The 72,089-nt window shown below is 43.7% G+C and overlaps 5 protein-coding genes across 5 annotated transcripts; 2 read left to right on the top strand and 3 right to left on the bottom strand.

Moving 5' to 3' along the window:
- The first annotated feature begins 15,045 nt into the window (after positions 1–15,045).
- Positions 15,046–18,889, top strand: LOC4332895 (eudesmanediol synthase). Its single transcript, XM_066308273.1, has 6 exons — positions 15,046–15,206; positions 15,573–15,864; positions 16,019–16,394; positions 17,192–17,410; positions 17,524–17,659; positions 17,798–18,889. Exons 1-6 carry the CDS (start codon positions 15,108–15,110, stop codon positions 18,365–18,367), a joined length of 1,692 nt encoding a protein of 563 aa, XP_066164370.1. The 5' UTR covers positions 15,046–15,107; the 3' UTR covers positions 18,368–18,889.
- Positions 18,890–27,848: 8,959 nt separating this feature from the next.
- On the bottom strand, positions 27,849–31,452 carry LOC4332894 (uncharacterized). The gene is made up of 2 exons (XM_015772621.3): positions 28,958–31,452; positions 27,849–28,676 (listed from the first exon to the last, which is right to left on the bottom strand). Exons 1-2 carry the CDS (start codon positions 31,037–31,039, stop codon positions 28,200–28,202), a joined length of 2,559 nt encoding a protein of 852 aa, XP_015628107.1. The 5' UTR covers positions 31,040–31,452; the 3' UTR covers positions 27,849–28,199.
- A 4,537-nt stretch (positions 31,453–35,989) lies between these two features.
- Positions 35,990–45,806, bottom strand: LOC107277764 (inactive beta selinene synthase). The gene is made up of 4 exons (XM_015774030.1): positions 45,474–45,806; positions 38,373–38,555; positions 37,973–38,261; positions 35,990–36,366 (listed from the first exon to the last, which is right to left on the bottom strand). The coding sequence occupies exons 1-4, from the start codon at positions 45,804–45,806 to the stop codon at positions 35,990–35,992; spliced, it is 1,182 nt and encodes a 393-aa protein (XP_015629516.1).
- Positions 45,807–51,818: 6,012 nt separating this feature from the next.
- LOC9272299 (eudesmanediol synthase) lies at positions 51,819–58,348 on the top strand. The gene is made up of 6 exons (XM_015774257.3): positions 51,819–52,036; positions 55,558–55,843; positions 56,257–56,629; positions 56,879–57,097; positions 57,349–57,484; positions 57,601–58,348. Exons 1-6 carry the CDS (start codon positions 51,878–51,880, stop codon positions 58,144–58,146), a joined length of 1,719 nt encoding a protein of 572 aa, XP_015629743.1. The 5' UTR covers positions 51,819–51,877; the 3' UTR covers positions 58,147–58,348.
- Positions 58,349–58,990: 642 nt separating this feature from the next.
- On the bottom strand, positions 58,991–64,639 carry LOC107276496 (eudesmanediol synthase). Its single transcript, XM_026024488.2, is given in 7 exon segments — positions 58,991–59,649; positions 59,652–59,928; positions 61,189–61,324; positions 61,412–61,630; positions 62,297–62,675; positions 63,794–64,097; positions 64,478–64,639. Coding segments are annotated over 7 exon segments (1,755 nt in total). The 3' UTR covers positions 58,991–59,371.
- Between the last annotated feature and the right edge of the window lie 7,450 nt (positions 64,640–72,089).

Below are 72,089 nucleotides of genomic sequence, written 5' to 3'. Positions count from 1 at the left end.
TCGTCGACGTATGCCTCGACGTTGTTGCCGAGCTGGTCGCTAAGTGCGCCCTGGACCGTGCGCTGGAAAGTGTTCCCAGCGGTTATGAGTCCAAATGGCATCTTAACGTAGCAAAATACCCCGAACGACGTGATGAATGCTGTCTTCTCTTCGTCCTCTCTCGCCATGCTGATTTGGTGGTAGCCGGAGTAAGCGTCGAGGAAGCTCAGCAGCTCACAACCGGCTGTTGAGTCCACTAGTTGGTCTATTCGAGGAAGAGGGAAGTGATCCTTGGGGCACGCCTTGTTGAGGTCGGTGAAGTCGACACACATTCTCCATTTCCCGTTGGCCTTCCGCACCATGACTGGGTTGGCTAGCCACTCTGGCTGAAGTACTTCTCTGATAAAGCCAGCTTTGAGAAGTTTGTCGAGCTCTTCTCGTATGGCTTGTCTTCGGTCTGGTGCAAATCTCTGTAGTCTTTGCTTTACTGGCTTGGCATCGGGTCGCACCATGAGTTCGTGCTCGATCACCTCCCTGGGGACCCCCGGCATGTCAGACGGCTGCCAAGCGAACGCGTCAGCATTGTCGCGGAGGAAGGTGATGAGCGCGAGTTCCTATTTCTCGTTTAGTGATGCCCCGATCTTGACGGTCTTGTCAGGGTTGGCACTAGAGAGAGGAACGGTCTTGATTGCGCCATCCGGTTTCGGCGTCTTGTTTGTCTTGCTCATTTTCTTGGGTGGCTCGGTTGTGGCGGGTGGACTTAGCGTTTGTTCGACCATGTCGAGGCTCCGCTTGTCACATTGTACCGCCAGCTTTGCGTTCCCTTGGATGGTGATTGTTCCCTTCGGCCCTGGCATCTTGAGCACTTGATACGCGTAGTGAGATGCGGCCATGAACTTCGCAAGTGCAGTTCTCCCGATGATGGCGTTATACGCTGTATCGAATTCAGCGACATCAAAGGTGATTTGCTCTGTCCGGAAGTTGTTTGCTTGGCCGAAAGTCACATGCAGCGTGATTTTGCCCATTGGTTTGGACGAAGACTGGGGAGTAATTCCATGGAAGGGTTGATCGGTGGGTGTCAACTCGCTTCGTGGTATTCCCATGGCGTCCAATGTGCTGGCGAAGAGGAGGTTAATTGAGCTGCCACCGTCGATGAGAACCCGCGCGACCTTGATATTCCGAATAGTGGGTTCGACCACGATCGGATAGCGTCCTGGGATAACGGCGGTCTTGGGATGGTCATCTTCCGAAAATTGTATCTTCTGTTCAAACCACTTCATCTTGGGTGCAGCCCCCTGCCACGTCGAGCAGACTTCTCGCTCCACTTTCTTATACTCTCTCTTGGAGGAGTATGCTGTAGAGCCCCCGAAAATGTGTGAGACGTGGAGGTCAGAGTTTGGATACGCTGGGTCCGACTCCTGAGCGGTCATCTCCGTATCCTTCTCGACCACGCGTACTCGTTTGCCTTGTTCTGATGTCATGTGCTTCTCGAGCGTTTTTTTTGAAAACAAGGCAGTCTTCCAAAGAATGTCTGTTCGACTTGTGTATGGGACACCATGCTTTCCTTGCGTCACTACCTTGTGGGTCTGGACGCTTGGGAGGGTTAGCATATTCTGCTGCGAATACTTCTGCTTGAGCTTTCCTTTTCGCGTTCTTGCGATTTTTCTTTTTGCTTGACTCAGGTGTGTCCGTGGCTGATTTCTTCTCGCCCCCGGTCTTCGGCTTGTCGTTCTTGCGTCTAAGTGCATCGTCAACGTGGGCGCATCGCTCAACAATCCCGAACAGTCTCTGAGTAGTTGTGATGCGTCTCGTTGCTAACTCCTGGGTAGTGTAGCGATCTCTGACACTGGACTTGAAGGCGCGAATTACAAAAGCGTCGGTGATTTCGGTATTGTATTTCTGCACTCATTAAAGCGCCGGACATATTCCCTCAAGGATTCACCCGAGCTCTATATCAATGCGTGTAAGTCGTCTTCGATCGCGTGGCGTTTGTAGGTTCCCTGGAAGTTGGCGACGAACTGCTGCCATAGGTCTGCCCACGAAGAAATCGAGTAGGGCGGAAGGTGCATCAACCATGAACGCGCAGAGCCTTTTAACGCAGTTGGCAAATAATTCGCCAACGCGTTGTCGTCCGCTCCGGCAGCATAGAGTATTGTGGAGTAGACTTGAAGAAATTCTTCTGGGTCAGTGCTCCAATCGTACTTCTCTATTGCTCCCGGCCGAAACCTCTCAGGCCATCGGACATCGTGCAACGAACGACCGAAAGCCCTACACCCAGCACTGGGGGCAGTGGGTTGTCTGACGATGAGGAGGAGGAAGAAGATGAGGACGTCGATGGGTCGCTTGGTTCCGGTGTAGGATTACGAGAACGCCGACCGGGTTCTCGAAAATACTGTCGTCGCCCTCCGTTGTTGTCTCGGCGCCGTTCTCTGCCGTCTTCGTCATGATGGCGGCGTCCTCGACTGGTATCACCCGGCGTCCGTCGCTCACGATCGTCGCGAATATGACGGTTGTGGCGGTGATCACGGTCTCGGTCTTTGTTCGAGCGGCCTCCTCGTTCTTCATTGTCGTGATGTCGTGAAGAAACGTGATGCCGGGAACGGTTCTCGTTTTCCCGTGTGCGACGAGCTTCTCGGCGACCGTTTAGGTGATCGCGGAGATTGCTGATGCCGCGAGGTGGAGGGCTGGCTCGATGGGGTGATTCCTGCTGTTCGGGGTTTTCGCCGTTGGCACCAGCAGTTGGTTGCTATTCCGGGTGGGTTGCAGCGGCAGCCTCTTCGAACGCGTTGCTGAGGTTGGTCACTGACTCTCGTAACCGCTCCGTCCATTGTGCGAGGTCATCGTGTAGAACGGGGTCATAAGGGGTCTCCCTCAGTATTGCGTTGAGGGTCCTGATGTGCTGAGCCAGTGTAGACGTTTGATTTTCCGCCCCGGTGTTAGCGCGTGCCGATGTGCCTGTCCCGTCGATAGCCAATACCTCACGTGGCGTACTTGTTGACGAGGAGTTGTAGTCCTCGAGTAGATGTAGAATTGACGATTCGGAAGAACCGATGTCGATAACACCAACGAAACGATTTGGGGTCAGTGTCGTTCCTCATTCTTTGTCTTCGTCTCTAAGGGTCTTGCCTGGCTGCTGGACCTTGGGAGATGACGTCTTTGTGACGCTGAGAAAAACTTTACAGCTTGAGAGGTCGTGGTTCTTTGTCTTGTGAATAGGACAATGGACACCACGAGTTGGAGAAACACGCTGAATTCCACGCTCCTTGCAGGCGCGAATCTCAGCGCGGGCGTTGAGAAAAACCCAGCAGGCTTGCAAAGTATGTTTCCTGGATTTGTGAATAGGGCACCAGGACCCTGTCGCTTCGGAAGTTATTCTCGTCGGCTTGTGTTTCTGGTCGGAACGACAAGGTTTGGCCGCATTAGAATTCTTCTCGAGTTCGGATGTCGTCGATGTTCCTTTCTCCACTTCGGCGGGAGGACCTTTCGACGTGGAGCCGTCTTGGGTTACAGCCACTGCGTTCTCGTTTCTGGTCATCGATGGCCCAGCTGAGATCGGCATCGTGGTGTAAACCGGAAAGACGATTTCGCCGACTTGAGTCCACGCTAGCATCGTTGAGGCAGGAAGCCCGTAGTTGAGGTTGGTGTTGACGATGTTGTCGACGAGGCTGGATGACATAGTAGTAGAACCTTGAGCACAAAGTCCCCCTACCTGGCGCGCCACTGTCGACGGGTGATACCCGTAGACCGGATATAGAGAGTATTGGGGTACGCTGGTACAAGGGTCTACGTAGTACAACATCAAGCAAACAGAAGACGAAGATTATACTGGTTCAGGCCCCTTGATAGGTAATAGCCCTAATCCAGTTGGTATGGGATTATATGATGGAAATCACAGGTTACAAAGGGAAAGATGGAACTCGATGAAACCGACGAGATCGTATCGGGTTAATCCAACTAGACCTCTCGGCAATCTGGCTTCCGCAGGCTCCGACTTCGTAGGCTGTGGTGGTGATGTTGGCCATCAGATTCCTCCTCTTAGGTCCTCCTAGGGGGGTCCCTTTTATATCGCAGGTCAAGCGGTTTTCAAGTAGAACTTGGAGACATCGAACCCTGCACGATGCACTGACGACCCAGTCTTGTCTGAGTAGGACTCTTTCCATCTGTGAACTGCATGATGGATTCCCTTAATGTGTGCAGAGAGCGTCCGTATACGCGCAGGTATACCATACCGATACGCGGCATGTATCGAAGGGTAAAGGGTATACCTTACCCGTAACCCTAACAGAATTTATTTTTTAAAATTTTAATTAATATCGTATTGTGTTCTTTTAATATTTTTATTTTTTATTTTCAATTTCAGTTGTTTCAAAATTGTATTCCTAATTGAACTCTCTTTTAATTTTTCTAATTTTGGATATTATTTTATTTTTTATTCTGATTTTTAATTAATCTCGTATTGGGTTCTTATATGGATTCTTCTTTCAGTATTTGTATTTTTAATTCCGAATTTCAGCTAATTTTAAATTGTATTCCTACATGAACTCTTATTTTCTTTTTGGCTAATTTCGGATTTTATTTTTATTTTTATTTCCAATTTTAATTAATCTCGTATTGGGTTCTTATATGGACTCTTCTTTTAATATTCCTTATTTTTAATTCCGAATTTCAGCTATTTTAAAATGTATTCCTACTTGGACTATCCTTTTCTTTTCTAATTTTGGATTTTATTTATTTTTATTTCGAATTTTGATTAATCTCGTATTGGGTTCTTATATGGTAACTTCTTTCAATATTGCTTATTTTTAATTCCAAATTTTAGCTATTTTTAAATTGTATTTCTACTTAGACTCTCCTCTTTTTTTTTTTTTCTAATTTTGGATTTTATTTTATTTTTATTTTGAATTTTGATTTATACAGTGTTGGGTTCTTATATGAAAATTTCTTTCAATATTGCTTATTTTTAATTCCGAATTTCAGCTATTTTTATATTGTATTTCTACTTGGACTCTCCTTTTCTTTTTTTCCTTTTTCTCCGATTAATATGGGAATTTCTAGCCCCCACAGCGAACGTATTGTCTCCTTTCAAAGCTATTTTAATAATATAATAGAATAGATAGATATATGTATATCTTACTATTTGTCTTACAAGCCGAAAGTATTGGGTCCTCCAATATTCTTCTTCAGTGTTTGGGAGATTTGTACCTGTGCTGGGCTGATGGGCAAATGGGCAAGGCCGGAAAGGGAAATAGCGGACTAGTGGCCATACATACTTCTCTTCCCAAATCCTTCCTTTGTCCCAAGCCCATTTGAGAACGTCAACCTTGCAGTAGCATTGCGGAAAAAAGTACACTGAAGGTCCCTCAACTTGTCATTGGGATAAAAAACATCCTCGAACCACAAAATCAGATATGCGGGATCCCTTAACTATACAGAACCGATCACACGAGATCTTTCAGTGGTTTTGATCTACGTAGCGGCTGAATCAACGTGGGACCCATGTGGACCCCACATGTTAGCGTGCCACGTCAACTTCCCTTTTCCCCTCTTCTCTCTCCCTTCCACCCCTCTTTGCTCTCTCTCTCGCAGGCTGGGCCGACGGGTAGGGACCAGACGGCCAGGCGGCGAGCGGGGCTGAGCGACGGCAGCCGGCTGCGGCGGAGGCCGCGCACGCCTCGCGAATCCTCGCTTCGAGCCTCTTGACCTGCAGGCAAACGGTAATTAAGGAGTAGCAGCACCACCATCAGCCAGAAGCCCAGAACTAGCGGGGACGGCGGGATCCGCGAGGACGCCAGATTGGTGGGGACGCGATGCCACACTGGCTCCACCTTGATGGTGTCGATGCCGCAGGCAAGCTCCCCCACGGCGCCCAAGAACTGCGCCGCCCACGGCTCGTTACTCGCAATCAATCTCGCCTACACTTCCCATGTTCTCTGCATCGATCAATCTGACCTTGTGACTGCATGCATTTCTAGCTCCCAGCTACCTGTGTCAAACATTCCATTTGCAGGATAATAGCATACCAGAGCCAGATAACAAGAACAAATTAACCCATACTTGAAGAACTGAGACTAATCATCGCGTGCAAGTGCAACTGGGCCTCTTTAATCTACCCATGACAATATTGTCAGTCAGGGTCAACTAGTGCTCGGGTCCTCCTCCGCTCAGGCCCCGTCGTTCACTGAGCTGCTCATCGCTGGGGTGGTGACGTCGGCAGGCGGTGACGCCATTGGCAACCGCGAGCAGAGTCCAGCCTTCCTAATCTCTGCTCCGAAGGATCTGCGTGCTCGAGCTCTTCAGCGCACACCGCGTCTAGTCGCTCCACCACGTCCGCGAGGAAGAGGCGGCGCGACTCGTCCGTGTCGTCGCCGACAAGTGTGCCATGGGTGGCGTCGGCGTCCTCCTTATACTGCCGCTGCATAAGGTCACCGCTGGGGCCATCAGTTGCAGGAGGGGCCGGCGTCTTCACCGGCTCCGTCGCGGCCGGGGAACCCATCGCCTTCTCCGACTCCGCCATGGTGTTGCGTACCGTGAGGCCGTAGGCGATTTGGGAGGAGGGGTTGTCGGGGGCGGTGGATGTGTCGAGAACGAAGGAGGGGTCGCCGGCGGTGGATGTGTCGAGAACGAAGGAGGGGTCGCCGGCGGTGGATGCGGCTCCGCCGCCGTCCCGCCCGCCACCTCCCCGCACCGCGGCTGCTGCTCCCGCGCCCGCCGCTGCTCCCGCTCCCTCCTCATCTCCACGCCGACGACCTCCTCAGCCTCCTCGACGACAAAGACGACGATGACAACCCGTTCCCCGCCGCTGCTAATGCCGCCGCCGACGACGACCCCGGCCGCATCATCCTCCGGGCGCACGCGCCGCCGTGGGCGCCCTAGCGCCGGCATTCCCATGCCCTGCGAGAGCAGAGAGCGAGAGGGAGGGAGGAAGCAGAGAAGCAGAGAGAGAAGAGGGAAAAGGGGAAGTTGACGTGGCACGCTGACATGTGGGGCACACGTGGGTTTAACGCTGACTTAGTCGTCACGTGGACCAAAACAGGGGTCAAAACCAGTGAAGGAACTTGGGTGACCGATTTTGTATAGTTAAGGGACCCCGCATATCTGGTTTTGTGATTCGATGACGTTTTTTTATCCCGATGACAAATTGAGAGACCTTCGGGGTACTTTTTCCTAGCATTGCTACATTCCTGTAGCCCGTATGCTGCATTATACTAGTATTCTCGGCTCATCAAGTTCTCTTATTTGATTTGAGCGAGCCTGGCACTCCTGAAGTGTGACATCGATGAAGGGAGGAAGAGAGCAGCATTTGGCCACTCCAGAAAGCGAGACTTGGTTTGGCAGACCGACTACTACCGAACCGATAATAATAATCATAATCTTGGTAATTAATCAGTAGTGCTATTATCATTGATTATCAACTGTCAGTTCTAAAACAGTCGCTATTTTCTTTTCTAAAAAACGAAGGATAACTACGCTTTATTCCAAGACTATTGAAATATTTACAAACAAGGAGAGGTCAAGGAATTGAACCGCTCCACCAAAAAGAACATTTCCAATAAGTGTCACACATAAGCGAGGCCTGACCAATAAACCCAAGCAACTTACAAATAAACTCATGGAGCCATGGGATCCTGCTAAATACCATAAACTAGTAAACTACTATTCTGATTAGCCACAGCCTGCAAAACCACCACCATATTAGGATTAGACCATTGAAAACGCAATCAGTTTTCAAATGTCCCAGATTACAGAACCGATCAAAGATTTGAACCCCTTCCGTAGCTCTTTGGAACACCCTTAATAACTTTACTCCACCATTCTGGAAAAAAAATGTGTTGTAAAAGGCTAAGGTGCAGCTGAAACTAAGCCCAACTTCATAAAAATTAAACTTTATACTTCTCGAAAGAAAACAAAAGACACACAAGAATTTGTTTAATGGTCTCATCAACTTGATCACAGCCGGATGCGGTAGGCCCCGTTTGACAAGACGATCTAAAGTCCAATAGCAACTGTTAACCGCTACCCACATAGAAAATTTTTAATGTAGAACACTTCTACATTGCACTGCATTGCAAATTCAACAGTATAGTTGGTCATATGGCTCGAGGCAAACTTGATGGATTAAAGGAAATAAACGTCATAAGCCAACTTACTCGTATAGGATCCTGTCTTCGTAAGCTTTCATTTATACACTGCTGAATATAAATGGTCAAATAGGCTGCCCAGCCTGGCACGACCAAGACACGACCGGGCCTAGACCAAGATCAATCGAGTCGGCACGACCTGAGCTACACGTCGGGCTGGGCCGGGCCTACTCATGGCCCGAAGGCATGAGTGCTCATCGTGCTTCCCTATAAAATACTTTTATTTTGCCTCCCTTATTTCTTTGGGCTGAGTCTTATATGGCTGAATAAGTCTATTTTATATCCCTCTTTCGACTGAAGTAAGTCTATGTTGGATCCCTCAACTATTTTTTTCACCATACCAGTAGCCCAGGCACGACCTAGCTATCGGGCCGGGCTGGGCCAGCATGGGCCCGACCCCAGTCGAGCCATGTCGTACCTAGGCCGGGCCAAATTCATGTGCCTTGGGCCGGGCCGTCCGGCCTCGGGCTATATGGCTAACTATACTGCTGAAACCCCTCGTTCCAAGATCAATCCGTCAACCAAATCTTATTGAAACAAGTAGTCCAAAATTACTTGACTAGAGAAGCCATCCCTTTGGTTGTATTTAGTTCCACACCAAAATTGGAAGTTTGACTAAAATTGGAAGTTTGAAGAAAAAAGTTGGAAGTTTATATGTGTAGAAAAGTTTTAATGTGATGCAAAAGTTAGAAGTTTAAAGAAAAAGTTGAGAACTAAACAAGCTCCAAAGCTTGCAATACAGTGCATTGCTTTCCTCGCTCTTATTAGGATTAACTCAAAAAATATGGGGGCTAACTCTGCAAGGGTTCTACCTTGTAGCCGGTCCAGAAACATAGTACGTATTTTTCCTATCACCAATTGTTGACTCTATTGCTATATTAGAGAGAGCAAAAGCACTGTGAGGGACTTGGATAGGCAAACCAGCCGAAGGCCTAGAATGACAATCAGTTCAGCCATCAAATGCCCAAAGCCCAACCCAGCCATAAACCCATATATAACTACTGAATGCACGGATAATTTTTACTATGAAACCCTGAACCGTAAATATCGTGTAGCCATGCATCTATCGTTGAGGACACAATGATTGAGCGACAGGTATGTGCAGCTGAACTTCGTGAGTATTTAATTAGATGTGTCTTCCGTCACTGTGATATGAGTGTGCAACGGCAATGGTGTGTGAAGTGTGATGACCTTGGAAGCGTTTGAGTAGGAAGGCCTCCATCCCTGACGTGGTCAGCTCGGTGGAGGCATTATTGCCACATGTAGGGTAAAGTTAGGTTATGCATACTTAGTATAGACTATATATTTCTTAGGGAATTGCTACACATATGTCTACTGTATAATCATATGCTAAATAAATTGAGTATTGTCTTAGATTAAATTTCATTAAACCCCACCTATCATTCTCCAAACGCACAAAACTATAGGTATTTTAACACGTGACACATAACTCATAATTATAGGTATTTTAGCCAGGCTAAGTTCGGTTACTCCTTTATTTTTTTTTCTTTTCTTCATTGTTTTTAATATATTAATTTCACTCCATCCCCTATCCCCAAATCGTGAAATCCCAAATCAATTATCCCCGAATCGTAAAATCCTAAATCGATCATCACCTCCAAATTCTCAAATCGATCATCTCCAAATATATTACAAAATCTTAAAAAAATTACATCACAAGTTCTACAAAATTCATCACACACAAATCAAATACATCTCAGATCCGAATCATAAATTCTCAAAAAAAAAACAACCAAAATCCGGTAGAGGCACAACCGGCCGCCACTGCGCAGGCTGCCGCCTTCCGCCAGGCGCCGAGCGCCGCCCTCCGTGTGGCTGGCCGCCGCCAGTCGTGCTGCCCTCCGACCCGGCCGCCTGGCCGCCACCGCCGCCGCCTGCCAGAGAAGTGGGGAGGAGGGGGAGGGGGGAGGAGAAGGAGAGGAAGAGATAGGGTGAGCGAGGAGAGGAGGAGGAGATAGAACGAGGGAGCAGGAGATAGAAACTGCGTGCGTATGCCTCCTCGATCCGATCCGCGCGCACGCCTCGATCTCCGCATATGCCGATCTTTTTTCCCGGTTGGTATTATCAACCGGGACTAAAGATCAAAAGTACCCCTGAGCTTTTAAACCGAGGCTAAAGATGTTTTTTATTCCCGGTTTTTATTAGAACCGAGACTATTGTGAAATTTGGCCGATCGGGATTATTGTGAAATTTGGCTGATCGACCAAAGATAGTTTCTTCAATAGTGCTAGTTAATTAATATAAGTATGGATAGATTCAATGATCCTTGCTAAGCATTATGAAATTGCCCCGTTTTAGTTTAGAGTTCAGCGAAGAGGGTGAAGAGTCGTATCCGGTTTTAAAAGGTTAGATTGATTTTTTTTAAAAAAAAGTTTAGACATGTCAAATGTACTTTTTTTCCCCATGATATATAATATAGAAATTTCCACAGACGCATTCTGCAAAATTTGGCGCAATTGAGCATCATCCGAGAGAGTTGACCTTGAATATGCATGTCAGCATGTCCAAGAACAACTACCCTGTGCCTCCTGGTATCAAACAATAATTATATTGGAACACAAAAATATACTTCCCCGTCCTATAAAAAAACCAATCTAATACCACATGTGATACTCATTCTAGTATTTCGAATCTAAACATACAAGATGTATCACATCATATGCTAGGTTGATTTTTTATGGGAAGGAGGGAATATGAGATATCACGGTCGTCATCTGTCCATGTACGCAAACGATCATGACTCATGACACGACTCATGATACTGCAGATAATTTATACCATTGTACTAAGGTTGTTTGAAAACAAGATGGTATCAGGGTACAAGTGTACTATAGGTTCTTTGAAGATAAGGAAATCACACTCAAGTCCTTCTGACGACTTACGTGGGAACATTAAATATATTTAAATAATATGAAAATGATGTGGCGATAATGATTTGATATTACCTACATGTTAAGCTCTAAATATACATCAAAATAGTAAATGATATGTCATGTTAACATGATATTTAAAATACTTTAGATAATAATTGCTAGTGGACGATGATGTGGTACACTTGCATGTTGAGTTTTATGAGTTAGTGAGCATCACCTGTATAGATAGTATAAGGAAATCACGCTCAAATCCTTCTGACAAATAATGTGGGACATTAAGTATATTTAAATAATGTGAAAATGATGTAGTGATAATGATTTAACATTGCTTACATATTAAGTTAAAAAAACAACAAAATTGCAAATGATATGTCATATTTGTATCATATTTAAAATACCCTAGATAATAAAGTGGACGATGATGTGACACACTTAAATATGATTTATAATACTCTATATAATAATTGCTAATGGGTGATGATGTGTCACACTTGCATGTTGAGTTTTATGAGTTAATTTAGCATCAACCATGTAGATGTGTAAGCAGTCTAAAATAAAGAAAAATCTTAACTCACTATTAATAACAATTTATTTTTGTGGGGTAGTGCAAGCTATTTACATTAATTTGGTGGGTATGTACATATGAGATTTGTTTCGGTCATACCAAAGCTATATTTATGACGGTACATTTTCATAAAAAAAATCAACTTTTAACATGTATTTGCACATTAAATTTTATATCTTACATTGTAAAATTTATATATTTACAGCTCTTGGTAATGGCACTAAGATAAGGTTTTGGAAGGATAATTGATTGGGTGAAAAAACTGATTGATTTATGATAATTATTTCATAAAAGTCAATTAATTTCTTATAAAATAGTTTTCTAAGAAACTCATATATAATTTCTTCTATAAAAAGTTTTAGCAAAGATCATACTGTTTGTGAGATCGTGAAGCGTGCATATTCTTATTCCATTCCATTATGAGGAAAAGAACACACAATGTCCTGTGCCCGCTCAAGTTAGCCAAAAGGAAAAGCAGATATGTGGCACTAGCAGACTTTGGAGCTAGCCTTTGTGTCAGAAACCGTTTGAAAAATTCATTTTTATCATTAGAAAAATTATTCCCGTGAGCTAACCGACAGTAAGCCGATGTAGTAAATGATATAACTTAAGAGCAACCTAAGAAAAACCGGTTATATATCCCAAATGTTTAATCGCGCGGCTATCCCAATTGGTTTCGTTTTGGGTTCGCCACAATATCCGCACTGATCAGTTTCTACTTTCTAATCTCGTGTGCCTGCAGTTTGGTTCCTTTCTAGCAGTTTCAGGCCAGGCGTCTCGTCAGGCTGCAACACATATCACGAGCATATATGTTCTTTAATTTGCAGTGCTCTTTCTTCACGACTAATAAATGATTGAATTAGATCGATTAGAAGCTTCTCGATTCAAACGGTTATGTTTCTTGCGTGTTTATAGAAGTAAACTAGGTGAAATCCCGCGTTGCAGTTGAGTATGATAATAAGTAAAAATAATGTGTAAAATAGATATACAACATGAGATTACGTAAGTTAACGTGGTTTATGATAATTTAAATTTGAACAGCATGTAGAATGATGATTCAAATATAAAAGTAAGGTGATATGACTGTATGAAAGAAGAAGAGTATTGAGATAGTTTGGACCGTAGATTAATCATCTAAAGAATAAAAATAATTGAGATGATAATATGAATTATTGAGAGAAGAAAATGAGAAAGAAAATTTGGATCATAGATTAATCATTTAAGCACTAAGAGAAAAGAGAAATAACATTAACTAAGTAGTCAGTGAGGATGAACTATACATATACATAGCATATTATAAAAAATAATAAAGATATATATTAAAATATTATGTGAATTATGTGCGATGATGATTTAACATGCTTACATTTTAAAAGCTCTAAAATTAAATAAATTATAAATTTATAGATAATATAGCATGTTTGTATGGTGTTTAACTTTAATGATTGTTAGTAGATTATGATGTGTCATCTTGTTAGTGGATGATGATGTGTCATCTTTGCATGTTAAGCTTTAGCAGTTAGTGGGTTATAACTTTATAGTAAGAGAGGATATCTCTTAGTGGATACCAATTATATGGGAAGATAGTTCTATAACTGACATTGCGCCTACTAGGAAAACTATTTTTCGTGGCGGTCATTTTAGGTTTTCGCTGGCGGTATTTGGAGCCGCCACAAGGCAAAGGCCAGTGAAGATCTAAGATTTTCGCTGGCGGTTGCGATCCGCTTGCGAAAATAGGATTTTTCACAGGCGGGACGCTTAAGAGGACCGCTTACGAAAATAGATTTTCGCTGGCGGACCCTTAAGAGAACCGCTTGTGAAATCTATTTTCGCAGGTGGACTCTTAAGAGGACCGCCAACGAAAATAGATTTTCGCTGGTGGACCCTTAAGAGAACCACTTGCGAAAATCTATTTTCGCAGGCGGATCCTTAAGAGGACCGCCAGTGAAAAGATTTTTTTCCAATAAAAAAAATAGCAATCGACCTCCTGAGCAGCTGCATTTTTTTCAATCCATATTCAAAATCAATTCAAATCGGCATCAGATCCATACTCAAATCCACATCCAGAGAACAATACATCAATTTTCACCACATTTTCAACAAGCATTCAACAAAGCAAACATGAATATCACATCCGCCGCCCACGCATCGAGCCGCCGATAGCGGCGTCATCGTCGCCGCCGCGGTCAGATCCGCCACCGCCGCCCACCTGCCGTCGCCGCCACGGCCGCCGCTGCCACCTCCCCTCTGGGAGAGGGAGAAGGAGGGGAGGGAAGAAGCCGCCAGATACGTGCTCCCGGCCCGCGCGCAGCATCGTCGTCGTTGTCGCCGTGGTCATGGTCGTCGTCGTCATGGTTGCTCTCGTGCTGCCGACCCTGTCGTCAGATCCGCCACCGCCTGCCTGCCGTCACCGCCGCGGTCGCCGTCGCCCCCTCCCCTCCGGCTAGATCTGGGAGAGGAAGAGGGGGGGAGGGGAGGGGGAGGAGCTCGCTGCGCCCCGTAGCAACGAGCCGTCGTCGTGACCGTCGCAGCACCAAGCCATCGTGGGAGGGGGAGGGGGAGGAGAAGGAGCTCGCCACGCCCCCCGTCGCAGTCGACCCCCCCGACGGCTCCTCTCATTGCTGTCGCCGCACCCCCCGACGACCGCCTCCCGTCGCCGTCGCCACCACGCACAGCTGCCGGAGCCGCCGCCGCCACCCGAGAACCCCGCCGTCGCCGCCTGGGAGGAGGGGAGGAGGAGAGGAGGGTGCTGGAATTTGGTGGAAATATTTTTATTCTATGGTGGTAGGTGGATAAGGGTATGGGCGGGCGGTTATTTTTGGTGGTAGGTGGATAAGGGTATGGGCGGGCGGTTATTTTTTTTATGTGCGGATTTTTTTTAAGAACGCCAGCGAAAATCGATTTTGGCTGGCGGTTGCTTAAGTGAGCAGCCAACAAAAATAATTGTATCTTCGCTACCGAACTATTTAACCCAACCGCCAGCGAAAATTATCCATTTTTGCTGGCGGCGCATCTAAGTGACCACCAGACAAAATGAACATATCTTCGCTGGCGGACGGTATAACGTGGCCGCCAGCGAAGATCCATTTTCACTGGCGGTCGGTGCCCCTCACCCCCTCGTTACGATCTTGCTGGCGGTTTTGGCATTTTTCCACTAGCGAAAATCATAGACCAACACCATAAAAAATCGTTTTTCTAGTAGACCAACACCAGAGATAATCCGTATATTTAAGGTGAAGTGAGGGAGCCCAAGCTATCGCAGCATTCTTCAAAAATGTAGTGCAACAAAAAAAAAAGGTTGTACTTATATCCCTTGCTATAAAATTAGTAATTATAATCTTTTTAACATAGAACTGCAAACCCAACATGCATAGATACGCTAGGGTTCGCTAGCTAGGTGATTCAATAGCTGTACAAGGAGAGGGTTGTTTGTCTATAAATAGAGACCGTGAGAGATGTAGTTAGACCATCCAAGTACCTAGCAAGCAAAAGTCGACAAGTTTTGTAACTGACAAAACGCTCATCGGCAACATGTCTGTGAGCGAGGTTACCACTGCTACCACCGGCCAAGCTTTTGCACCATCCGTGTGGGGCGACTTCTTCATCACCTACACCCCTTCCGATTCACAGGCATGAAGATTAAACACAACATGAGTACACATATATACAATTATATTATTACTCTACTTATTTCCTTATATACATAATACATAGGCTTATAATTAGTAATTTGACAACATATTACTCCCTCCATCTCAAATTAAATATCATTTTAACTTTTTACTTGCAATGTTTAACCATTTGTTTTATTTAAAAAATTAGTGTAAATATAAAAAAATGATAAATTATAAGTATTTTTATAATAAAACAAATCACAAACAAAATAAATAATAATTTTATAATCTTTTGAATAAGCTAACATGGTCGGTGGAACGTTACAAACCAAAACTTAAAACGACGTACTACTTATTAAGCAAGCAGCTGAGATCATCAGAGGATGATCAGTACTGCACGAGAGAACGAGCGGAACAGCTAAAGGAGCAAGTTCGCCGCAAGCTGTTGGAGGCCACGAGCAGCAGCGGCAGCAGTGTCGCCAACATGGTGATGCTAGTCGACACGCTCGAACGCCTCGGCATAGACAGCCACTTCCGTCGCGAGATCGCGGCGATGTTACGCCGCGTACACCGCCAGGAACAGGACTGCCCTTCCGCCGCCGCCGACGACGGCCTCCACATTACTTCCCTCCGATTCCGTCTACTTCGCCAGCACGGCTTTGGGGTAACTGCAGGTACAATATTAAAGAGTTTACTTCTTCACATATGGGTTAACATATGTTTTAACCAACATACGTATCTCCAGAACACAATATATATATGTTAACTAGGACATATGGGTTCTTGTACTGATACGAACTATCCGCGCATGAAAAAAAAATAAAAAAGATGTATTCGACAAGTTCAGAGACAATAGAGGCAGTTTCAGAGCGAGCCTAAGCAGTGACACGAGGGGCCTGCTAAGCCTGTACAACGCGGCTCACATGGCCATGCCTGGCGAGGAGGCGCTGGATGACGCGATCGCGTTCGCGAGGCACCACCTAATTCAGTCCGTGGAAGGCAAGCTGAAGTCGTCGATGGCCGAGCAGGTCTCCCGCGCCTTCGACATCCCTCTGCCACGGGCGCCCAAGCAGCTAGAGACGATACGCTACATCGCCGAGTACGAGCACGAACCAGCTTTCGACGGCGTGGCGCTGGAGCTAGCCAAACTGGACTTTGAGCTCGTCAGGTCTCTCCACCTCAGGGAGCTCAAGGCCCTCACCATGTAAGTTTCTCCTCACTTTTTTTTCCCTCTTTGACTCTTTAACTTACCTGCTCCCTATTTATTTAGTCTTTTTTTATTATAAGTCGTTTTGTCTTATTTTACTTGTCAAATTTACTTAAGTTTTATAAATCATATAAAAAATTAACAACATCTACTATACCCTCGGTTCCATTAAAAATGGTATTTGATGTATTTTAATTATATGTTTGTTTTTAAAAAATATTTTTATATTTTTCTATAAATTTAAACTTAAGAAAGTTTGATACTCCATTAAAGAAAAAGTTAAAACGACATATATATAATATGAATAGGAGCCCCACTACGATGCTTTCTACTGGTAATAGAAAATAATCTAAATCGTTGATTTCATTTGATCGAAGGTTTAGATCTATTTATACTACCATCGCGGTACTGGAAATGTGGATGGACATCAATATGTGGATAAAATTGTCATTTACCAGTGACTAATTTTTTTCCTTCTTTTTTACTTTTCGATGGAATATGAGCGATCCCAATGCAATGGATGACCACATATCGATCTAGCCCAAGAAAAAACATAAATGATAAAGTTACCTCTAATCACTGTATTAGTAAATTACTGATATACCCTTAATACTATTGATGGTAATATACTACTAGTAAAAAGTACCGGAGCTTTGCTCTACGAACGGATGTACTCCAGTAGTCACCAATTGGCTATGTCAATCTATTATGACTAATAAGTGCATGTTCAATTGCCAAATTCACCAATTAGTTCAAACCAGCTTTTGGATGAGTTCAAATGTATGTATGCGCAGCTGGTGGAAAGACCTGTACAATAGCGTGAAGCTAAGTTATGCTAGAGACCGTATCGTGGAGAACTACTTCTGGACGTGCGGCATATACCACGAGGAGGAGTACTCTCGCGCACGTATCATGTTCACCAAAGTTTTTGGACTCATGTCTTTGATGGACGATACTTACGACGCCCACGCCACCTTAGAGGAGTGCCACAAGCTCAACAAAGCTATACAGAGGTAATTTGTAATTTTTTTTAAGAACAAAAGATGTACTTATATAAAAGTTAATGATGGTCTAGTTGTTATTTAATCAAAGAGCACTAAATTAGTTTATCCTTGTATGTATGTAGATGGGATAAGAGCGCGGTCTCTATTCTACCCGAATATCTTCATGCCTTCTACATAAAGTTACTGAACAACTTTGAAGAGTTAGAGGATTGCTTGGAGCCAACCGAGAAGTACCGCATGTCTTACGCCAAAACTGGGGTAAAATCCTGGTACACAGAAAATGAAGACACATCATATTCAACGTGCACGTTCGATCATCATATTCATCCACACAATTTAATTTGATTGTTTCTCCTGCACCTACCATAATTTATGTCTTATATATACATGCTACAGTACAAGCAGTTGTCGGAATACTACCTCCGTGAGGCCCAATGGTCGAGCGACAAATACATGCCCAGCTTCGCCGAGCATCTGGACGTGTCTGTCATGTCCTCCGGCTTCCCGGAGCTGGCCCCGGTGGTGCTGTTGGGCGTGCGCGACGGCGACGGCGCGGCGACCGCGGAGGCGTTCGGGTGGGCGGCTGCCGTCCCCGCCCTGGCCCGCGCCAGCGGGGAGCTAGCCCGCTTCCTCAACGACGTCGCCTCCTACAGGACCGGGAGGAGCGGCAGGGACATGGCGAGCACGGTGGAGTGCTACATGGCGGAGCGCGGCGTGGGCGGGGAGGAGGCCGTGGCGGCGGTTGCCGCGATGGCGGAGCGCGCGTGGAGGACGATCAACCGGGAGTGCGTGGAGATGGGTGGTCGGGCTGATCATCTGCTCCCGGCGGCGCGGCTGGTGGTGAACCTGACGAGGATGCTGGAGGTGATCTATCTCGGTGGCAGGGACGGGTACACCTTCGGCGCCGACATCAAAGACCTCGTCACCAACTTCTTCCTCGCAAACCCCTCCCAGCTGTTTGATTAGATATACAGCAAGCATATGCACATACGTACACATATACTTTCTCCGTTTTATAATATAAGACTTTTTAGCATTGTTTACATTTATATAGATGTTAATGTATTTCTAGATTCATTAACATATATGAATATGAACAATGCTAAAAAATTTTATATTATGAAATAGAGTGAGTACTATATACTAGTACGTGGGTAAAATCGTGTAACGTTTGCATGTATGTGTAATAAATTAATATGCATGTGTGTATCTTAATTACAGATAAGATGGAGCAAATCCACCAGTATCTCTACTATACCTTCTATGACTCCCTGTATGTAGTGCACTGTCCATGAATCCGACAGCGTATGAGTCAGCTGAGATTAAAAGAGAGAGAGAGAGAGAGAGAGTAAAGTTTATTGAACCTCACCTATGGTCTAAGTTTCATGAACCACATGAATTTTGGTAAGTGTCACATAATCCTGGGTATTAAGGTCCTAACGCATCACAAAACTATATTATCTACTACACTTTTGAGTTCTAGAATCACGTCTTAAATTCCATTCTTAGACCTAGCAGCAGATGGGCGGACCGGGCCTGAATGAAGAGCGGATAGGAATGTGCACTTTTGTTCATGTGCACATCAACACAATCCGGGATGAATCAAAGGCATGGAAAGGGAAGAGATAGCAGACTATGTTAAAATGGTTAACGGTGTTGTTTTGTGAAACTTTAGGGTCATAATACCTAGGTTTATGTGTCACATGATAAAATACATATGGTTCCATGTAGCTTATACAATAATAAGTGGGATTTAATGAAAGGAAAAGTACGAAGTACCCCCCTGAACTATGGCGCGGTTGTTCGAATTACCCTCTTGAACCCGAAAACCAGACATTACACATCCTAAACTTTTAATACTGGATGAATTACCTCCCTCGACACTGTTTTGAGCGGTTTTGACTTGAGCTTGTACACGTGATGCCAACGTGCCAATCTAATCAAACAAAAAAATCCTAGGCCCACCTGTCATGACTCTCCCTCTCGGGTCTCTCTCTCCTCCCCCCCTGCACGCGCTCGGGCAAGTGACTGTAGAGGCGAAGGCGGACCAGGCGGTCGGCAGCAGAGGCAGAGTTCGCCTGGGTGGCGAGTGTTTGTCACGCCCGGAAATTCACTAGTAATTTCCGAACTTATTTGTGCATAAAATCCTGGTCCAGGAATCAGCCGAGGTACATAAACTGACAATTTAATATACAGATTCATCAAATTAACTAAAACGATAAATACTTACTTATGAGGCACTTAGTCCTCACTAAGAAGAAAACTGCAGCGGAAAATAAAATCTAGCGAAGCTCCGGCTCCACTCCCACAGGCAGCTCAACTGGGGTATAAGCCAAACGTTTTCTCCTTCTGGATCCTTTTTCTTCGACTGAGGTTGATTGATTATTGCAAGGTGAGCATATGACATACTCAGCAAGCCACACAGCAAATATGCAAGTGCACAAGGATACCAAAGGATGGCATAATATAGGCTCATTTGCAAAAGCAGCATTTAGCAAAACATTTAAGAGAAATAAAACAGTGGAGTAGTTAATCAGAAATTTTAATCAACACTGAACAGCACACCCATGCTGCACAGGCCCAACCATCCTGAACAACCATACCCGGCTGTACAGATCTAACTCCAAACCAGGAGCTAAGCAAATTATTACCAGTAAAACATCAATAACTAATTATGAGAGGTGTGAGACTAATCACGAAAAACATTACTCAACTCGCCCATAACCGCGGGCACGGCTATTCGAATAGTTTTACTCTGGCCAGAGGTGTACCACTGTACCCACAAGACACAGCCCCACATCATGTCACCATGTGCCTCAGTACCACCACGGTACCTCGGAAAGGGGCTGTGACAGTACCCCTTGCATAACACAATCCACCGCAGCGCACCATTCCTGGATCATAATCACCCCCTTATAAAACAAGGCATGGACTCCCCAGCGACCCCCGTGGGCTTATCTCCGCCACTTCTCAGTCTGGTGCTCCGCAATGAACCATGCTATACAAAAGGTAAAGCCGTTGCCCACGCTGGCTTGTGGTTGGCACGATTAATGTTTCACAATAGTAGCTCGCGAACCGGTCCTTAATTGTCATGAGCACGACTCTCAAAACCATGTGCTCACAACCCACCATTATCAAGTTTTAGTTGGCAAGTAATTAATTAACCAATCACGATTGACCATCGTGAGCTACCATTAAATATAACCATAAGTGATAGTGAAACATTAGTTATCCCAATTGTGTGCTAATGTTTCTAAGCATGGCTAAGCAATCATATCTAATATCTAGCTGAACCAATATATATAGCTCAACTAGTCAAGTTATAATAACCCAAGGTATCAAGGAATAAAGTAATCAATGCAAACAGGCCATAACAAAGGAATAGATTCACACCACCCAGTGACATTCGAAAATAAATGCACAGTTGAAATAAATAGAGAATTTAAATATAGGATCAACATGCTCAAAGGATTGTGTTTAGGATCTGTGTGACTTGCCTTGCAATAATCGGTCTTCAATTAATCTTCTTGAATACTTCCGGCGCACTCGCGAACCTTCGCAACGACGGAAACGACAAGCTAACACGTAAAACGAAGAAAAAGACTAATAAAAACCAAATAAACAATACATAAAAAGTAAACAAACATGTAGATCATGATTTTAGATGAATTATGAGACTTGAACGGCCTCATTCTGACTTCAAATGAATTTATTATGAATTTTACAAGATTAAATATAATTAAAGCCCATTTAAAAAGAATTAAATAAATTTAATTCAATTTATGGACAATTTTAATATGTAGATCTTTATTTTATACAACTTTTGCAACTTGAACCACATTAAACTGAGTTACAATGAATTAGTTATGAATTTTTAAAGATTAAATCGGATTAAAACACTTATATGGATTTTAATTGAATTATGACGCAATAATGAATTATTTTTGAAAAGGAAAAGGAGGATTATTGCGTCAGCGGCTAGGGTTTGCGGTGGACCGGGCGCACGGCGGCGGTTCACGGGAACGGACGGCCGAGATCAACCCTATCCAAAACGGACGGCCGAGATCGGACGGTCCACGACCGGCTCGCGACGGACGGTCCCGATGACGTCAGCGATGACGTCACCACCGGCGGCGGCGGCTCGGCGGCTCGGACGGCGCACGCTCACCGGCGAACGGCGGCGCTTCGGCACGAACGGAGGGCACCAACGGGTAGAGGGCGACGCGGCGAACTCACCGGTGACCAAAACCACGGCGGAAGAGCAACGGACGGCGCCGGCGACGAGGAAGAAGCGGCGGCGGAGATCGGGTCGACGGCGGCGACGGTGCTCCGGCGATCTTCGGCGACGGCGAAGGGGCGGACGAGGACGGCGGCGACTTGGCGACCACGATGGCGGCCTCCCCGAGCGACGGCGACGACCGGAACGGCGGCGAAGGACGGCTGGAGCGGCGGCGACGACGGCGGCGCGAGGTCTCACGGCGCTAGAGCGCTTCCGACGGCGAGAGGCGAAGGCGAGGGAGGCAGCGGGTAGAGGAGAGCTCGGGGATCCTTATATAGGGGTTGGAAGGTGGCGGCGAAGGCCCACGGCGACCGGCGACGAGAAGGAAAGATCGGGCTCGGAGAGAGAATAGCCGATCCGATTCGACCTCGAATCAAACACTTTCCAAGCCGATTTAGCCGATGTTTCCAAAGGGGAAAAGGTGGAGGAGATCCCGGAGATCGTTTCCCCTCAATCAATTCGGCCGGAGAAGGAAAGGATCGACCGAATTTGGAAGGAGACGGCGGCGGCTTGCGCTAGGGTTTCGGGCGGCGGCGGCGGCGCGAGGAGGAAGACAGGCCTGACAAACGGGCCCCACCTGTCAGCGGCTGAGAGAGAGAGGAGAGCGGCGGCTCGGCGGATTGGGCCGGACTGGGCCGAGGGAAAGAGAGAGAGAGGGTTTTGGGCCGGCTTTCGGCCCAAAGCCAAAAGAAGACTTTTAAAAACCTTTTTCAATTTAAATTATTTCTTAAATGCAATTCCATTTATTAAAAATACTTCCTTAGCTCAAATAAATCCCAGAAAAATCTAGGAATTATAGAATTAAGCAAAGTATTTAACAAAATTTTATCTAGCCCAATTTTATATTGAGATTTAACAAATTAAAATTAGATCTTCTCTTTTAGGCTTTTAAGATCATTTCTAATAATTCCTTTTAAACAACAATTTATAATTTAAGGATTTTTAAACAAGAAAAGCTCTTAACAAATATAATTAGATCATTATTGATCAAATAATTACTGAACTGTTCTTTGTATCATTTAAGAATTGAGCTCCGAAAAATCCGAGAATATTTCAGAGAGTTGACTTAATCATGGAGAATTTAATAAAAATTAAATCCATCCATGCTTTATATTTAGGAAATTTTATTTCCCACATTTAACTTCACTTGTAAATTAAAGATCATTTAATATAAATTCTATTATTAATTTATTAAATAATTTATAAATCCTGAAACAAAAATCAGGATGTGACAGTGTTGAGGCCGAGCTCGCTCAGGCGGCCGGTGCCATAGGCGGAGGCATACCAGGTGGCCGCGATGCAGGCGGAGGCGGGACCTGGCGCACGACACAACTCCGGCGCACGCTCTCTCTCTCTCTCTCGCACGCGCACGAGCTCAGGAGGCCGATTGCGGAGGTGGTGGCGGACTGAGCAGCTGGTGGCGGCGGAGGCATCGATTCCCCTTCACGCGGTTGCCTTCTTGCCCATTCCCCTTCCTCCTCGCCGCGACTGCTGTGCCCCCTAGTGGCAGAGAGCTCGGGTGAAGGTGACAGCAATGGTCGGGCCCTCCCCACTCTCCCCGCCACGGTTTTATCCGTCTAAACCACCGCTGTCGCTACCGCCTTCTCTGTCTGAACCACCATTGTCGCCACCTCCTTCTCCATCCGAACCACCACCACCGCCGCCTTCTTCTTCTCCGCCTGGACTGCCTCCGCTGCCGCCGCACTGCAGGAAAGGGGAGGGAGTTGGAAGAGAAGGAGAGGGGAAAGGGAGGAATGGTGTGTCACCGTGGTGTCCCTCATCGCTGCAAAAGTCTGCCTCCGCACCCGCCGTAGACGTGGCGACCACCGTGCGACGCCTCCGCAATGCCCTCCAGCCACCGCACGTCCTCCTCGCCGTGCCCGCCGCGCCCCCAGCGGCAGAGAAAAGAAAAAAAGAGAGAGAGGGGTGAGGTAGGAGTATATGACAAGTGGGCCCATTGTTACTTTATTATTTTTTCTAATTAGATTGCCACGTTGGCGTCACGTGTATGCCATGTAGGATCAAAACAACTATGGATTGTGCCAAGGGGGAAATTTGTCCGGTTTTAATAGTTTAGGGTGTCAAATGTGCGGTTTTATAGTTAGGGGGGTAATTCATATTGTCGTGATAGTTCAATGGGGTAATTCGTACTTAATGAAATTAAAAAAAAACGACTCTAGCCATTTGTAATTTTGCCTTAGTTATCCATATAGCTAAAGACAGCTTCCTCCATCGGATTGTAGAATGGCTGTATATAGCTTATAAACTCTTTATACACTTAAAATTTAAATTTGTTCAAGAATTTAGAAATTAATTTGAGATTTAATTTATTTTATTGAAGATTGTAAAGATATATTTCAATCTGTCGTCGGATGGCCAGTGAAACCGACACAGATCAGCCGAAAGAACCGTCGATATTGCTTTAGCAATTCCGTTCGATTAGCCATATAACTTTCGATAGTGTTTTGTTAAAAAACATTCAAATCTAACTATACTATAATTTACTATAATTTTACTGTAACTACTATGTAAAAGGAGCATGTACCTAAATACATACTTGATCACGGGAACATATTTTATGCACACAAGCTTCCCGTGTACACTCCGTGCACACCAACTAAAAAATGTCACATAAAATTCTACGAAAAATTTGAACATTTACTCCTAATTAGTGGTATTACACATATATGCAAAGTATCGTATTCAAATTCATTATATTTTAGCCGTAATAAAAAGAAGTGAAAAATCCGATAGTTTTAAGTGTAAAAATCTGTCAGAATTTTTTCTTCTAGTTACGGCTAAATTATAATGAATTTGAAGATAAGATTTCACACGTAGATGTAATACTATTAAAAGTATGTGTAACTTTTTTATAGAATTTTCTGTGATATTTGCTAGTTGGTGTGTATGGATCGGAGTGTGCACGAGAAGCTTGTGTACGATATGTTCCCCTTGATCACAACATCACTTCTTCTTGGTTGGTTCCCCATTCTTCCGCGTGCCTTCAATTTTTTACTATTTGTTTGCACAAATCTTGATGTTGATCTGACGAAATACAAATCACAAATCGACAGTTCCCAAGCAAAAAAAAATGTCGACATTTTTTAGCAAATCCATTTGAGAATCGTTAATGTAAAAGTGGTATTCTTTTTACCATTTTAGCTATATATAAATATTGATGTCATTTAAATTTATTTTAGTACCGAATGTAATCACCACTAAATAATTAAATTGACAAATATAAAAGTTTATAGCTGAGCTATAATCGTTTTGTCCACGATGCTTTGTTGTGATATTTGACAAAGGGAGTCTTTGACTTGATAGTTAGAGACCATCCGAAATGTTCGACGAAGCCCAAAATACTTGGCGAAGACTGAACATAGGCGAATTGACATGATCAACAAAGTCCAAAATGTTTGGCGAAGACCGACCATTGGCATAGGCTGACATATATAATTGGAAAAGCCCGAAATATTTGTCAAAGAACGGGCATGGGCGAAGGCCGACATGATCAGTGAATTCTGAAATGTTCGGCGAAGCCCAACATGTTAGGCAGAAGAGCAAACATCGGCGAAGCCCGACAACTTGGGCGAAGACCAAACATTGGCAAAGGCCGACATAATCAGTGAATCCCGAAATGTTGAAAGCAAAGATGGTAAAGGTGATGCCATTGCTGTTGATGCTAACGCCCTTGGCAAGCCCCTGCTTGAGCCCGAGCCATGCCGACTCTTCTAGCACCGCTGAGAATTGAGCCATGGTGATCTACTCCACCACAATTGAGTACACCGTATGCACAAACAACACGGCATGCTCGGTGATGGCACTGGTGTGGGTGTACTGCTACCTGAACCGACGAGCAAAGCCAACAATGATGCAGCCGTACATGAACGCCGGGATGATGAGAAGCACCACCGACGACAGCACCATTAGCATGAGCTGCCACGTCAACCTGAACATGGGCGAAGGCCGACATGATTGGCAAAGTCTAAAATGTTCGGCGAAGCACGGCAAGTTCTGCAAAGACCAAACATTGGTGAAGGCCGAGATGTTCGGCGAAGAGCGAACATGAGTGAAGGCCAACATGATTGGCGAAGCCTAATTTGTTCGGCGAAGCCCGATAAGTTGAGCAATGACCAAACATTCGCAATGGCCGACATGATCGACAAAACCCGAAATGTGCAGCAAAGAGCGGACATAGGTGAAGACCGAATATGGGTGAAGTGACATGATCGGCGAAACCCGAAATATTCGGCTAAGACCAAACATAAGTGAAGCGACATGCATGATTGGCGAAGAGAGAATATTGGCGAAGGAGACATGATCGGTGATGCCCGAAATGTTTAGCTTAGACCAAACATTGACGATGGTCGACATGATCGACGAAGTGAGACATATATTCAAAACTCTCTTCTCCAACATGGAAAAGACCAAGGGAATCTTCACTTAGATAGTTAGATACCATCCTAAATGTTTGGTGAAAACCGAACATGGGTGAAGGCCGACATGACCAATGAAGCCTAAAATGTTCAGCAAAGCCCAATAAGTTGGGTAAAAACCAAACATGGGCAAAGTGACATTATTGGCACCGAATCCCGATATGTTTAGCGAAGGTGACATGCTCGATGATGCCGGAAATGTTCAATTAAGACCAAACATGGGAAAAGATCAACGTGATTAACGAAGTGAGACATGTGTTCGAAACCTTCTTTTTCAACATTGAGAAGACTAAGGAGTCTTTGACTTAGATAGTAGAGACCATCTAAAATGTTCGGCGAAGCCCAACAAGTTGGGGCGAAGACTGAATATTGGCGAAGCCCAACAGGTTAGACAAAGACCAAACATTGGCAAATGCTGACTTGATTAGTGAAGACCAACAAGTTGAGCAATCACCGAACATGGGTGAAGCAACATGATCGGTGAAGCCCAAGATGTTCGACGAAGAGACCATGTGCAAATACGACATGATCGATGAAGATCGAACATGGGCAAAAGCCCGCATGATCAGCGAAGCCCGGCATATTGGACGAAGGCCGAAAATGGGAGAAAGTCAACTTGATCGGTGAAGCTGGATATGTTCGTCAAAACCTAACATGTTAGGCATTGACTGAAAATGGGTGAAGGCCAACATGAAGTGAAAGGCTAAAATGTTTGGTGAAGCCCGACAAGATGAGCAAAGCTCGACAAGTTGGGTAGAACATCAAGACATGGGTAAGATATAACATCTGTAATTTCCATGTTAAGACAATGCCAAGACAAGAGCAGCAAGACTTTACTACGCCAACTACATAGAATCGGATCAACAGTTTAGTCAACGTCACTCGCCTTGAAGATCACCAAAAAGAACCCCCCCCTCCCCCACCTCCCCTACTCCCCAGAGATCAAGGCTGACACCATATAGCATCAACATCGCACCCGTAGACTCTAGGGACATCACTGATGAGGGAGTTGTTGGCGCATAGGCATCCTTATCTCCAAGGGTGTCGGGAAATATGCTATAAACCCTATGGAAAAATACCTTTTCTCAAGGTTGTCGATAATAGGCTTTAAGCCCTACGGAAAATGTCGAAAGAATATACTTGGAGAATATACCCATGGAATATGCTTGTATTTTTTTTTTAAAAAAAAACCTTGCTAGGATTGTGTAACCAAGGGGCAAAAGAGAGATTTCTCCTTATGTCAACCTCTATATAAACATGAGCGAACTCCAAGAATGGGGTCTCTCCTCTCATTCCGCACATGAGCACATTGCTCGAACTCATTGATCCGCGTGGCAACTGGCAAGCACAAGCCCCCATCGGATCACCGGCGCAACGAGAGTCCAATAGGGACTGTGCTTAGGCGGCAGGACGGCGATTTGTCGGTGGCACCTATGGGCAGCATGGCCGCCTCAACACGACCACGAGGCCACGGAGATCGATCGATGGCGTCGATTGAGAGGGAGGGAGAGGAGATTCGGGCGCTGTGCGAGAGGGGATGGAAAATTACGGCGATCTGGCCGGATGGGAGGAGGCGATGTGGAGGCGGTCAGAAACGTTGAATTCCACAGAAATGATGTGGGACGTTGGATTTTTTCGATGATGAATGAGTACCAGCGAAACGATTCAATATCATGTGATTATTTTGGCGTTCCAAACTTGAAACATGCATTCAAAGAAAAGTAGACGGCAATGAGTGAATGACTCTGTATTTAACCAATGTATCTCAATGAATCTTACTATCAGATGGTGTTTATATCTTGTATAATAGTTACAACTGTAACAAATTGAGGTAGTACATTGTATAAGTTCATACTCCTACAAAAGTGAAAGGTCAGACCAGTGTACTTGCTGCTCAGCTGCTGTCGTTCATTGGTTCGTTCTGTACAAAATTATGAACTGAATCACCTACGAGAGGCATCACGTTTAGGATAAGCTATCTTTTACTAAGAAAAATATTTTTTTAAAAAAAATAAACAAGAAGAAAAAGGATCTGTGTTAGTGCAGGAATAAAGACAGCAGATCCCGGGCAATTTCTCATCACTCAGCTCGAGCTCCGGCCATCGCCGCCGAGCAGCTCCAGCGCGGCGTCGACGGCAGCCGAGAAGCTCTCCCGGTGCTTGCTGATGCCCACGCTGCCGGAGAACACGTGGTAGCACTCCAGCTCCGACGTGGTGTCGGCGATGGACTCCAGCAGCCGCTCCATCCCGGCCTCCCGGAGAAGCGATACGTAGTTCGCGCCGCCGCCGCCGCCGCCGCCGCCATCGGCGGAGGAGGACGAGGTCATGAGCCAGATGACCTGCTGCACGATGAACCGCCGCATCCGTGGCACCCTGATCACCGGGTACCTGTGCTCCCGCAGGATGCTCGCCAGCCGCTCCACGTAGGCTCTCTCGTCGATGCCGGCGCCGCGCAGCTCGTCGGCGAACCGATCGCCGTCGATGAACTTGCAGATCTGCGTCGTCAGGCCGACGGACACCTCGAGGATCTTGTCGCTGCCGGTCATGGTGGCCTTCAGTACCTAAACCATCAAACCAATTGTGCATGTCAGCAAAAAAGTCATCACGGTGACACGGTCTCACGACTCAACAAAGCTTCTACAAAAATCCCTTTTTAGAATGGAGAATTGGAGATAGTAATATGAAAAATCTTAATTATTTTCGCAATGTAATTAAGTCAGATTTAAAAACAATGCATCGATATCCAAAACGTAATTGTCTGGGACGCGGTCACGCGGGAGGCGTCAAGTAGAAGCAGAGTGTGATAACTAACATTTTCATCTTGTAAGGATAAGACGCATACCACAGGCATCGCTTTGATCACCGCGGAGAGGCGCGGTCGATGCTTCTCGCCGGCGTACGCGCACAGGTTGCGCAGCACCCTCGCCGCGTTCAGACGACGCGCCCCGCCGTCGCCCTCGAGCGCCGACACGAGGTGGTCGAGCACGTCGTCCCGTTTGAGGATCGCCGCGCAGCTCGCCTCGCTCTCCAGCGCCAGCATCGCCAGCGCCTCGCCGGCCTCGCCGCCGAGCTCTGTCTCGGCATCCACGAATATCGATAGGAGCTGCTTGACCACCCCGCCGGTGCCCACGATCACCTGCTTGCCCTTGTCGTCCATGGCCAGGCCCGACAGGATGTCCGTGGCCAGCTTCTGCAGAGCCCTGTGCTGCTGCCCGTGCTGCAGGACGACGCGCAGGCTGCTCACCGTGAACACGTTCTCGGCGACCCCCCGCCGGAGCATCTTGCCGGTGCTGCCCGTCGTGGACACCAGAATCTTGACGACCTTCAGCGCGAGCTTCACGGCGCGCACCTGCGACTCCGGCGCCAGCGTGTTGCGGAGCAGAGCCGGCGACGCGTGCGTGAACTCGATGATCTTGGCGAGGAGGCCACGCGTGTTGCCGATCTTGCCGCAGTTGTCGTGGTCCCTGGCGAGCCTCTTGAGGATGAGCAGGCCGAGAAGGTTGAACTGCGGGTGGTCGTAGCTCCTCCGCGCCGCCGGCGAGACGTCGTGCGGCGTCGCCGACACGGGCGCGCTCCAGCCGGCGTAGAGCAGGGACATGACGGACTCGATGGCGCCGGGGATGCCCGACACGCGGAGCGCGTTCTGGCGCTTGCCGGCGAGCTTGGACACCACCTGGGCCGCGCACCAGCGCACCTCCTCCTCCTCGGGCCGCTTCCAGTTGAGCATCTCGACGAGCCGCTCGATGGAGCGCGCGCTCGTGCCGACCTTGCGCAGCGTGTCGCGCGCGGAGCCCTTGGCGTCGGCGAACTGCTGCAGGATGCGCACGCCGATGAGCTGCTCGTCTAGGAACTCGGACAGGATGAGCTCCTCGGCGAAGGTGACGAGGTCCATCTTGATGCCGTCGAAGATGCTCCCGTTGATGCAGCGCGAGTAGGCGTCGTAGAAGAAGCGCGTGAGCGAGACGTGGCCATACGCACCGAGCTCGCACTCGCGGCTCACCTGCTCGAGCAGCTTCCGCACGGAGATCTTCCATGTCCAGTACGCCTTCTCGAGCAGGAAGAGGAGCGCCTCGATCAACGCCAACGTGTAGAAGAGCAGCAGCGCCGGCCGCTTGTTGGGCTCGTCGCCGAAATCATGCCGCCATAGCCGCATCACGGAGAGCGCGACGCAGGTGAAGGCGGAGAGCACCTGCAGCCAGTTGAGGAGCCTCCCGATCTTCTTGGAGACGAAGACCCAGCCGGTGTAAGGGAGCAGCGACACGTCGGGTGCGTGCCAGGCGCGCTGCTTCATGAAGGCGACGATCTGTCGCTGGAACTGCGCCGCCCTGTCGCGCGCGTCCTGGCCGCGAGCGCCGCCGGTGACGGTGGCGGCGGCCGGGTCGTCGAGCGCGTGCACGAGGCGGCGGAAGAGCCGTGAGCTGGAGCGCAGCGCGCTGCCGGCGGTGGAGGTGAGCGTGGAGTGGTGCTGCCACTCCAGCTCGTGGCTGCGGCCGAAGACGCGCGCGCCCTCGCCGACGAGGATGACGGTGACGCACCAGAAGTCGGTGATTTTGAGCGCGCTGGCGAAGCCGCCGAGGAGCACCACCGTCGCCCACATGAAGTCGAGCATCCCGAGCCCGCTCGCCGCCTTCTCGAGCACGGCGAGGCGGAGGGAGAACAGCGTGAGCCGCTTCTCCGGCGGCTCGCGCCCGCCGCCGCCCCTGCCCGAGCTCCCGTGTCCGCTCCCGCTTCCCGGCGTGGCCTCCCGCCACGGCTCGAAGAACGACGCCGAGCCACCGCCCCCGTTGCCAAGACCTCCTCCGCCGCCGCCGCCTCCATGGTACTCAGCGATCTCCACCTGGATGCTCGGTGTAGCGTCACGACCTCGTTTCGTCGAGCCGTCGTCATCGTTGGACTCGCCGGCGACCCCCTTCCTGTACTTCATGGCGAACCACCTAGCTGGTGAACCCGACGCGAACAACGAAAAGGCATCGACGACGTGGAAATCTTAGGGTGCGAAGAGAAGACAAGACAACGGGAGATTTGTCGTTGATGATAGAAGCTACTACTACGTACTCCCTCCGTCCAAAAAAAAAAAAAAAGACAAGCCCTAAATTTTCATGCCAACGTTTCACTGTCTATCTTATATAATTTTTTTATAATTAGTACTTTCATTGTTGTTAGATGATAAAACATGATTAATATTTTATGCGTGACTTATCTTTTTAATTTTTTTTATAATTTTTTTAATAAGACGGACAGTCAAACGTTGGACACGGAAATTAGGGTTTGTCTTTTTTTTTTTTTTGCGACGGAGTGAGTACTACTAGTATATTACTATCAGCTAATGGAAGTTAAGGTGTTAAACTAACTGGAACGGTCAACTCAGGGAGGAGAAAATGGCTCATGAGATTGGTGCGTTTCTGGACGTGGAGACGAATGGAAGATAGCGACATGGTTGGAATAACCTGCGCGCTTGGCGCAGAAGAATATCTCGGCATCTCGCGGATTTATGTATCCATGTCGATGGGATCGTGGAAGAACGATGGAATTGCATGGAAGAGGAAATCCAAAAATACAGTAACGACGAAACGGGGTCTTATCTGTTGCGAGGAATCGACTAGTATATGGTCCTCCAACCACAGAAGCAAGCAGGAAAAGAAAAAGAGAGAAGGAAATGAATCCAGAGATGATGGAGCGTACGTGGGCGCGCAAGATGCATACCCATGCCAGGTGCCAGCGCATTGGCGTTGGCGTGCAAGCAAGCAAGCGATTGGTGGTCCAATCACCAACTGCAGTCTAAGACCATCTTCGTCGCCGAGCCAATCTCGCCGAGCCATATCCATCGACAGCACGTTCTTTCGAGCCGAGCCAGACTCATCGATTTTAACAGGGTTCTTTTGATATAAGATACTTTTATTTTTAATAAATAACACCCTTAACTTTTGGACACTACATATTTAGTGGAAATTTAGAAACTACCATTAAATCAAAAAATAGTCGTATGAGATTCGTCCACGTCATCACGACATATTTTCCCTATTTAACCACTCATCTTATTTGAATTTTTTCATAACTATCATTTATTTTGTTCGGTGATTTTCACATGCCTTTGCCTATAGGCGGACCGGCTTCCATCTGAAAAGATCGTTTTCGGCCGTTTGCAACAATGTTTTTTTCTAGTAGTGAAAGGGTTTGGAAATTACAATTTGATGACATAAAAATCATAGTTTGAAAAGGGATCAGAAATTACATGTTGTTAACATAGAAATCACGAAACATTTAAGGATTAATCGTGCTTTGATAATCACGGAACGTTCTGGTAAATTGTTTAGATATGGGTGTAGGAGATAGGCTCGGATCTGAAGATTGTCTCGGGCTGCTGCAGCAAGAGATCAGACACGGGTCACTCGCGCGCGTGGTGTTGCACAGGCGGTCCTGTGCGGCACTGCCGCAGAGAATTTTTTTCCGAGCGGCAGGCCACTCGGCCACATCGCTGTCCCGGCCGGGCACACACACATTGAAGTAGCATTGAACGCCTTGTTTCCCTTGTTAAAAACGAAAAGAAAAAGGGCCTGTTCAGCGCGGCGCCGTGCGGTGGCCGTGCGTACGTCGAGAGGTGGAACGGGACGCGCGGCGACCGAGGAACGGGTCCAGGAAGAAGGGGCGACGGCGACGCGCGCGCTCCCGTCCCGTGGATCGTGGCGTGGAGCTGATCGCGCACGGTCTTCGCGCGCCGATGCCGCCGGTGCGCGCTTCGGTCGGTTCGTACGTGGGCTAACCTCCAATTTTTCTGTGGACCGAACGTAGGTGCAGGTCATGGGCCGAGAAAGAAGATATGGCCGCAGGGCAGCAGGAGTGCGGTCTGCCTGTGGCCGGGTTGGTGGGCCTTGCAAAGTTGAAATCTGATGGACGCAGACTGCGGGCTTGATAGGCTGATCTTTTGGGCACGGAAAACGGAACGATTCATTAGCACGTGATTAATTAAGTATTATCTATTTATTTTTTAAAAAATGGATCAATATTATTTTGTAAACAACTTTCGTATAGAAACTTTTTTTAAAAAATACGCCGTTTAGCAGTTTGTGAAGCGTGCGGACGGAAAACGAGTTGGAGATAGTAGGACTTACATACAGAGCCAAGTGCAGATAATCACATTATATTTGTTTTGTCGAGAAAACGATCAATGTGTAAATATAGTCCTGCACATGCCATATACAGTATATTGTCGTCGTGTCTAAACTTGGACAGGGTCGAGTAAGAGATTGGTGATGAGGCCCTTGAGGCCGGCGCCGGAGGTGTAGCCGTCTTTGCCGCCGAGGTACACCAGTACACCACCTCCATCGTGCTCGTCAGGTTCACCAGCAGACGTGCCGCCGGCGCCACCAGCGAGGGTTCTCTATCTCCATGGACGCACGGTTGACCGTCTTCCACGACCACTCCTACAGCGCCTCCCTGCCACATGGTTCACTCTATCGGTTAGGCCGATCGTGTCGGAGGTCACCGAAATCCCGACATTTCGGTCTGAAATTTTCGAAATTTTGAACAAAATTTAGTTGAATTTGAACATATATGACCAAAATTCATGAAAAAAAATTAAATAATGAAAAAATTCGGCCGAAATAATATCGTATTGGAGGGGACCGAAATTTCTGAAAAAATTTCGTTCCAAAATTTCCAACCCTGCCCCGCCACCGCCGTGCTCCGCGACGTACACACCAGGCTCTCCACGTCCTTCTTGTTCTTCTTCCCCGTCTTGTAGCAGGCGATGTCGTTGAGGAGACGGCCGGCCCACCTGGGCGCCTGCGCGGAGCAGGTCGGGGACGGCGCGCGGACACCCAGCCGAATATGCCTCCACGGTCGCCGCGCCGTCGCGGTGGTTCACGCCCATCCGCACCGCCGGGGCCAGCGCCGGCCCGGCCCGTTGACATGGTAGCCACATTCAGGTGCTCCGCGAAGCTTGGCACGTACTTGTCGCTTAACCACTGAGCTTCATGCAGGTAGTATCTGGACAATTGCTTGTACTGTACATGAACTAGTCAGTAACCCGTGCGAATTTTCACGGTTTGTTTATTTGTTTCTTTAAGAACAGAGCTTAAATTGTATGCATGCTTTTACATTTTAAAATTAGCATTAACATCATTATATATAATCCACTTTCATGATCTTTAATTTGAGCTACTTGCTAGTGTACTCCTAATAATATAATAATGAGTTAATTTCACAATGGACAATCTATTTTGACTAAAGTTTCATAATTTACAGGAGCCAAAATAACTTTTTTCACTTTTTTAGAATTACTTTTTTCACTTAACACCACATATCTCTGGCACTTTGGACTAGGGTTAAGCATAAGGAAGATATCAGCAGTTCAAACCATTATTTTAGAAAATACAATCAAATTGGTTTTTTAACAAATCACACTAAAATAGTAATGTGAACATATTTAGAACCGGCAGAAATTAATCTATACCGAGGGGCACATGAATAAATTAAATATACAACTAGTTCACACTAAAAGGATTAATGAAGAAAACGTACAATGTATTTCATTTTTATAACCCTGTGTAAATTATATGAAGTTCTTTTTTTGATATGCTCAATCCAGTACAAAGTGAAAACTTTGTAAAGACGTGTGGTGTTAAGTGAATACATGGGTTTAACATTAGTCTATTATGAAGCCGTGGTCAAAATATGTGACCCAATGTGAAATTTAGTCTATAATAATTTTGATAATTGATACAGAATGGTATTCATGGATTCGATTCTTAGTTTCAGTTTAGTCTTGAGAAAACAATTGCAAAATTTATAATTATTAATAAATACAAAGTTGTACTTAATTTGGAGCCTCCATTATAGTTTATCTATATTAATGAGGACATCACTCCTTTGGATGCATAGGCTATCCTCAAGTTGTTTTTTTGCAAGGTCACTGGAGCTTGTACCCGATAATTAAATTTACAGGTGAGTTCGTTTCTAAGTACTTTTTTTATGTACTCTTAATGATAGATTGCTACCTAATGATTTAATTATGATTAGTAACTGTGGAGAGAACCATGGAACACTTGGAGAGATACTAGGAGAATGGACAATGTTATCATGGACGTTCAAGATAAGATGGAGGTCCAACTCATATCAAGTTCAAGTCTTCTTCGGGCTCCAGAAGCAGTCCACACACTAAATTTGTCGCCCAGGTTGTATTCAGACTCTAACTTCGACGTTCCACATATGTATGGAAAGCTAACGAGACCACCTTCCAATGGATCTATCCCACGTCAAAATTCCTTCCGAGTCAACAGAAATCTTTGAGAAAAGGAGGCGTTCAGAATTTGTCCGGGTGCTACCTCCCGCCATTGGCCGTTTTACCCGCCGCCTATGGATCCGGTCGTCACGGGTCTGGCGGCGACAGATTGGGCCATCGTGGGCCCGACGGAGGTGGATCTGCCCGCCACCTGCCGCTGGCCGCGTGTCTGATAGGAGGTGTGAGAGTGGAGAGAAAGTAATGCGGAGAGAAGGAGTGAGAGAGATGAGTGGATAAGAATGAAATATTTTGAAGTGTTTAAGAGGGATACGAGGATGTAACTTAGACTTTAGGCGGATCCTTAATAGGCCCGCCTGTGAAAATGTATATTTGTGTGTGGCCCCTTGAAAGGTTCACCTAAAAAATAGGCTTATTTTTGCGTGCGGATTCTTAAAAGGCCCATCTGTGAAAATTGATTTTTGCATGTGGTCCTCTTAACGAGTTGTATGCGAAAATAGAGGTTGATTTTTGCAGACTCGACCAGTTACGATCCGTGAGTGTCTTGTATAGAAAAATTATTTCTGTATAATGAGAGGAAACATTAAGTAGGGAGCATGTGGGCTGAAGAGTCAAGAGGCAAAGAAGTGAAGAGACTTACAGGGTGAGGGCCTTGAGCTCCCTGAGGTGAAGAGACCTGACGAGCTCAAAGTCCAGTTTGGCGAGCTCCAGCGCCACGCCGTCAAAAGCTGGCTCGTGCTCGTACTCGGCGATGTAGCGCACCGTCTCTAGCCGCCTGGGCGCCCGCGGTAGAGGGATGTCAAGGGCACGGGAGACCTGCTCGGCCATCGGCAACCTCAGCTTACCTTGTATGGACCGAAGGTGGTGCCTCGCGAACGCGATCGCGTCGTCCAGCCCCTCCTCGCCAGGCATGGCCATGTGAGCCGCGTTGTACAGGCTTAACAGGCCCCTCGTGTCACTGCTTAGGCTTGCTCTGAAACTGCCCTTGCTATCTATAAACTTGTCGAATACAGCTATTACAGCAGTAAATATTTTGTATTAGTGAAGAACTCATGTATATTACTATAGGATTGCTATATTTCAGGTGCCTGAAAATTTCCGGTCACCTAGTAGTTAAGACTGCACGTTCCGGAGCCGAAAATTGCAGTGGCATGTGCTATATGCAATTTTTCTTTTCTTAACCACAATTTTATATTATATTTTCTTTTAATCCAAGTTTGAATATTTCTACATGTAATTTTATTTTTAATGAATTGCAACATCATGCAAATTGTAACTAAGTATTTCTTCTATAATGGAATAATTTATTGTTCGGCCTTGCATTTATATTAGATTAAAAAAGAGTTCAAAATCAGTTTCAACTGGCTAATTATTAATTTCAGAATTAAATTAATAAAATGCTAAATTGACACTCTGGAATGGGCACTTCTTTATAATTATTAATTTCGAATTTATTTCTTAATTGGAGTGGATTAGATTGAAAGAAGAGTCCATGCATGATATTTCCCAAGTCTCTAACTCTTAATTTTGACTTTTAAAATTACAGTCATGTTTGCGGAAATACTGATAAGCCGTGAAAAAAATGAACGATGCAGCTGAAACGAATTTATAGATAAAACATTTATATTTGTATTTTAATGATTTAAAAACAATTTTGGAAAATAAACTATAATAAAAAATTATCAAAATCAAATATAAAATTAGGTTTCCTATTTTAAATTTTGGCCGCGGTTGCTAAGAGAATATTGCTGCGTTTGTTCCTTTGGGATGGGAACTCATTCCCTCCACACGAAAAACGGAGTGGTCTATTAGCGCGTGATTAATTAAGTATTAACTATTTTTTTTAAAAAAAGGATCAATAATATTTTTTTAAGCAACTTTTATATATAAATTTTTTATGCAAAAACCGCACCGTTTAGCAGTTTGAAAAGCGTACGTATGAAACACGAGGGAGAGGGAGAGGAGTTGGGAACATAGTGAAACGAACACAGCCAGCAAACGATGGAGCTGTTACGGCCCCATATTTATTGATTCTGGATTTCTAGGTTAATATATTTTGCAAAATCTAATTAATCTACATATGTATTAGGACATGATCTAGATTATTTTGTTAACATAGATGCTTCCTCAAAATTCTCAATTACTACATACATACATACATACATATATACATACATACATACATACATACATACATACATACATACATACACACACATATGTGTGTATGTATATGTATACATATATGTATGGGATATATCTTGCATCTATATATGTACAGATTTAAAAATCGACCCAGCTATGTACTTAGACGATATACCTTTTCAGATCTGCATATATTTGTTCAGGTGTTTAGCTAGGAACCTTCATATTCCGGAGAGTTGATACTACCTCCGTTTTTTAATATATAACACGGTTAACCTTTTTATAAACGTTTAACTATTCATTTTATTTAAAATTATTGTGCAAATAAAAAAATTAAATCAGGCTTAAAAAACATTTGATGATAAATCAAGTTACAATAAAATAAATGATAATTATATGAATTTTTTTAGATAAGATAAATGATCAAATGAATGGTGTTATATATTAAAAAAAGTGGAGAGTATGTTATTGTACCTGCAGATACCCTGAAGCCGTGCTTGCGAAGTAGACGGAACTGAAGGGAAGTAATGTGGAGGTCATCGTCGTCGTCGGAGCCGGCAGTGCACCCCTGCTGCTCGCGGTGTACGCGGTGTAACATCGCCGCGATCTCGTGACGGAAGTGGTTGTCTATGCCAAGGCGTTCGAGCGTGTCGACTAGCATCACCATGTCTGCCGCACTGCTGCTGCTCTTGGCCTTCAACAGCTTGCTGCGAACTTGCACCTTCAGCCCTTCCGCTCTTCCTCTCGTCCACTCCTCTGACCTCTGTATGCATGAGAATTTCGCGTATACATAAATATAAAAGCTATGTAGCTGAAGTAATTAATATGTTGTCAAACTTCTTTAATCAAGCATATATTTAATTAATCAGCATGCCTTGGAGTTGGGAGGAGTGTAGGTGGCGAAGAAGTCGCCCCACACGGACGGGGCAAAAGTTTGGGCAGCGGCCGTGGCAGAGGCAGTCTCTTGCGGTGTGCCAGTGCCACCGTTAACAGCGAGCATCTCCGTATCGAGAACACTTATTACCTTGCTCCCAGACATGCTGCACCGCTGCACGTTCTGTGTTAGTTACAGGAGTTGCGGATCGACCTGATGTATGGATAATTGAACTACCTCCTGGTCTCTATTTATAGGTACCCACTACCCACCACCACCGCACACATACCCAACCAATTATATATCAAGGAAAAAAGTATAGAGTAAAGTCCATCACCGGTGTACCGCTGTGTCATCCCGATTCTAAAACTCGCAAATCGACCGTTCAGATCTTCAAATTTGTTCGACTGTGTTAATCCGTCCCTAAACTTGGATTTGAATATCATTTGAGTCAAATAGGATGGTATAAAGACTTTATATTTAAAAATAATTCATAACTTTTTCATGTGAATTCTAATGAAGACAAACTTTATATCAAATTTGTAGCCCTCGACGCGATCTACAACTTTGTAGTTGATTTTTTTTATTTTAAGTCATTTTTTGTCCCAAAATGTAATTTTAAAATTAAAATATCAAAATCTATAAACACGCAACAATATTTTGGGACCCTAAACAGTTTTAATTCAAAAACATTTCAACTACAAAGTTGTAGGTCGCATCGAGGGCTACAATTTTGATATAAAGTTTGTCTTCATTAGAGTTCACATGAAAAAGTTATGAATTATTTTTAAATATAAAGTCTTTAGACCATCCTGTTTAGGGATCGGGGTGACACAACTGAACAAGTTCGAAGACCTAAACGAGTGATCTGCAAGTTTAGGGACCGGGATGAAAATCATCGTATCGATCGGTTGTAGATTGATGGAATAGATCAATATTTTTTTAAAAAACCGATCGAACAGATCACGCGGCGATTCCTGTGATGAAAAATCTCGGTTATCGGTACCTCTCATTCCGTTGTATACGCGAAGGCATTTTTTTTATTGTACAAAATCAAATCAACGCAAGTATAATATTTATTTATTTTATGTAAAATCAGAACTGTGAATACTAAACTTTAATTGACCTATTACATATAGATGGATCACTTTTACTCTAAATACTAGCTACGCCACTGCTAAGTTTTTAATTGACCTAATTGACCTATTACATATAGATGGACCATTTTTACTCTAAATCCTAGCTATGCCACTGCTAAGTTCCCACTGAGTCTAAATCCTAGCTACGCCATTGCTAAGTTTTTAATAATTGACCTATTACATATAGATAGACCACTTTTACTCTAAATCCCAGCTACGCCACTGCTAAGTTTTTAATTGACCTATTACATATAGATGGGCCACTTTTACTCTAAATCCTAGCTACGCCACTGCTAAGTTCCCACTGAGTCTAAATCCTAGCTACGCCACTGCTAAGTTCCTTCTTAGCATCCTGTCACACCCTAATCCGGCACCGCCGTACAACGGCACCTGACAAGAGCGTGTCGTAGGAAAAACGGCGCGAACCGCTTCCTACGAAACCGCGATCACAGTACCAGTCCCAGGACATAGTGCTGGTACCCACGGTGACAAATATGAATCATTGCAAATCCTTAAAATAAATAGAGGACTTATTTACCTTAACTTAGGTTGCAGCTCAGGACAGCCTGAGAATACAACCGAAGACACAGACGAGGAAACACCAGCAACAGCAGCAGCAGCGGAACCAACGGTCTAACACCCAATACCACAGGCGACGGCTGGGAACCAGGACGAAACCCTAATCTTCAATTTTCTTCATCTTCAACTTCCGGGCGGAGGAACTATATATATATATATATATATATATATATATATATATATATATATATATATATATATATATATATATATATATATATATATATATATATTTATTTATTTATTTATTTATTTATTTATATAGAGCAAGGGTGAGTACTTTCGTACTCGGCAAGTCACGGGAACTTAGGTGTTTAATGCAAGCTTGGAAGAGAGGCGAGGTTGTTTTGTAAATCTTTTGTTGAAATCCATTTTGAAACCACTAAGTGATTTATTTCTTTTTAGGTTTGGGTCGAAAAGAGACTTGCGTCTCGATTCGACTTAAGAGATGCTTTTCAACAACTCAATTGGTAATGTACCGACCTCCCGGGTCAGATCATTGCTTCTCGGCTCCCAGAGCCATTTCACTTGATTAAGCGGCTCCCAGAGCCTTTTTCATTTTCTCGGACTCCTAGAGTCCAGCTGCCTAGCAGCAAAGCAATCCGCTTCCACTCGGGAAGCCTAGTCTATGATGCCCGCAGACATCCTGAATCACACAGATCCGTTTCTGACCACTCAGGTCATCCATCTGCCACATAGGCTGATTCTAGTTACGATTTCCAAACCACAACAACTTTTCGCAAAGCACAGGCAATCAAATCTACGCAAAGGGAACCACCTCACATCCGCCCATGACCGTGGGCACGGCTGTTCGAACAGTTAGTTAACCTCTGCAGAGGGGTACACTTTACCCTCAAGACATAGACTTACTCCAAACACTGGCCGGTGTCAGAGGTTTGCGACAAAGCCTTTCCCAAGCCGACCCAGGGTTACCTCATACCACATAGAAGGATCAAATCCTCACATAAAAATAGGCCATTTTAGGCATTCACAAATCAACTCCAACCACCTTGATCGGTAAGAGAGCAAGCTTCTCGTCCTTGCCTTACCAGGAACCCGGTTTGTCCTGACCCCGCCCCGGCATTCCCAACTATTGGCATGCGACGTTTCCCTGAACCGACTAGTTACTTAGCCAGGGTGTCCCATTCCACCTTGTGGTTACACTTTGATTATGTTCGATGAGTTTCCCATAGGAATCGGTCCTTATATGTGAATACGGGACAGTGCCACATAGGTACAACCCCCGCATCGCGAGTTTTCACAATTCATTTTATTTTCAAACACACCGACACCATATGTCGGGTTTTCAAGGCTTCACAAACCCATTTCCCAAGTTTTCGACAAACAACGGTGTATGTGGGATATTTGGTATACGCGCTCAGAGAGCACGAATACCGAGGTACCACAAGGGCGGAGCGACAAGGAATCAGGGTAGTACGACCTACAGGAATTAGTGCGACTACTGGGTAGGTCCGTCGGTTTGGCACGCAAACCGAGGCCAAGCAAGTTGAGTGTGTGATTCTAATAATGCAAGTTGCAAACAAAATAATAATGATTTTTCAATTATAGGAGCAATTGGTCAAAGGGTGACTTGCCTTGCTCGAGGTCTTCACGAAGCTTCACGAATCTTCAAGAAAACCCGCGATCGACGAAAATCCGGTAACCGCAACTATACGCAAACAATTAAAAACCTACACAAGACCCAAAATAAAGATCCTATTTAGACTAGATAATAGTACCATTAGATAGATCTCAATTTTACGGAATTATTGAAAGTTGAACGGAGTCAATCGGATGAGCGGTTGAGAAGATATGGATTTCTAAGGATTAAGGAATTTCTATCTAAAGGAAAAAGGATTTAATAATTTATTAAAACCTTTTTGGAAAGAAATTGAAGGAGGGATATGATTTAGACTTCCTCGGGCGGCTTGGGTGCGGCCCAAGAGGAGAGGCACGGCTCGGCCGAACTAATGGGCCGGCTGGCCCGGAGAGGCGTCCCAATGGGGCGCGGGGAGAGTGAGGGAGAGAGAGGGCCGGTGGGCCGAGTCCACCTTGCGGTGTCCCGAGTGGGGCCTGCTTGTCGGTGGCGCGGCTCACCGTGGGAGCGGCGCATGAGGGCGGCGCTAGGGTTTCGGGTGAGCGCGGTTCACGCGCGTGCACCGGATGGACTAGGGATGCGGCGGGCCCACGCGCGGCCGGTTGGCGCACCGTGGACCGCGCGCGGAGGGGGGGAGGGAGGAGGTGGCTGACCGGCTCGGCTTGGTCAAAGCCGAGGTGGCGCCGACGTGGCGCCTACGTGGCAGCCACGCAGGCCGGCAGGAGGAGGAAGAAGGGGAGGCCGAGATGGACTGCGGACGGCGGCCTTGTTCACCGGAGCAAGCACGACGGATTTGGTCTTCGGGGAGCACACCGGAGTGACGAGGGCGTCGAGAAGGAGCGAGCCAACGGCTCGGATTCACCGGAGGGAGTTCGACGGCGGTGGAATTCGACAGCGGCGGCCGGCGGCGAGAGAAAGGGGAAATCACCGAGGGGCGACGAGGACTCAATTAAAGGCGGCGGGAGCATCTCCGGGGCTCAAGGGTTTCGTTTGTGGGATTGGATGGGGTGGGGAGGCGCTGTGGAGGTCCGGCGACGAGAGGCGGCCTCCGGGAGCGGGCGCCGACGGCGGCAAGGCCATGCCGAGCAGCGGCGGAGGTCGGGGCGGCGTGTACGCGCGTTCGAGGGGCTAACCGAGCTATCATGCAAGCTAGAGAGGGCGAGGGAGAACGAGGAAGGAGAACGGAGGGAGGCACTACCGAGCCGGGCGCAGTGATGGGCGGCGGCGGTGCGGGGCGAGCTCTCCGGCCTCGGGCCGGGGAAGGGGAAGGAGAGGGTGCCTGGAGTCCCGCGTCACGCGTCCACGCACGCACCGGTCTCCCTGGTGCTTCGGTGACGGACAGCGAGGGCGACTGCAGGGCGGGGTGGCAACAATGGTGCGGTGGAGGTTGGGCAAGGAAACGAAGAGGAAAGGGAGGGGCTCGGGTTGGGTTTTATGGGTGCGGGAAGTCGGTTTTGGGGGAGGAAACCGACTTAGGGCGGTCAAGGGGAGGAGCCGGCGGTCGCGCCATTAGTCCAGGCGGTGGCAGGCGGTGACGCCGATGGTGGTCGGGCAAAAGGAAAAAGGAGGGGGAGAAAGGGAGCTCTGCTCCTTGCTGTTTCGGGGAAAAGTTGAAGGAGGGAGAGGGAGTGAGAGAGGGGCTGCCTCTCTTAGCTTTGGAAGCTAGCGGCGTGGAGCGGCAGAGCGGCAGTGCACGACGCAGGCGACGCCAGGGCTTGACGCGGCGGCAACCGGGCGGCTGCGTGGCGCAGGCGCGACAGGGCTGACGGCGGCAACGACCGGCCGGTCGGCCACGCGCGAGCGCGGGAAAGAGCGAAGGCGGTGGTGGGTTTTGGGCGGCGACGGCGGGAAGCGGCGTCGGCGCGCGAGAGAGAAAACGAGAGATAGAGGGAGAAACAGAGAGAGCGAGAGAGCTCTCTCTTGGCTCGGCTCGGCACGTGCAACGCACGTGCGAGGCTGAGGGAGGGAGGTGGGCTAAGGGGGAAAACGGCCCACAACACCCGAGGGAGGTAAAATAGACTTTTGCAGAGAAGACTGATTTGGAGTGGATTCGAATTGGGGTTTTGGATTCGAATTCAAATTTGACATTCGAACTCGATGGTTTAGGGAGGAATCAAGGGAGACTCGAGGAGAAGTCAAGGAAGAGATTCAAAACGGAAACTTGGATATTTTTTTTAGTCGGAGCGAATATTCGGCAAGGATTCAAAGGAAGGGATTGACTTTCGGAATTTGATTTCGGAGACTTGAATTTTGGATAGGAAATCTTGAGGTGGAGGATTTTTGATTTCGATGAGAGGGAACAACGGGATTGAATTGAGATCCATGGCACGACTTAGACTCTCACACAAAGAACAAAAATTTTCGCAATTAGGATTTTGCCGAATTAGTTTTTAATGTCTCACGAGAAGCAGAGCGTTACACATCCCACTGAGTCCCCTCAATGCAGAGGCCTAGCTAGCTAGGTGACAATATATACTAGTTAATATAATAAAAATTATATAGTGGACCACCCTTTTAATTGACCTACTATATATAGATGGATCACTTTTACTCTGAATCCTAGCTACGCCACTACTAAGTTCCTTCCTAGCATCCCACTTTTTTCCTTTCAAAAAGTTTTTCCTTTCAAAATGTAAAGTTGAACAAAACTACATTAAGTAGACATAAAGTGGAAAGGTCTAGTACTAGGCATCGCAATACTCAAGGCTGCAATGTGGACTGCAACAATACTATCTTGAACCTCATATGTGGCGGTGTGTACCACCCTGTTTTTCGCGTGGCATTAAAAAGCTAATTTAATGAAAACCCTAATTGCGAAAATTTCATTCTTTGATTGTAGAGTCTAAGTTGTGCCATAAATCTCAATTTCAATCCATCGGTTGATTCCTTCATCGATGCCAACAACCAACTCCACAAAATTCTCGTTCCAGATAATATCGGAAGTTCGAATTTTTCATATTCGGATTTCTCTCCTAAAACCCTATCCACAAACTCCGTCAAATATCTGACTTCAAAATTCGATCCAGCGATTCACCGCCAAATCCTAAACTCCGCCTTTTGTTTCCTTCAAACCATTCCTCAAATTCGAACTCAAACTCTCAAGTTTCATCCCTCCCTCCTCTCTCCCCCTCTCGCTCTCTATCTACCAATCTATCTATCCTTTGAACCCTTTCTCCAAGTATCCCTTTCAACTCCAAGATGCAAAGTCCAATTAAACTCCATCCTTGAACCCATGCTACCAAGTTTCCTCTTTTCCCCTCTCTCTTTTGAATTCCTTTCGAATAATCCAACAAGTCCCCAAATATACATCCATCCCAAAATATCACGTTCTCGAGTCGATGCCCTCTCCTTGACCCCTTGTATTTCACTAAGTTAAAATGTAAAACTCGAATCCCGATCCCAACTCAAACCATATTTATCTCTATCCTCCCCCGGCAGTAATTCCTTTGATTCGAAACTAGTTTCAAATCCAAATTCTTGTCCCCTTAAATCCCCCTCAAACTTTCCGAAGGTTCAAATACAAACTTATCCCGAAAATATCAAACTCACACCATATTTATTTTCCTTGACTCCTCTCTAATTCTCTGAGTTCAAATATAAAATTTTAATTCAAATCCCACATCAAATGCTCCTCAAAATTCCTAAAAGAATTCCTAAAAAAAGATTAAAATCATTTTACATCACCTCCCTTCCTTTTCTCTGAACCCAACCCAACCCCCTACCGCCTGGGCCGCCTCCACTCCCTCGATCCTGTCCAACCCCGCCTCCCACGCGCCACGCATGTACGGGGAGGAAGGCGCCTTCGTCGTCATTCGATTTTGGCCGCGCCGTCATCGCCATTCTATTTTGGCCGTGCCGCTTGCCGTTCCCGGGCGCGCTCCCGTCATGGCTGATCGGAAGGGAGCCCGGCGTCACCGCGCCAGCCTGCCCTGCCGTAGCGACTGCTCTATAGCCGCTGATTCGCGTAGATGCCACCGGGCTCTGCTGTCCACGCATCGCGCGCGCCGCGCTTCTTGACGCGATGCCGGACCCGGAATCTCCATCCCTGAAACCTGGCCGCCCTCCTCCCACCGGGCCACCGCCTCCGAAGCCGCTCCTTGTCGCCAGTGAGCACCCCATTCCCATATCCCTAGGTCTATGCCCTCTGGAGGCTCAAGGATAGCTCCTGAGCACGTTCCCTCGCCGCTGCTCCGGTTTTCGCCGACGCCGCGCCCGGTCGTGCGTGACCGTTGGCCTCCTTCTCGGCGAATCCCCTCACCACCGCCTCCCTCGAGACCTCCCCTTCCCTCCCCAAAGCAGTGCCAAGGATGCCGTCCTCTCTCCGTTCCACGTACTCCCTTCCGCCGCCATTGCGCGCCTCACGGTGCCGCCATCGGCCGTTCTCCCGTCGATCTCTCTCGCCCCCACCCTCCCTGAGCCCCTAGAAACCTCCCCAAAGATACCCCTTGTCCGCCGGCCTCCTCTCCCGCCGCTACTCGAGATCCCCTAATAGATTCCAAACGGCCCGTAAGTGTCCACGTTTGCCAAACGACCCCCAATAGATTTCAAAGGCGACTTGCGTTCCTCGGGATCTTGAGCTTAACTAATTTTCGACAAAGCATGACAAACAAACAAAAACCAACGCATGAAAATGATCATATTTAGACTAACTACTGGAAGTGGAACAAAGTCAATTGAAGCTACAAAACAAGAGATGGATTTTCTAAGATTAATTGATTTTTTTTGAAACAATGAGAAATGATTTATTGATTTTCTTGAAAAGTATATTCTTTGCGTGTCACTGACAAGTGGGGCCAAGGGCACACGTGGACTTATTCCACGGCCGGCTAGAATGGGAGGAGGGAAGATGGTCTTTGGTTCATAGGCCGAGAGAAGAAATTCGGCCTACTCGACCGGCGCAAGGGGACAGACGCCGGCCGGCACAACGAAGCGGCCCACCATCAGATGATTACCAACACAAGCAAATAAGCATGCTGACAGTCTTGCCCACAAAGCTAGAACTTCATCTATTACCCCTTCCAATCCAGATTTTTTTTTCACAAAGAGATCAGTATATCTAATCTAATGGTCTGAGATAATGGACCAACAATTTAAATGAAAACAGAGGGCTAGATATTTTTCTTTTTAATCAAATTTTTTAGGATTTTTTTTATTTTATTAAAATGATATGTGGTAGCTTGAGAACGTTTTGAGATGTCACATGGCGGTTTAAGAGTATTTTAAAAGAGTTTAATAGACTTTTAGTATATAATAGATAGATAGATAAATTATGTTCAACTCTGGAAACTTCTTATACTGAGTACAATACAAATTTTGACTTGCACGTCACCTGATCGACTACGTACAGCAGCAATCTCGTCCTAGGACCGGTGTCTATGTTAATGTCATGCATGTTTGGATTATGGCCATGTTTAGTTGTTTTGATAAAAACATTTTAACGTATATATACACACATTTCAAGTATTAAATGTAGACTAATAATAAAACAAATTACAGATTCTGCCTGTAAAGTGCGAGACAAATCTATTAAGCCTAATTAATCCGTCATTAGCAAATATTTACTGTAGCACCACATTGTCAAATCATGGTGTAATTAGGCTTAAAAGATTCGTCTCGCAATTTACATGCAAACTGTGCAATTGGTTTTTTTCGTTCACATTTAATACTCCATGCATATGTCTAAACATGTGATGTGATGGAAAAATTGAAAATTTGAAGGAAAGTAGACAAGGCCACAAGGCCCACACAAAGTAGGTCGTCCTTTTTTCGCCTGGACGTCACGTCCGCTGGAACAATTAGGCTTACCTAATTCTACTTATTAGTCACTGAAGTCGTTTTCTTGTTCGTAAAAAATATATATCTAAAGCTAACCTCAGTACTGAAGTTCTTATCTAATAATTTCTTATTACATACTACTCCCTCAATTCCAAAATATAAGCATTTTTGGTTATAAATCTGAACAACTGTCTATTCAGATTTATAGCTAAAAGTTACTCCTATTATATTTTATAACGAAGATAGTATTAATCATACAGAGTTGCACACGTACGCCAGCGGAGGACAAGCTAGGACGAAGACGATCGTTTAACGGGTCTAGCACGCACGAGAAAGGCAGCACCATGAGGAAGAAGACGAAGAGAGATAGGGAGGACATGTGGGATTCGCAAGTGAGCTCGAGCCTATGGGTAAATTTTTATTTAACTAATGTTTATCTGTTTTTTTTTCAGATATAATAAAATAATACAATAGGTGTCCACCAACTAATTATTATTGTTTTCTGATTCAACTAGCAGAAATGCGTTCTTGTGTTCTCCGAAAAAAAAAACGTAAACTTTGGGTTTCATGTAGTAAATTTTGTCTTTTTTCTATCTCCCACGAATTATTTTGGCATTCCATGATGCTGAACTCTGCTTATACAAGACGAAATTGTTCAGCCCTCCGATCCAATTATCTCCTGCAGTGTTAGACGATACTGCTTACTTTTAAATCCTTCTTAATTTGTAACACCCCAAATAACCACGTACCTAGAGTGTCACATCAAAATACACTTAAAATCAAGTACATAGAGTGTCACACCAAAATACACTTAAAATCACTAACTCCCAAAATTATTAGAAATTTCGGCAGATTCTCCTTTATAAATATAGATATCCACGACAAACAATTATAAATTGAACTAATAATAATATCATTTCCACAATGTGATTCATCCATATAACCCATGGAAAGAAACTAATAGGTATCTGGATTATTAGAAAACCAAACCAAGATATGGTCTAAGTATTATTATGGACCTAAACATTATAGTTTGATAGTGTGCACATAGGTATGTATACAAGGGTGCTACTTCCCGCTCATGCATACCCGACCTTAATGTGTACCTAAAACCGAATAAATACAAGAGTGAGTACGAAAATATTCAGCAAGTATAATATGGAACTAGAAAACACATATACACATCATTGATAATAAAGCATAAACAGAAAGCTTTCTTTTTTTTTGATAAGAAAGACATTTTCAAACACCAAGTCAAAAAAGATAGTAGTTCCCATCTCGGGCAGGTATGAATTGAAATAATAGTTTTCATCCCAGACAATAGTGAACATATTCTAGCATTTGTCGGCAAAGCCGAGTAAGCGTGATCAACGCTTATCCACAGGAACATGAATAGAAAACCAGATAGCACATCCATGCTCGCATGGAACATGAATAATTGAAGTCGAAAACAAAGAACCAAATTAAAAACATATTGCACATCCATATCAAGCATGGAACTTGAATTATTTAACCAGAACCAGAATCCGAAATATTGAAACAAGAATAACATCGTAAATATAAGATGAACTCGAAATCTAAATAGTGTGAACAACAATCTGAACATAAACAGTCACTTATCACATAGAAATATATCGGAAATAAATAGATAGAACAAACAATCCATGAATTATACACTTAGTTCGTCATGCACTTGCCTTTAACCTTGACGGTAATGCGATGAACCACCCTCCACACCAGATCTCTCCACACCCATGGAGCAAAACTATAAATAAACCACTATATTCAACTAATAATAGTTACAAAGGATATTTACTAAAATCGAAACCAATAACATATAAACTTTTACCGATTTGTATTAAATAACCTATAGCAGTTCCATTACTGTTTTATACGTAACTCGCAAACCATCTAACGGAATCTAGTAAATAATAGCACTTCAAGCATTTACAGAAAATAATCTACAACTTTCATGTTGGGCCAAAAATCAGATTATGCCTCTGTAAATCCTAGCTTAAGTAAAACGAATTGCTGTCTTGATTTCTAGACCTGGTCAGCAGTATTGTTTTTGCTGTTTCTCCCAAACCGTTTATCGGAATTGAGTGAAACCAGCGCCGTTGGAAAGATATCGACGATGAATACAAACTTTATTTAGGACAATCAATCTGAATCCCGATGGTTTAATACCATATTTGAAAATATGGTTTCAGCCTAGCGGCCGATAAATTAAATTCGAGCTACCGAAAACAGATCCTCTTATATATAAATTAGAAACAACTAGGGGCTAAAACGAAGTACCTAGCAGTACTAATTTGTAAAAAAAACAATGAATTTGAAAATATCAACCAAATTCCCCAAATTTCCCTTCTTCTATCTAATTTCTCCTTCTCTCCCTGCTTCCTTCTTCTCTGCCTTCTAACCCTCCTCTATGTTCGGCAGACCAGCAGCAGCAAGGAACACCAGCACAGGGGCAACAGCAGCCTTAGCAGCAGCAGGAATTGGAGTCCAACACACAACAGCAAAAGTCCAATCGAGAAAACAAAATCAAACCTGCTGCTCCAATCAGCCACCACCAGGGTACGTAGGAGCAGGCTGACAGGAAGGAGTACCAGCGATGGCGACCGGCAACAGAGGCAGCAACGAGGGCAGCAGCGTGATGGTGGCGCAGCAACGATTGGGGTGATGGCGGCTAGGGCTTGAGAGGCTCTCGATCTTTCTTTTTTTTTTCCATTTTTTTTTGTCTGTAGGTATATATAAGAGATTAGAAAGGAGATCAATCAGTCCACGTCGATTCAATCCGCAGGAATTCATTCGGACTACAATTACTATAAATTATAAATTATAGTCTATTTTGCACTACTCGGCGAGCTCTACGTATCCACAGTTATTGATCGCATATTCAAACAACGGTTTAAAAATTAAACTTTTACGTGTTTGTTCTAATATTTACTTAAACCCATTAATTCAAAACTCAGGGTATTTAATAATTCCTAACTTAGGCTGCATTCTAAGGAAGGAACGGATAGTGAGAAAATATTTCCTTTTTCATGTGCAAGCTTCTCAAATCATTAAACGGTATGTTTTTTTTTGAAAAAAACAATCTAAAAAAACAATATATTAGAAAGTTGTTTTAAAAAATCATATTAATTTATTTTTAAGTTTAAAATAATTAATACTTAATTAATCACGTATTAATAGCTTACCTTACTTTCAATCTTCTCTTTTCCTTCCCTCTCGGACAGTCTTAAGACATATTTGGAAGATCTTCTGGGCTTCGCATCCTCCGCCGTTCCAGTTGAGCTACAGTACCATGCCGTTGGGCATTTTATATCCGTTGGATCTAAGTTTTGAATGCACGTGATTAAACGCTACAGTAGCAAAAAAAAAACAATCAAAAATATTTTTCACTAGCCGCCGGCGGCCGCCGCCGCCGGGTAGTCAGTAGCTGACGGTGGAACGGCGGATGCATGTAATAACGAAGGCTCGTAAATAGGCTGATGTATGATACATAGGCCTCGACGCTAGCGCTGAGTGAGGAGATATTACGAGAAATCAAGTGACACCGTGTTTGTGTTTAGATCCTAAATTTTTTTTAAAACTTTTAACTTTTTTCATTATATCAAAATTTTCTACTCACATAAACTTTTAATTTTTCCATCACATCGTTCTAATTTCAACCAAACATCTAATTTTAGCATGGACAGAGTGACACATACATCCCTGACGGTTCTGATGGGTCATGGGTGTGTGCCGCGTGGCCCGATCGATACAGACGTAGTGTTTGAAGATGGCTCCTTAATTTTTCTTCTCCAATGAAATGTCCTTTCATTTCATGTCACCTAATTAAATAGTTATAAGAAAATTAAATAAATAAATGTGTATATATAAATATGTGATAAGTTTAAATTTGCAATGGTTATAATATGTGTATTTACGATACTTTGTCAGTTGCTTCCTGTACGACCACTACAACAAAAAATTAAAGTTTCTGTAAAACTCCCTTGGTTCTCAAATTGACCACTCGTCTCTTTTTTTTTCTTTTCAAAAACGCTATATAAATGCTTTAAAAAGATGTTATAATAATATTAAAGAATATTGCATCCTAAACAAGGTTCCGTTCGTTATAGTCTAGCCATTGCATTTTAAAGTTATTAGGGGTCAAAGATAAGCTAGAATAGCGCATCAAAACAATGAGGTAAGTATTAAATGGGGAGATAGTACTACAAAATTAATCAAACAGAAAGGTCACCTTCTTTTAATAGAAAAATTAGGTTAGGTGAGGTGACCCAATAATCGTCATCCGGGGAGGGTGGTTGTTTATAAATAGAGACCATGAGAGATAGACCATCCACTACCCAAGTAGCAAGGTCACAGCCTCCTCTGTAACTTAATTACTAGGTAGCTTAGACCGGGACATGTCTGGGAGCAAGGTGATTAGTGTTCTCGATACGAAGGTGCTCGCTGTTAAAGGTGGCACCATGACGCAGCCGGCTGCCGCTGCCACCACCGGCCGAGCTTGTTCGCCGTCCGTGTGGGGCGACTTCTTCGTCACTTACATTCCTCCCAAACCACAGGCATGCAAATTAATTAATTATTATTATTAAACAATATACTAGTATATTGTTACACACATATATGTATATGATATAGAGATCAGATATTCTCTGAATGCACCAAAAAAATATTTAGTTACCCCTTCGATGTCTTTTGAGTTTTGGCTCATCCCTTTTATAATATACTAGATGAAACCCCGCGCGGTTGATACGGAAGTTTTGTATAATAACATGCAAGATATTTTAATGATATAACTTTATATAATTTTCATCTTTGATCGACTATTTGAATGAAAGACTATAAACAGTTGAGATGAAGATATATAGCTAGATAACATAACTTTATATACTTTATATAATTTTCATCTTTTATCGAAGCTATATATAAACAATTAAGATGATGTGATTTGTACTAATTTAAATCATATATAGATTGATCATTTAAACGCAAAACAAATGTGATGCGGCTCAGTAAGAGAAGAAAAAGAAGAGAGATAATATGGATTAATTATCCAAAGACAAAACTAAAGTGATATGACTTTATAAGAAAAGAAAAGGAGGTTTAGACCATTGATCAATTATCCAAGGGCTAGAAATAATTGAGATAATGTGACTTAATGAGAGGATAAAAATTTTATAGTCCTTGAGAAGGTACCATGAGGTACCACTTTTTCTATTATAAATTTGGTAACTCTTGTTACTTACTCAATGACCGTAAAATTGTTCATAAAAATAACATACACTACACTTATACTACACTTAGTAGAAATGAATTTTATAGACATATAAGATACCATAGAGTTTCTATATATCAATCCCTACACGTTCATTTTTTCAGTTGATCGGTACTTAGTTACTATGAGGTACAAAAAATTAGTATAAAATTTGGTATCTCATAGTACCTCCTCAATGACTGTAAAATTGCTTATAAAAATAACATACACTACACTTATACTATACACTTATACTACACTTAGTAGAAATGAATTTTATAGACATATAAGATACCATAGAGTTTCTATATATCAATCCCTACACGTTCATTTTTTCAGTTGATCATTATTTTTTTCCTAAAATAATCATATTGCCCTAATTTATGTATTACAGGACGAAAACCGCTCTAAGTAAAAAACAATTTTCAGTTTTTGAAAAAAGATATGAATGGCTAAAATACAATTAAAAATTTTCAAATTGTGCACTTTATAAGAAAAACAAGAAATTAAATATTAAACAAGTTTTAAAAAAAATCATGAAGTGATAATAATGACAGAATTAGGTGAATACCAGCTTAAATTTACGTCAAAATATATACTTCTTGTTCTCATATTCCAAAGCATTCTTAGAGATGCGTATCCTTCTTACCCTTCATCAATACGTTCGTACTAATACTAGTACTTCTCATTGCCGGAAATCCTAATCAAAACTATTAGATAGTTCCCATCCACACTATAATCATAATCATAATCATAATCATAATCATAATATATAGACACTAAATATAAAAACTATATACCGAGTGGGTGGAAAATAAATTCTCATCCAGTCACGTCTTTTCTATCTCCTTTCGATCATCTCCATATCCTCTTGTCTTCGTTCTTAATTTCTACGTAGAGCTGGTTTCTTCCTTGAGCAACGTGTTTTTCATTTTTTTTTTATCTTCATTAACTCTCTTGTCAAGTTATTTTTTTCTTACATGATAGCATTTTTAATTCCATAGAAACTTGCTGAGATGGAAGGTGGAGCTGGGACTGTCCATAAAAATATTTTCTCCTTGCTTTGGAAAAGATGATCAAGATGTACTAATTAATGGATAGCAATGTAATTTAGCACACCTCCTAGTTTAGTATGAGATTTGCTGGAATGATAGGTAAATTGAAACCGAGACAGTACATGGTTATGAGAAAATCGACAATTTTCAAACTGCATATTCATTCACAAAATTACATTTCAAATTCGATGCAAAGTTTCATAAACTCATTTTGAGTAAAATACATGGCCGGTCCTTAAAGTTGAGCGCGGGTGTCACTTAGGTCAATAATCTTGTAAATTGCAAATCTAGATCCACCATCTTGTTTAAGTGACTCGTTGAGGTCCAAACCCCACTTGACCAACTCTGACCGTCGACGTGGCACGCCACGCAAGCATCAATTTTGCAAACAAACCCCTCCGCAACAGTAGCGCCATGGACAGCACAAATATCCCCAAATCCTTCGCCATAGTCATGCCGCGCCGCCGCCGCTACCGACGGCGTCGCGAGCGCCAGTAGCAAGCGGCATACTAGCATGACACACGTGCGAGTGGCAGCAGCGGTGGTGCACGGGAAACGACTAGGCCGAGCAAAACGCCTCTCCGCCTCCTCCCTCTCCGCACGCGTTCGCCACTGGCCACCCCCTCCTTCTCCACACACGCTCACCACCGGCCACCCCCTCCTCCTCGTGCACCACGGCCGCGGGCGGCGGTGGGCAAGTGCGGGGGCGGGCCGGCAGTCGGCGCGCACGGCGGTGGCCATGGCGGAGAGGCGGAAGCGTCGGCGAGGCAGGCATGGCGGAGAGGCGCAGCACCCGGCGCACGTCGCCGGCGCCGACGGCGGCCACCGGATCTCCCTGCCACCGACGCCTCCTCTCTCGCCGCCTGCCACCGACGCCTCCTCTCTCGCCGCTCGCCAACGATGCCTCCTCTCCCGTCCCCCACCGACGCCTCCTCTCTCGTGCTGCCAACGCCATCCTCTGCACACCCAGGTTGAAGACGACAATGACGAGCTCGGGCGCGATGGCAGCGATGGAGTCTCGGAGGCTCGGAGCGGAAGGGCAGAGTCGGCGACGCCGCGTGGGAGGGCAGCGGGGCCGTCCCCATGCGCCGCCCGCCCCTCCGCGTAGCAATTCGCCGGTCGCCACCGACGCCTCGCCGTGCGCACTTGCCAACCTGCATCAGAGAGAGAGAGAGAGAGATTTAGGAAGACAGGAAGAAAAATGGGGGACAAAATGTAAATATGTTGCCACGCTGGACCGCCACGTAAGTCAGTCAATCCGGTCAGAGGTCCTTTGGACCTGAATGAGTCACTTAAACAAGATGGTGGACCTAAATGTGCAATTTACAAGATTATGGACCTAAGTGACACCCGCGCTCAACTTTAAGGACCGGCCGTGTATTTTACTCATTTTTTTTTGAAATCTGAATGAAATTACTTTACAAATTTTTGAATTTGGAAACTACATATTCGGTAATTTATCCCTTACTTTTTTTCACAATGCAAATAATTCCTACATAGAACATTACTGATTTTTTAGTAATATGCCAATGGAAATAAGGTCGTTTCGTAAAAAACACACACTAACATGTAACTAATGGAGTGGACGAGTAAGGGATTAGAATAACTCAACGGCACATAAGGGATCAAACAAATCTTAGAGATGTAGGAGGGATGCGTGAAATCTCACAGACATGTAACCAATTGACTATATATAACATAGTACTTGCTAGCTTAATTAGTAGTTTGACAATACATTGATACTTTAACTATAGCTCTCATGGGTTTAATTTAGAGGTCGGAGGAGTGGATGAGAGAACGGGTGGATCGGCTAAAGATGCAGGTGGGCTGCAAAATTTTGAAGACCATAAATGTGCCCTACACGGTGATGCTAGTGGACGTGCTCGAACGCCTCCATATAGACAACCACTTCCGTGACGAGATTGCCACAGCGTTACAGCATGTATTTCACCACGATGAACAGCAGAAAGCTGCCGCTGGCTTTGACGATGGTGACCAGCTCTACCTCGAATCCCTTAGATTTCGTCTACTTCGCCAGCACGGTTTCTGGGTATCTGCAGGTAGCCTAAATTATATTCTGATCTTTGTTTTCTAGAAGGATATTTTGTTATGTAGATGTTGATCTAAAATGAATATAATTGCCGAATTAGTTAGAAGGCATTTTCATGGTAGTCGGGTTGCTAGCAGCCCAAAAAGCTGTTGAAAAATAGAATACGCTGAAAAAAAACCAATAAATGTTATTTGAGCACATACATCTCTCCACCTCTCTGATTCATTTGAGAGAAATTTTATGGTTTTTGAAAAAATACCTTGAGGTAATTAAATTACACATTAAAATTTGTGGTATACTTACTACTTGAAGGTCCCAATACATTTTCAATGGTGATAACATTACCTTTCATTTAATTGGATAAATCCCTGGAGCATATATAGTAGTATGTACACCCTTACAGCTAGAAATTTGTGCATGCAGATGTATTCGACAAGTTCAAAGATAGCACGGGTTGTTTTAGAGAGAGCCTAAGCACGGATGCAAGGGGCCTGCTAAGCCTATACAATGCAGCGCACCTCGCCATGCCCGGTGAAGCGGCACTCGATGACGCCATCGCGTTCTCGAGACGGAGCCTCCAGTCCCTGCAAGGTGCACTGAGGTCACCCATGGCCAAGCAGGTCTCCCGCGCCCTCGACATCCCTCTCCCGCGGGCGCCCAAGCTGCTGGAGACGATGCACTACATCACCGAGTATGAGCAGGAGGCGGCGCACGACGGCATGGTGCTAGAGCTCGCGAGGCTGGACTTCGAGCTCGTCAGATCTCTTTACCTCAAGGAGCTCAAGGCCCTCTCCTTGTAATCAATTAAGTTATCCTATTACTTTTTATTCCCCAGAACCTAAAATTATTTCTTGCCTCACTGCCCTTTACTGCTCTCTCTGCTTCACCTACAGTTAAGATTATGATATATAGTAGAAATATTACTGCTAGTGATTTTTAAAAAAAGGACATCGTAAAATTACTCAACTCAACTTCACGGTTAATATAACTAGCTACATGAGTGATCTATTTCTAATCTACATATGCATGCGAATATGATTGGCAGGTGGTGGAGACAACTTTATGACAGCGTGCAGCTAAGCTACGCTCGAGATTGCCTAGTAGAGTCTTACTTTTGGACCTGTGCCATGTTCCACGGGGAGGACTACTCTCGTGCGCGAATCATATTTGCTAAGGTGTTTCAACTTATGACCATGACGGATGACATCTATGATATCCACGCCACCTTGGAGGAGTGTTATAAGTTTAACGAAGCTGTACAGAGGTAGAAATTAACTATTCCATCTCTTTATATTATAAGACGTTTTGTTCTATTCATCTCTTATGTAGGTTTATTAATATCTATATAAATTTAAACACATATATTAAGCACGTACATAGATCTATGTATAAATATATTTAAAATCCAAAACATCTTAAAACGTCAAACTGAAGTAGTAATAAGTTATCAATTTGCCAACGAGCGTAGCTACCTCGTCTGATTAGTCTAATTAATATATCCTTCTACACATGTAGATGGGACAAGAGTGCGGTTTCTATTCTACCAGAATACCTGCGCAACTTTTACATAAGGATTCTCAATGACTTTGATGAGATGGAGGACAGCTTGGAGCCAGATGAGAAGCACCGCATGTCTTACGTGAAATCTTCGGTAAAATCTTTCTCGGCAAAAAACATAGACATACTAAAAGAGTAAAAGTGATATATTCATGCGTTCACCCACACATTTTGATTGATTTTCCTACACACGAATATATGTATGTACAGTTCAAGCAGCAGTCAGAATACTACCTCCGTGAGGCCCAATGGTCGAGCGACAAGCACATGCCCAGCTTCGCCGAGCATCTGGACGTGTCTTTCATGTCAATTGGCTACCCAACAATGGCTGTGGTGGTGCTATTGTGCGCACGCGACGGCGACGGTGCGGCGGCGTCCATGGAGGCATCCGAGTGGGCGCCCAGCTTGGTCCGCGCCGGCGGCGAGGTCACCCGCTTCCTCAACGACATCGCCTCCTACAAGACCGGGAAGAGCGGCAAGGACGCGGCGAGCACGATCGAGTGCTACATGGCGGAGCGCGGCGTGGGCGGGGAGGAGGCCGTGGCGGCGGTGGCCGCGCTGGTGGAGAGCGCGTGGAGGACGATCAACAGGGCGTGCGTCGAGATGGATCCCAACCTGCTGCCGGCGGCGCGGCTGTTGGTGAACCTTGCGACGACACCGGAGGTCATCTACTTCGGCGGCAGGGACGGCTACACCGTCGGCGCCGACCTCAAGGGTCTCGTCACCGCCCTCTTCCTCGACCCCCTTCGCGTTTAATCAGGCACAGCAATCATAGACGTACGCGTTCCTGTCCAGCATATATATGTTATATACTATATATGTACGTACATGTAATCAGTTGTTTTATGTATGCTTATGTTAGAAACGAGAAATTTACCGTACTTTGAGAAAGTATTTGAGGTATGAGGGATGCTACAGAACGGGATCCCGTTGCAACGGGATAAGGCATATTAACTATTCTCTTGCATGAGTATGACATGTATCAGGTCCTAAGTATCACAGGTACCGAGTAACAGGTATCACAGGTATCGGGTACCATACAGCTGGTACCACAACAGGTATCAGGTACTATCTCATAAAAGGTATCCCGTTCCAATGAGATACTGTTGTCTAGGTTTTCTGTTGAGGTATCTCAAAATACTATTATCTAGATATACCAAAATTTGTGTCCCGATAGATTAAAATCCATCTTCATATACGTATACTAGTTAGAGTTTAATTTGATATTTTTATTACAACTTGTAGAAGTCGAATTTAAACTTACATGTTTATGAAGTGATATATTATATATTAATCTATCTTGTAATTTTTTCTTAATCATTTAGTTGACATGTAAGAAACGGGTGGACGTCCACCTGAGAGATTAGAATCCATCTTCATATATAGTGGCATACTAGCTAGCAGTTGTCCCACGTTAGGCTACCTGTCTAATCTCCCCTTGGGAGATGTTTCCATCACTCATGTAATAACCTTCCTATCAAATAAAGTTCACCGAGTTTTGAAAAAAAAAACACGCACATACTACACACACAGGTAGACTGAGAGCTAACTTGCTGGATTCTGCCAACACACATATACGGCATGCATAATGCACAACCATGTATGACAATTTCTTATGGAAGACAAGTATACTATCCCTATCATAAGCATATGCTAGCGATTTAACTAGGTTTTATCGCATAGTATGTAAGTACACATCCATTTGTACTATGTAAGAGCTAGTCTCTCTCTCTCTCTCAAAGAGAATTGGATATTTTTTAAAGACACAAGAAGTAGCTAGGTAGTACATACGTGTAGCAAGTTGTCGATCACGTAAATAACTACTCCCTCTATCCCAAAAAAAAAATTTATTAGATGTGATATTTTCTAACACAACAAATCTAAATAACCTTCTGTTTAGATTTGTTTTATTATGAATTATCACCTTTAGTGTACTATATTGGTTTTTTTTTAAATGGAGAGGGTATATATTACGTTGTGCCTAATCGTCATGGACTGGGCCGAGTAAGAGATCGGTGATGACCCCCTTGAGCCCGGAGCCGGAGGTGTAGCCGTCCTTGCCGCCGAGGTACACCACCTCCATGGTGCTCGTCAGGTTCACCAGCAGCTGCGCGGCCGGCAGCAGCGCGGGTTCTACCGCCTCCACGCACGCGCGGTTGATCCGCCTCCACGCGCGCTCCGACGCAGCCGCCACCGCCGCCACGGCCGCGTCCCCGCCCGCGCCGTGCTCCGTCATGTAGGTCTCCACGAGGCTCGCACGTCCTTCCTGTTCTTCCCCACCTTCCAGGCGGCGATGTCGTTGAGGAGGCGGCCCACCTCGCCGCTGGCGAGGAGCAGGTCCGGGATGGCGCACGCCCACTCCAACGCCTCCTTGGTCGCCACGCCGTCACCGTCGTGCACGCCCATCAGCACCGCCGGTGCCAGCGCCGGGATGCCCGACGAGATGCTGGACACGTACAGGTGCTCCGCGAAGCTCGGCAGGTACCTGTGGCTCGACCATCGGGCCTCCTGGAGGTAGTATTCAGACAACTGCTTGTACTGTACATGTATGCAGGCATATGAAGATAATATAAGTTATTTGAACTCTGTTTATTGTGAATAGAATATTTTTTTTACTGCAGTATATTTTATTTATCAAGGAAAATAATGTCGCGTCATAGTAACTAGCTTGTTGAGGAAAAATAAAATTGACTGATCGTGTGTCCTTGGGGAAAATTACACCTGACGTGAACGTACGTCAGGGTAAAGTGTATATATACTTTTATATTTCAAATTTTAGACTACGAACTATATATGTTTTCGTCAAATAGATACTCTCTCTCTATTTCTAAATATAAGACAACTATTTTTGGCTCATGTCTCATAATATAACGTTCTGTATATAACACGATGCATTCAAATGTCAATATGTTAAATCCTTAGTACATACAAAACATTACAACTTAACATATATAAAATGACATTAATATGTCAAAATTATTTGAAAATTTCTTTCATGCAGCTATAGTTTTATTAATTTTATAATATATACTCCGTAGTTGGATAAAAATTGTGATGAAACATGTGTGACTACGCCAACATTAATATCCAAAACATTAACTAAACTAACAAACAACAAGGGAGTATATTTTTCGATACTTTTGAGGTTTACAACAACGAACACAAAGCTCTACTTATCATGGAGACGTACATAATTTTTCCTTGTTATTGACAAGTTAATTCTAAAATTCGGAATTGTCAAATACAAAGTTAGAATGAATATGGAGTCGCAACTATAGGCTTTTATAGTCTAATAATTTTAAATTTTTGAAATGAAATTAATAATTATCAAGTCATATTCATGGCCTAAAAATATTTTCTCCAACCGATTGAATACCACTCTGGCCCTAATAGTTTTGTTGATTATTGTGATTATTGCTTGACAGCCAAAAAATGTTAAAATTCAGAAATTTTGTCAACATAATTAGCAGTGTTATTTTTACTTTTCTTGACAAATAATAAATTTATAAAGTCAGTATACACTAAGGTATATCTATATATCTTGACTCTCTATTTAAGTATCTAACCAGTTTCATTCTAAATTTATAATTAGAAGTTATATATGATTCGGTGCTCCTCTCATAATAGATCGATCGATACTCTCTATATTATCTAGGGTGTATCTTCTTCTCTTAATAATTGACTAGTTCTATATTTAAGTATCTTGACTCTGGATCACTATAAAAAATATTTTCATGGACACCCCTTTCCTTTTACAGGCAAGCTAAAAATACGTCAGTATATGTAAAAAGATTTTACCATAGTTATGGCGTAAGACACACGGTGTTTCTCATTTGGTTCTAAGCTATTCTCCATCTCGTCAAAGTTGCTTAGCAACTTTATGTAATATGCATGCATATATTCTGGTAGAATAGAAACTGCTCCGTTGTCCCATCTGCATATTTATAAGGATTGAGTAGTTAGCTCAGCTCAGATAGTTCATTTTGACAAAATAAACAAATAGGTCATTACTAATTTCTACCTCTGTATTGTTTCATTGAACCTACAACACTCGTCCAAGGTGTCTTGGACATCATAAGTGTCATCCATTAGGGTTATCAATCCGAAAACCTTAGCAAGCATAATACGTGCGCGAGAGTATTTCTCCTCGTAGTACACTCCGCTAACCCAGAAGAAGACCTCTGCTATACGGTCTCGGGTGTAGCTCAGCTTTACATTGTCGTAAAAGTCTTTCCACCACCTGTATGTACCAATCAATTGACCATGCTTGAATCCATTTGTTTATACTGGAAAAGTTTGGGACACTTATTTGCCAAAATGGTTGATTTTTTTTCTCATTCATTAGAACAACATCTAACAACAGTATCGCTAGCTATTTTTTCAATAGTGGCAAAGCAAGCTATGCTCTATCATGGAATTGGAAGTTATACATTGATGTTGACACATGCCAATACAAGAGAAGGCAAAATAAAGCATAAAAACATATCTAGAGTAATCCAAAAAAAAATATACGAACGAAACGAAACTAGCTTAAGTTGGTCTAATGCGACATACTTCAAGTTGTAACTTGTGAATTCTGCAAGTTTAGGATAAGCAATTTGCAAGCTACTCCAGGTGACAGATAAATAAGAAAAGAAAACCATGGCTGATAAACAGAAAAGCTGAAAATTTAATTGTTTTTAGCTAGCTAGACGGGGCAAAGGTGCAGTCAAATATTAATTTAGACAAAATGGAGTTCACAACAGAGAGGGGTACATATATATTTGAGAGTAGGCTGTCAGTCAATTAACGGAAAACACAAACAACAGCTTGCTAGCTATATGAAGAAAAAAATAGTTGTACTTCTTTAGCAGGGATATTTAAGTAAGCAGCTGAGATCACAGGAAGCGAAAACGTGAAAACTTACAGGGTGAGGGCCTTGAGCTCCCTTAGGTGAAGAGACTTCACGAGCTCAAAGTCCAGCCTCGCGAGCTCCAGCACCACGCCGTCAAAACCCGGCTCATCGCCGTACTCGTGGATGTAGCGCATCGCCTCCAGCCGCCTGGGCGTCCGCGGGAGAGGGATGTCGAGGGCGCGGGAGACCTGCTCGGCCATCGGCGACCTCAGCTTGCCTGCGGTTTTCATGGACCGTAGGTGGCGCCTCGAGAACGCGATGGCGTCGTCGAGCACCTCCTCGCCGGGCATGGCCAGGTGAGCCGCGTTGTACAGACTTAGAAGACCCCTCGTGTCACTGCTTAGGCTTGCTCTGAAACTGCCCCCGTTGTCTCTGAACTTGTCGAACACATCTTTTGCAATGCATGAATTAATATTTTCTATCAGTAAAATGTACATATTTTGTTGTGAGCAGACCAGTAAAATGTATGTGTGTGTATATTTATATATTCAGAGTTCAAATTAGATATATACCAGCTAGTCGTTAACCTGTGCTTTGCGGTAGCTGTATTATTATCGATATAATTTTAGGTAGTATAAGTTCAATAATATGTTGAATACACGGGTAGTTTTTTGAATTGCAAAAAAAAAGTAACTCTCTGTCTAACTACTAGTATTAATCTTAAAATTTAGAATTAAATTAATAAAATTCCAACTCTTACAAAATTTAGTCTCATAACTAGCTAATTACTAAATTTTAAATTTTAGCATTAAATATTAATAGAGTGTTAAATAAATTTTGAAGTGGGGATCATGTTATTCAAAGTATTTTGGTGGGGATCATGTTATTATTCAAAGTATTTTGGTGGGGATCATGTTATTTTTTTATATATTTACAAATATATAAAAACTAAGAGCCAGCTTTAGTTTTCCAAAATATAATTAGTAAACGTATTTAAAAAAATGTATTTCAATTTTTTCGAAATATATTAACAAAAACTACCAATCAATTTTGGGAAAAAAACTAAATTTAAATTCCCACCTACATTATCCACCTAATCAATGTTTTTACGTGGGAGTTGCCTTGAAATGTTTAATTAATCAGTTTTCAATTATGAAGATACGCAGATATGATTACCTAGGGGTGGGGTCAAGACTCGTGGGTTTTTTCACAACCCATCTCAACTCTTAAATATTTTTAGCATAAAAAACTACTAAATTTTAGCCCAACTCATTTTAGACTCATTTTGACCTCACATTTTGTAGGTCAAAATGTTGGGTCCATTACCACCCTAAGGCTGTGTTCGGAGGAGGGGTTGTCCCTGACACGCAAAACAAAGTTTATTTTATTGCATGATTAATTAAGTATTAATTATTTTTTTAAAAAAATGGATTAATATAATTTTTTAAGCAACTTTCATATAGAAAGTTTTTGCATAAATCACGCCGTTTAGCAGTTTAAAAAACGTGCACGCGTAAAACGGGAGTGATGGGTTGGGAAAACAGGGGAAAGAACACAGCCTAACTGTACCTGCAGATATCCCCAAGCCGTGCTGGCGAAGCAGCCGGAATCGGAGGGAAGTAACGTGAAGGTCGTCGTCGGCGACATCGGAGCCGGCAGCACCGCCGCCGCCGCCGTGCTCCTCGCTGTGCACACGGTGTAGCATCGCCGCGATCTCGTGGCGGAAGTGGTTGTCTATGCCGAGGCGTTCCAGCGTGTCGACTAGCACCACCGTCTCGGCCACGCTGCTGATGCGGCTCGTGGCCTTCAACAGCTTGCGGCGCACTTGCCCCTTTAGAGCTTCCGCTCGTTCTCTCCTGCACTCCTCTGACCTCTGCACCACACGCACATGATCGAGAGTACACAGATAATTAATTTAAGCCCCTGCCCTGTACAATTAAGCAAAGCACACACACGTAAATAAATACGGTATGCATGTGTGTGTATGGTTCTATTTCACTATTTGTGTCTAAGGCTGCCCATTTCTGATAAGCAGCTGGTCGATCTGTGTAATAGTTAGCTTACGAGGAACCGTAAAAATGGTTTTCCAGGTAAACCCTGGTTTTGGTTTGTACCTTATTTTCTGGATTCTATAAAGTAGGACGAGAATATTTAAGAGAGTTGAAGATTATGATACAAACTGCAGATGCTAGAAGCTCCTTAAATAAGACCTAAGTATATATATATATGCACAGTACTGTTTAATCTGCATGCCTGTGAGTTGGAAGGGGCGTAGGTGATGAAGAAGTCGCCCCACACGGACGGCGCAAAACCTTGCAACAATGGGCCTGTGGTGACGACGGCAGCGGCAGCCAACGGCGAGGAGCCTCCATTAACAGCAAGCACCTCCGTCGCGAGAACACTGCTCCCAGACATGTTATCGTTGGTTGATCGAGCTCGTTCGCGACCGCTAGTTTACAGAAGTTGTCAATTAGAGTAGCTTGCTACTAATTGGATATGGTCAGTACCTCTCCCATCTTCTCTATTTATAGACGAGCACCCCTCTAGGACCCGTGTAGCTATGGCCTACGGGTCACCTAGCATACGATCGAACCTCATACATGCATGCATGTGGCGGATTTAATTTTTCTTTGAGTTTTTTTACGGTCCAGCTGTACCGTGCGGTACCAAATGCTAGCCGTTGGATCTGGTCAGATCCAACAGCTGGTATTGCGTGGTACCACGAGGTATCAAAATTGTCCCTGAGACAGCACCGCAGAGAGAAGAGAGTTAGAAGGGTAAAAGAGTAACTTTGCGTGCGATGGATGGTTCTGGAGGGATGGATCGGGAAGAGTTGATGGTTAGCTAGCTCGAACCCTAGAATTTTGGTTGCACCAGCGCTGGTTGCTTTTCGCCGCCGCTGTGTTCGTTTTCCTCTACCGCCGCCGCCGCCGCTGCCGTGTTCCTCTTCCTCTGCCGCTGCCGTCGTGTTCCTCTTCCGCTGCTGCCGCCGTCGCCGTTTTCCTCTGCCACCGCCGCCATGTCCCACTTACGCCGCTACCGTTTTCCTCTGCCGCCGTTGCCATGTTCTTCCTCTAGCGCCGAGACTTCGATCTAAACGGCGGAGGCGGAGTCCATGCCGGACAGGGCGCACGCGTCGGGGGATGAAGGATTGGGGGCGCACCACGCACGCGCGGCTGTGGAACGATACCGAGCACATTTTTCTCTCCCGATCCTACCCATGCCGGAATGAACGGCTCGATGCGTACCGGTACCGAGCGGTACTATGTGCTGGACTATAAAGACGCTCCTTTTCTTTTCATTAAAAAAATTAATTAGTTGGCTATTTTTGTTTGGGTTTAGATCATTATATTGGCATAGAGTTTTAAGTTGATTTTTTGATTTTTATGGTTTAATAGAAAAGATACCCGTGCATTGCAACGGGTGAATTAATGCTATTTCAATCTTATTATTGCTATACGGTTTAGCTATTGTGAAATTCATTATGGGAATTCGCTTGGATATTTTTTTTAATAATCATGAGCTGCAATTATGAGTCCGATTTTCAACTCAAATTAGTTATGCAAGTTTTTTTAAAAAAGATTTCTTATACAACTCCTTTCGTATTTCCAAAAGCAAATGAATTTAAAATCTGATTCAAACACGGATATGTATTTCCAAAAGCGAACAAACTTAAAACCGCAAACAAGAATGACGTACTAAAATACTAGTAAAAACATATTTTATTTTTATAATAGTAGAGATAAGCGGGTGTCCTCAAGTTTAAACATAAAGTCTCAACTCTAATCCACAAAAGCTTTAAAAAATTACTTAAACCTAGTCTTTAACTTGATAGCACAAGAGTAGTTTATGATTTAAAAAATAAAAGGCAAATAAAAAATTGTTAAATATGTGATCCGAATTTTAGGCCCACGATATATTCGGATTGAGATCACCTATACATTTGTCAACAAATTTTCTTCTAAAAATTTGACAGATGTAATTATAGTACAATCGTAGTTTAATTACATTGTAACCTACATGTAAATACTGTGTAACTTGTATGTAAGTTTCACATAATTTTGAATCGTTAGATCTATTACAAGATTTGTTCTGGTGAGGAAGATAAAAAATCACAGCACACACATATATATGTGAGAGGATTTGTTCCCATGACCTTCATTTTACCGAAATAACATGTTACAGGTAGATTTTTGAAATTTATATATAAGTTACAGTGTAATTACACTACTATTGTACTGTAATTACATCTGTCAAATTTTTGGGAGAAAATTTGTTGATAAATATATAGCAAAATTGATTCAGATTAGTTTTCTAATACGACTTTGTATTATAGGATTAGTTTCTTATTAGGACTTCGAGTTTTTTCTATCAGGACTTCTACTGTAGTTTTCTCCTATATATATCCCTGTACACCGCATACAGGAGGGTGCGACAACCCAAAGTGTCTCCTGCATTTCTATCCAACTTCTTTATATTGATCATTGCCGGTCAGCGTCCGTAATTTTTTTCCGTAAGGATTTTTCATGTTAAATACGTGTCTATATTGTACATCAATTTTACTATATAACAAGTCATATCAAAAACATTGGAGATGCGATCTGTTCACGCAGCCGTCGGCCGATCTGTTCATCGTCCTCGACAATTCAATTTCGACCTGTTCGGTGAGATCATTTGCTGTCCGGCTGCCATCGCGTTCGTCGCGCGAAGTTGCATCACGTCGTTCTCATCTCTGCAGCAGCTAGCGCATGCGTCAGGGAGAGGAAAAGCTGCACACGGGTCTCGATGTGAAAAAAAAGCAGGGCATCATCAGGGTTGAAGCCATCGATGATCATCTTAGTGCACGCATATCGAGAAAAAGTAGGGGGCAAGTGAGGGACCTGACTCCCTGTTCACGTGAATTAAAATTCACGTTGGTTTTTCGCTGCGTGCATACGTCCTTCATACAGGGATCAATTCATCTGCATTACTTCGGTTCTGTTCAGGGGAATAAATTCAAGTTCAGTTTTTGCTACGCTCACACGCCAGTTTACCAGGAGGTTTTCTATGGAGATTAAATAATTCGTTTTATACACCCAGAGTGTTTCGCGTTTCTGCTAAGGTTCCACAAATTATACCAACGGATTCAGGATTTTATTCCCAAGGCGAGTTTGAGGTTTGATCTATCGCTCGTGAATTGAGATGCAATATTCTAATTATGGCAAGTGATGTTTTAAAGTGGGGTATTTACCGCGAGGAGGAGAAACTAATACCATCGTACACCAGTCTATCAGTTTCAGGACATACAAGCGAAGTCGTCGAGAGGGAACCAGAAGGTTCATGTCCAGATCACGTGTGTGTGGTAAAATTTCCGGCGGAATTGCTACTTCCGTTTGCCCAGTGTACCAGAAGGTTAATAAGGAGATCTAAGTATTTCATTTTGAGCGCAAGAGTTTCGCATTTCTGCTAGGATTACATAAATTCATGCAGCAGATTCAGGATTTTATGCCCATGACGAGTTTGGTTGTGCATCAGTTTTCGCGTATATGTTTGGTGCACACAGGCTTATACCAACAGATTCAGGAGTTATATATTTCCAATGGCGAGTTTGAAGCATGGTCTACCTCATCTGGATCAAGGGTGTTATGAATTATAGTCCAAGTGACTATTTGGCGCACATTGATTTTATCATCACGAGGTTGTTTGGAGATTGAAGATTTTTATGATATAAGGGAAATTCGTATCAAGGTGGAGATTGTTAAATATGTTATCCGAATTTTGGGCCCACAATATATTCGGATTAGTTTTCTAATAGAACTTTTTATTATAGGATTAGTTTCCTATTACTCTATTGGGACTCCTACTTTCTCCTATATATATCCCTTGTAAGCCGTACAGGGAGGGTGTGATAGCCCAATATATTCCATGCGTTTGTATCCAACTCCCCTATATTGATAATTTCCCGATCGGTGCCCGTGGCTTTTTTATCGCAAGGGTTTTTCACGTTAAATTCGTGTCGCCATTGTGCATCGATTTTCATAAAAAAACAAATCTATTTGTTTTGACCTCGCCCCTTTTTTTATAAGCTATCATAATCTCAAACAAAGGAGGCCCGGCCATAGCGTATCACTTATATAGGGATATGAGTATAAGTTTTATTAGTACAACTTGTTTGGAGTTATTTTAGTTGAACCTTAATTAGAAGACTCACGTAGGCTAGAAAGATCACGTGATAATCTAAATAGCAAAAGCATCATCGATGTCAAAGAAAAGAGAGATGATGTGGGTTCAATCTAGTGACGACTTCTTAATCATAGCTATACTAAATTAATGGGTTCCAAAACTATACAAGTAGTACATTTTTTTTCAAAAGTTTTTTATTAGCTCACAAATATTCACGACTATATTACTATTTTAGGTCCTATTTTTTTTCATGCAATCCAAACAGACGTCAAAATTATGAAAAAGATGATAATATATAGTATATCGCTATATACACATTATAAATTCACAAATATGCACGACTAAATTAGAATTTTTTTTAAAGAAAACCAAATTAGATTTATAATGTGAACAAGTAACATGTCCTATCTTAGCTTGACACTTTGCATGGTATACGAGAATTATGAAAAATCATGAAAAAACTAGGAATATGGATTATATCATCATATAAGTATGCTTACCATGTAGGTGTTAACAACCAAATTTGGTAATCTAAGTATCGAAGGTGAAGAAGAAACCGAGATGGAATTCGAGATGGAATCGTCCCAGAAACAGAGTAAGGATCGGCTGAAGTCCGAATCGGCTACGACTAAGATCGGCAGAGTTCGAGTTGGACGAGGTTAGCCGATTGAGCCGAATCCGACAATATGAAGCGGCATATGTTGTCGGTTTAGTTTGATGTGTTTCATGATGATTGCCACGCATGGATAGAATCCTGAGAAGGCAATTGTATCTATTAATTAGGATATTTTATGTAATTTTCTTAGAAAAATGTTTAGGCAAAAGTCTGCCTCAAAGACTTATGGTATCTTAGAGTTTGTTAGAGATAAGAATCGTGTCCGATATGGACATATTCTGTAATTGTCGGGTATAAATAGACCCCGAGCCCCATGTAGTCAAACTAACACACGTTCAATACAATCTCGGCGCATCGCCACCCTTTTACTTTCGTTTTGTTTCGACGAGTTCTTGCTTTTGGGTTGAACTGCATCGGTTTCGATCTTCAACAAGAGGTAAAACTTGTTACGGTGGCTTGCGTTCTCGGGATTAGTGCTTCCATCTTTATGATACTCTAATCTTGTTTATGTAATTCGTTGAGTTATCATATATCTTATATAATCTCCGGCAATATCGTTGTCTAACCCACAATCGGCTAACATCTGCCAGTAGAGGGCAACCGATTAGGTTAAACATCGATGTTGACCTAGATTATATAGGATATCCACCACTCTATGATACTTACAACGACTTGATTGTCTAGATATTGTTTTTCTTTTCATACTTATAGCTGCATCAGTTGAGTTTGATCTTATGAGTCCTGATTAGAATCTCAATCTCTAGCCTGCTTCTTGGTTGCTGATTAGGGTAGTATCGGGGTTTCAGCCGATCTTATCTAATTTAACTACATTTATCTTATATGCTCGATTGACATGTTAAATCTGCCCTTTATGTTAAGATCTTGTTGCACTTAAGTATATTAGGCCCTTGTTTGATATATTCTACTTGTTTCAATATCTCAATATAGAGTGGTATCGAAGTATTAGCCGATACATGCTAGATCTATCTGATCGGCTATGCTATAAATATATATAGTCTCATTATTAATATATATTTCGATCTAAATGATTTATATTGTCTCGGCATGGCGACCGATCTATCCCAATCACTTGATTTAAGTATATATCGATATACGGACTATATATCGTTAATATCTACAGCCGATCGAGTAGATTTAGTTCTTTCTTACTTATCAACGATTGTCGATCGATGCATATATGATATCGGCTCAAAGATAAATGATATGTCATCGGCATCTAGCCGATTGGCTATCGTTTATGGATTTAACCGCGGTTTCTTTGTCTTTGTTTCTTGTTGATTGTAGAATCAAATCAACTGGCACGCTAGCATACCCAAAGACAAGTTTTGGACCTATACTGGAGTTAAGCAGATCTCTCAGGCCACGTGTTTTCACATCAACAGTAGGGTCCAGTCTACTCGGCCCATACGGGGTTAACCTAAAGTACCATTACTATTTAACACCATGTATAAGTTCTATATTTTGGAGGCTATATTAATGTGTTAAATAATAAATAAAAGAACAAAGGGCAAGTACACATCATGTTTTTCCCTCTTTGGTTTCTATTAAATATGCATGGTACGTGAGTATTTCATACTAAGCTTGGTTAATTAGGGAACACAAAGCATACCAAACTGATATTAATGTACTAAATAATAAGTAAAAGAACATAGGGAGTACACGTCATGTTTGTTCCTCCATGATTTCTATTAAATAGGCAAGATATGTAGTATTCCACACTAAGTTTGCTTAATTAGGGAACACAAATCATATTGTATTTATATATGAGAATTCATGCAATAAAATAATACTATAATAATAATCGATCCCTAACAAACGTGTACTGTAGTCTATGAAGATGAAACATTTTGAAGTGATATATCTACACTTAAACTTTGGTCTTATTTCTGTTTAAATTCATTTTTTTCAAAGAAAATAAGAAAGCATATAAAAAGGAGAGAATATAAGTAAATAGAAGTTTGTTTTTAATTAGATGAAATTTTCCTATTTATAAAATTTTTCAACAGAAATTATCTTCAATTAATATCTCCTAAAGTCCATAAAGACAAAAAAAAATGTTACTAAGTCAGAAACTCTAGAATTAAGATATGCTAAATATTCAAAAAAAGATATACACATAAGCACAAATGATAGTTTTATACTCCCTCCGTCTCAAAATATAAGTATTTTTTAGTTCCTTACATAGTATCCGAGATGCTACTTTAACCAACAATATCTATAAAAATAAGATGTTTTAAATAAAAAGAGTTGCATATTATAATAGTTTGTAATGATAAATCTAATAACATCGATTTTACATGATTGATTTTTTTTGTTATTAATGGCCAAAGTAAAAAATGTTTAACTTGTTACTATGCTAAAAATGCTTATATTCTGGGACGGAGGAAGTAGTAACCAACTCAATTGTTGTGACACAATAATTTAATTTAGAAATTTTTTTTTGCAAAAGTAACTACAGGAAATTCATAACCAACATACAAATTAACCCCAAACAAATTATTGATGAAATAACCAACATACAAATTAGCCCCAAACAAATTATGGGTGAAAACATGTTTAGAATAGAGTTAATGAATTAATATTTCAAGAGGAAAAATCAACCACATAAATATTTGTAATAAAAATTCAACCAACATTAAATAAATAAAGTAGCCGCGTAGAACCTTCCTAGTTTATATAATCATGCAGTTTACAGTTTTAAAGTTAATTTGTTTTGAATATTAGAAGGCACGTACCTCTTTAAGGAGTAGTTAGCACGCTAAAGTTGCAGGTTGGCCTTGCTAGCTATAGCTATCGTGTACTCCCGACATTGATGGTTCTTTAGTTTTTCTCGATCTTTTCTTCCGTTATGTCGTACGGTAACTGCAATTGGGTATCATCGCAGCCATGAAAATGAAATGATGCATGCATGTGTTGTGCTACCAGGATGTTGCGCCAAGACTCACTCTGATGGACCTTTGTCCGTATTTGTCTTTTTTTTTTATCTTTTACCCGAAAGGCCAGTCAAAGTTGGCTGATAGTAGTACTACTTTTTAGCTCAAAATAATTTCATTTTCACTCATCACA

The sequence above is a fragment of the Oryza sativa genome, chromosome 3, assembly GCF_034140825.1.
Source record: "Oryza sativa Japonica Group chromosome 3, ASM3414082v1".
Taxonomy (NCBI): Eukaryota; Viridiplantae; Streptophyta; class Magnoliopsida; order Poales; family Poaceae; genus Oryza; species Oryza sativa.
Note: the sequence above shows the minus strand (reverse complement) of the source record. Positions and strands in the feature narration are given on the sequence as shown.

Bases quoted from the DNA above. Each gene is read 5' to 3' on its own strand.
- LOC4332894 (XM_015772621.3), bottom strand. From the start codon at position 31,039: ATGAAGTACAGGAAGGGGGTCGCCGGCGAGTCCAACGATGACGACGGC. The intron at 28,677-28,957 runs GTATGCGTCTTA...TTGATGGTTTAG, and splicing joins TGATCAAAGCGATGCCTGTG to GTACTGAAGGCCACCATGAC.
- LOC4332895 (XM_066308273.1), top strand. From the start codon at position 15,108: ATGTCTGTGAGCGAGGTTACCACTGCTACCACCGGCCAAGCTTTTGCA. The intron at 15,865-16,018 runs GTACAATATTAA...AAAATAAAAAAG, and splicing joins CGGCTTTGGGGTAACTGCAG to ATGTATTCGACAAGTTCAGA. The intron at 17,411-17,523 runs GTAATTTGTAAT...GTATGTATGTAG, and splicing joins CTCAACAAAGCTATACAGAG to ATGGGATAAGAGCGCGGTCT.
- LOC9272299 (XM_015774257.3), top strand. From the start codon at position 51,878: ATGTCTGGGAGCAAGGTGATTAGTGTTCTCGATACGAAGGTGCTCGCT. The intron at 52,037-55,557 runs GCATGCAAATTA...GGTTTAATTTAG, and splicing joins ACATTCCTCCCAAACCACAG to AGGTCGGAGGAGTGGATGAG. The intron at 55,844-56,256 runs GTAGCCTAAATT...TTGTGCATGCAG, and splicing joins CGGTTTCTGGGTATCTGCAG to ATGTATTCGACAAGTTCAAA.
- LOC107277764 (XM_015774030.1), bottom strand. From the start codon at position 45,806: ATGGGGTGCTCACTGGCGACAAGGAGCGGCTTCGGAGGCGGTGGCCCG. The intron at 38,556-45,473 runs GTACATGCGTGG...TAACTAACACAG, and splicing joins ACGAAGGCGCCTTCCTCCCC to AACGTGCAGCGGTGCAGCAT. The intron at 38,262-38,372 runs GCATGCTGATTA...TCATGCATACAG, and splicing joins ACACTCCTCCCAACTCCAAG to AGGTCAGAGGAGTGGACGAG.